This window comes from Apium graveolens, chromosome 9 (assembly GCF_009905375.1).
Source record: "Apium graveolens cultivar Ventura chromosome 9, ASM990537v1, whole genome shotgun sequence".
NCBI classification, from domain to species: Eukaryota; Viridiplantae; Streptophyta; class Magnoliopsida; order Apiales; family Apiaceae; genus Apium; species Apium graveolens.
In genome coordinates, this window is record NC_133655.1 from 73,419,571 (window position 1) to 73,491,659 (window position 72,089).

The window sequence follows — 72,089 nt, forward strand, 5'->3', positions numbered from 1 at the left end:
AGTATCACGAATGTGTTAGATTCGGAATACCACCGCAACTTTACTACTCCTTTTCTATTTCCCAAAGTTTGATCAATCATATAGAAGTAAAAGAATTAATTGAGAGATCACTATGATCATGAACACTTGTTATATCGCATAGTTAGTACAGAAGGTGGCAGCCTTTAGTACTTGACAAGCAATTAAATAATAGATGGTATCCTACTAGGCTTCTATCACACAAATAGATAGTCATTCGGCAATACCTCCCCTTCTGGAAGGGTTGTTCTTCTCAGCTTACATGAAATGAAAAGAAGAGAAAAGAACGAATTGAAGAGAATTGTATATATGTAAAAAAATATTGCCATAAAATATCTGGCTTGGAATCTACCTCTGAACTATAGAGGTTTGTCATAGGAGAACAAAACATATATGTATTTATATCAACATCAATTATTATAGCATCGTATTTCACATGCTTAAATATTTTTGCTATTCCGTCCATCATTCTATGGACCCATGCTCTTCCTCGAGCTTATACACAATCACCTTTGAAACTCCCTCGACATTGAAAATCGAATCTGGGATCTCATTCTAGACATCATCATTACTAGAATTCTATGCTTGCACCGTAACCTTCCTCGTATAATAATACGATCTCTATTGATAAGAAAGAATAAATATTCAATAGGTAGATACTCTACTTAATTAGTCTATCAATGATAACTTATACACTACCACGACCCGTTTAGTGGTACTCAATCTCAACATCCATTCCAATACAACTCTCACGGTTGTAATCAGCTCGTTACTCGCAGAATCATTGCTGCCTTACTATGGTCCACCACTGACCTACTGTCATCATTCACTTTCCATGAAATCTTAATATCTAACCATACGAAGTCCATATATGTCGTATAAAATTCTTCTAAGGAGGTAACCTAATCACCATTCAGGATTCATGAAGAACACTCCTGATCCTGACATACATACATGACATGAAGCAGATAAAATTGCAGAAGAGTTTCAATCAAAGCAATGATAGTAGGTTAATACCATTCTCAATCATATTTAGAACATCTTTTATCTTAAGTCCTAATTGCCCTGAACAATTTCGACCATTACTGGTTCGATCCATACTTTCTCGTGGTTTAACACGTGCCTCACTTGGCATCAATATAATTATGTCATATTTCCTTTATCAACATTTCTATTCTTGAGAATTTTGAATATTACCTTTCTCCTTGTAAAACCTCTAGGGTTATCCTTGAATCGTTCCTCCTGTATTCCTTAGATACAGGGCATATCAAAATACCATTTACTAATACCAGAATCATTGTCTATATACTTCTGAAAAATTTCTCCACTGATCCTTAAAGGTTATTATTACCTTAATCCTTTCCAATTCATACTGTCAAAACTCATACTATCCCTATTAAGGGTGAAATGCCAACCTTTATGCATTCCCCTAGGATTCGTTTTAAGTTACCGATTTTCTATCCTTAATTCCACCTTTAAAAAGGTACAAGCATCCTTCCATGGATAAATAAAGTCATATATCCCTGATAAGGGTATCTTATTCAATCATTTCCACCTCGATAGTCTATACCGAATTTCACAATAGCATCCTTATTCAAGTTAAGGTCAATCCACATGGCCTCCAAAAGATAAAAATGGTTATCCACTTTTCTTTCCTGATTTGGTAATGATCACATGGATGATCTGGAAGATATTGGTCGTGTTTAACGTGAACTTCTTCTTAATAAATCCTTATTTACTTTTGTTGTTTATCTCAACAGTCATCTCAATATTGGGATATCTTTCATACCTGGCGTCTCCCTTCCTGGGTATCAAGCCACCGGTCTTACACTTCACATTCTTAAAGGTCACTTCCTTCATCCAATTTTCCTAATTTCTTACTTCCTTGTCTCCTCAGTCTATCCGCGTCTCATTATTTATCCTTCGAACTACCTCAAGGTTTCCTCGAATCCTTCCAACTTACAGGGGATAAAACATATGTATCTCTTATGCCTTCCACCATCAATTTAACTCATGGTGAATCACCCTCATCCTGACGATTGCATACTTTTCTATTTCTATTGCTACGAGTCTTTAGGGTTTCTCATACCCAACTCCCTTATCATTCCTCAAACTCTATTGCCGTTATATTCCTTTCCACTTCAATTTCTTTTTATTTTCCTTTCTCTTATCATTATTTAATGAACCAACACAACATAAGCATTGATTTCAAACATCCCGTCATTCTGGATTCATGCCCTTAGAACGAATCTTGACAACTTTTACAACTTAGATTCACAATTCATCATACTCGTCTGCCTTTGTTCTGGCTCTAAAGCTTTTACACTATCTCCATAACCTTGGGAAGTACTTTCCTGAAAACAATTGACTGAACTTAAATCAGTTTATTATAATCTCTTGCTCCGTGCCTTCCTTGGCTTTTCACCAGCGGGTGGTCTCTCTCTTGGGAGGGTAAGTGACAAAAACAGTCTTTTGTGATTCGTCAATCATTCAGAATCTCAAATGATTCCTCTATTTCCTTTAGCCAGGCTCTTGCCTCGACTAGGTCAACCTGTTCCTTGGAATTCTGAGAGCTTAGCGACTCAAAGGTCATGAAAGAATTTCCTACCGCATTGTTTCCTCAAGGTGGTGGATGGGGATAATAGTCTAAGTTCTGTCTAGACAGGTCCATAAATTGCCATATAGGAGTACCGTCTCGGGTCTCCTTTCCTTACTCGACTTTTGGTTTCCTTAGTATGAAATGTTTCAACCTTCTCCCATAATCGGGGTTATCTTATACATTAAAAACCTTGCTTTCCACTCTATTATGTTATGGGTTCTTTCTTTCTTGATGGCAACCTCCCTGACTATCACATTCAGGGTTTGCCCTAAATCTTATTCCTCAAACTATGGCTCTCATCTAAGTTCTCATCCTTAAGCTCTTGAACTTTTGGAACCCAATTTCTGTAGGAACACCTCACTATCCCCTTATCATCTTTCTCGGTATGGATCTCTTCTTCAGTCATTGACTCTCTGCCTTCATTCATCACTTTTTCTGGCACAATATGTTCTTTTCCAAAAATTCGGTCTGTATTGCAATCTCAAACAGCTTTTCGGTACCGGCTCCGGTTACCTTCACTTCTATTTCCATTTTCTCAAAATCTCTTATCAACTCTCCCAAGACATTATCATCTTGAGTCTCTCCTTTACACTAAGGGCATTAGCCACCATTTTGGCTTTCCCTGGATGATAAAGAATCTCATAATCGTAATCCTTGATTAGCTCTAACCGCCTCCTTTGGCGTATGTTGAGCTCTTTCTACGGAAAAATGTACTAGAGTACTTATGGCTTAGGTAAATCTCGCACTTCTCTCCATACAAGTAGTGCCTCCAATATTTAGGGCAAAACTATTGCCACGAGCCCAAGCTCATGGGTGGGGATATCGAATTTTATATTCCCTTAATTGTCTTGACGCGTACGCGATTACCTTACTGTGCTGTATAAGAAGCACCCTAATTCCTTATGCGAAGCGTCACTACACTTCACAAAATCTCATTTTCCATCCGGCAACGCCAACATAGGAAACGTCACCAACCTTTGCTTCGGTTCTTAAAAGTTGTTCTCGCATTTCTCTGTCCATTCAAACTTCTCAGTCTTACGAGTAAGCCGCGTTAAAGGGGCTACTATCTTTACAAACTTGAATGAACCTCTGGTAGTGACCGACCAATCCTACCTCTGGGAGTTGCCCTAACCATGGTCATCAATTCCTCAGTGGTCCTTTATTCATTCTTGTCAGGATCCTTCACGGGATCCTCCTCAGCAACAATCCCTTCTAGGACAACATCCTCAACCGTTACATCCTCAATATCAACATCATCCGGTCCTGCGTTAGGACACTCTATCGGATCCATAATCTGATCTCCAATAAGTAATAAAACATCATCACGCTGTTGCTCCTCAACCTCAGGGTTCGGAGTCCCGCTACCATATACGATAACGAACTACGCTTCTATCACGATATTTATAAGGGTTCCCATAAGGGTTTTAACTGTCAGTACTACGTTAGGTAGCCCGACTATGAACTTGGCAAGAGTTCTTATTATCTTAGTTATTATCTTAACGTCACATCATCTCTGAGGTTTATAACGCTTCGCTCTGATACCACTTCTGTAACACCCCCAAATCCGGGGTCGGGGATCCGGGTTGTCACGAGTTCCATTTTCCTTAATATCACCCAATCTTAATACACAATCAACTACTCTATACTGTGACCCCACAATAAACACACACACCACAAGTTATAGTCTCAGAGATGAATATCCAAAAATAATCACAAGTCGTTTTATTCCACAATTATATGTCAATACACCTTAAAAAGGTTTCTGAATAAATTTACATTTCTTTGCCATTATTACAATTCATAAATATACATAAATCTGGTACATCAAAAGTTGAAAGCCTAGCCTATTGGTAGCTCCTACCTCAGCTATAGCGACATCAACGCCTATAGGAAACTGCGGAACGTTTCCTATCCGCTCACGAATCGGGAGCTTGGTCCTGTTCATCTTGTCTATCTGATGTTGTGTGATGAAAGAAGAAAGCAAGGGTGAGCAGCAAGCCCACCAAAATAATATATATAATGATTAACAATATATGAGCCTTCTCATAGTACTCATGAAAGTCTTGGTCAAAAGAAATGAACCAAGTTGATATCTTAATGCGATGAAGTCGCAAAATATTCAGTATATATATACATATATACTTTTTAAAATATTGGAAGTCCTCTTCCATGCATAATACACACAGAGTTCCAGTGTATAACTGTATAAAAATATCGTTGCAAGGTGATCTCATATATCTAACCTTGTCTCAACATTTTTCTGAAAATCTTTGTCATGCATAAGATAATCATTTACTAGATATAAGTTTAAAAGATGAAGTTACAAGATACTCCAATATACTTATATCCGAATACTACTTGAACTACCACCGTTCAAGTTATAATCAGTTTCAAAGTTCATCACCCAGATGAGACTACAAGATAAGACTTGAATAGATTCAATCTTTGAAATATTATTGAATGAAATAAAGTTACGAGATACTTTATTTAGTCCCGATATATATCCACATATATATCTCTTAAACATTTCCTGGAACCTCTGTTATGTAAAGTATGAACATAGTTTGTAACATCCAATGAATTTTGGAAAGGAAAAGAATTTTGGCATAAACCCGATATCTTGCTGATCAGGCAAAGATACCAATAAGTAACCTTTTCTACTAGTAGATGGATGAATCCGCCACCGGTCATCACCCTGGCCTCATTAGGACCTTGTGCTGGACCGCCATCCGGCCTCTTACGCATTGATGGACTGCCACCAAGCCACTTACACTTTGATAGACCGTACCCCGGCCTGTCGCTTATGCCGACTCAATTAGATGGGCTTACTTCCCGAACGTTGGGTAAGTAATCAATTCATTTGTTTGCTAAAAACAGCAACCACGTTGCGAATGTAAAATACACCACAGAGCTGGATCCCCCAGGTTTTGAGCGAGTATTTAAATCCCCTTTGAAAGGAAGATCTTAAATATAAAAATGAGTTTTGGGGTCCACTCTAACTTTAAAAATCATTTTGAAGACTCGAAAACATTTTTAAGAATGGTTGGAGTACTGCTGATTTATTAAAATAAATCAGTCCTGATATATTAGAAAATATCTGAATATTATTATTTAAATAATATTCTCATAAAGATAATCCTTATAAAAAATATTTGAAGTAGAAGTTTTAAAACTTATACTTGAAATGGATATTAAATAACCAAAGATATACTTATACGAAAGTATAATCTTTATTTGAATATCAAAAGTAAGTTTGATTATCGAACATTATTCTTTAATAAAATAAAAAATATTAATAAATAATAAGCGGAGTCATAATACCTCAAATGAATATTATAAATAATATTCATTAAATAAAATAAAGGAGTCATACATCCTCAAATGAATATCCAAGTAATATTCAATAAATAATATAAAGGAGTCATAAGTCCTCGAATGAATATTCAAGATAATATTCATTAATAAAATAAAGTTATCGAATAAACCTTATTCGATTAATAGTTTTTGAAAACTATAACCATATATATATAAATATATATATATATATATAAAATCTACTCGAGATCCTCGACTCCCGGTTTTAGAAAATGTTTTCACCTTTGGGTCCCTATACTAAGGGTATATGCAAATTTCCGCTATTCTCTAGCATAGGTATTATCAACTGAACCAACAGATATATATGGCAAGAATACGAAACAGGCATGCATATGTACCATATCACATGCTACAATATATCGCAAGAATTTGCTAATATAACCATCATGCATCTATTACAAGATAATGCATATACAAGTGTATACATCACAACAACAGTATAACGGATAGAAAACTTGCCTGAGCGACTGGGGGTTACGAATGGCTCGGGACGAGTCTGGTAACCTATAAACAACAAGTAAGTTGGAATTAAACCAAAGTCACTTGTAAATCTATACATTAACCAACTTAGACTCTAACGCTCGCTTTGCGCTTACTGATTCTCTTAAGTCACTCGAGTACCCTCGGCTCCACCATTTTTAATAATTTAACCATTACGAGTTTTAAGGCAATTCCTTCGCGAGTGTCTTACCAACTGCCTATTACACCTTACATAAATGTTTCATACTTCAATTAGTCCTTTAAGGTCTTTAACATATGTTTCAAAGTAAGGCGAGGGGTAAGGGTTCGTTCGCGAAACGTCGTTACTTAAAACGGCCGTTTCTCCTAAACCGTACATCGGAATCAAACGAACCACGTATCAAAACGAAGCTCGTAACTTTAACTATCTAATCATGGCAATGGTCAAAACCTAGCAGGGGGTTCTCGGGTCCTAATGTTATGAACAAAAGCAGTCTAAAGTAAATCGGACATTACGACGGGTATGTTTACACGATTTCTCAAATTTATACCATTCCAATTCAACTACCAATCAATCCCAATTCACAAGCCAATCAAAACTCCATCCATACCATACTACAACAGCCCCAACAAATCAATATTACCAATTCATACTTATTTCTCAATTATAATCAATCTACTTAATCCAAAAACTTGAATTTAAACTATACTACATTCTTTAACCAAATCATAAGATTTCAACAAATCAATCACCACCATTCCAAACCAAACTCTTAAACAACCAAGTTTCAAGCTACTCTTTATCCTCACAACCATAATCAACCTAATATACAAATTAAAGCTAGGGTTTGGAGTTTATACCTTTCTTGGAGAGTGGAGAATCAAGAGAATGGCTTGGAATCACCCTTAAAGTCCTTATCCAAGCTTAATCTAAACAAAACTTCAAGAACACAAATTTTAGTTCTTGAAAAACACTATTCACCATCTTCTTCCATGATTTATAGAAAAAGATTGGCTTAGAATTAGAAGCTTAAACTTATAGGAAGTATGTAAGTATCCATGGGGAAGCTTAGATAAATACCTTGCCAAATAGTAAGTGGTGGAGCTTGGATCTTCATTTTTTAAGAAAAGGAGCCGAGAGCTTCATGAAAAAAATGAGGGTTTTGTGTTTTTTGATGAAAATGAAATGTTTTGGCTTGGTTGGTTGCTTTTTGTTTTGTTTTTGGTTAATTACCTTTCTAGCCTTGACTTTGTGTTGTTTTAAATCAACCACATCTCCTTCCCTTATGTCATGCTTATGTCACATTGTTATGTCATCATCCCTTTCTTGCCCTCTTCCCATTGGTTGGATGACATCATCCCCTCTAATCTCTTTGATTAGTTCTAATTGTTTGCCTAATGACCACTGATCTGTTATACGGTTCGCTTAACTTTCGTTCTCGTTTCTCGTTTGAGGGATCATACCCGGGATCTTATTACTTGGGTTTCCTTAACCTTTCTTAATACATTATAATCCTTTTATGATCCTCTCTTATAATCCTTTAATTTAAATCCTTTTTATCCTGTTACCTTATACTCAATTCTTTCCGTATCTAGTGGATTTCCGGGAAAAATCAAAGTGTTCGGAATTTGGATTCTGACGATCTTTACATACACTTATATCCCATATAAAGTACTAATAAAATCTCAGAATATCCATACCAAAACCCCTACATAGTGTGGCATGAAAAGTTTTCTCATTCAGCATAATCTGCAAAATCACTATTCATAAGGGTTTCAAAAATTTCCAAAAATTGGGGTTATGACACTAAACGTGTAAACCTAACTACCCTTTCGATCCTCATATTGTAAATGCATACGTCATATCATACATATAATTTATGCGTACCAATACTGGTAAACACGCATACAATGACCATATAGCACATAGCACATAATCTCGTCAAGTCATTCATCAACACTTTAAAAATTATCATATCTTTATAAAGCCATTTGAGTCATGTAAATAGGGTTTAAATCCCTTTTTGGTAAAATGTTTGATAAAAGTTAATTTGTAGAAGAATTTCGGTTCACGAAATAATATTTGAAAATAACTTAACTTAAATGAAGTCAATTACTATTTAAATAAATTCTTAGTCAATAAAATTAATCGATTAACTCTCTTTAAATGATTAATTAAATCAAATAAAGATGATCTAAATAGAATTTAAAACCAATTAGATCAAGCCGATTTAAGTAAGGATATATATTTTAAAAAACATTTTAGTATTAAACAAACAGGTTAATAAACTATATAAGTGCGAACCTCGTTTAAGAAGTTAAATAAATTTTTAGAAAATTTCGGCAGCACTTCCTTTGTTTTATTAACTTCCAATCGGTCTCATACCGACACCAAAATCAATATTCTTGATATGAGTCAACAATCTCATTTCGTACAACAGTCACAATACTTGCATTTTTATGTACTAGTATTATTTTATAATCGACTTAATATACAAAGTCCACGTATACGTTATTGTACAAACACAAATCATTTAATCATACAATCATCTCATCGACTTTAATCAAAACCCATAAAAGATCCAAATTAAGTAATTTGAAAATTTTCATTAGCTCGTATACAAATCGAAATAACTTTTCATACAAACTGAGCTAAAACATTCCGAAAATCGACCTTAACATCATTCAAATTATAATATATTTGCGAAATATATAATCAACTAACAACCCATCAATTTTCATTATAATCGAACCAAATTCATTCACATAAACCTCGAATACAATCTGAAATTTATCGAATCAAACATGAAACTCTAATTTCATAATAAAACGAGATAAGATACTAAATTTTCGGACTCAAAGTAGCATCACCATCCCCGCTGCCTCACCGGAGCTCACTTCCAGCGGCGGAAAACCCCACAGGTGCCCAAATAGGGTCTCTAATCACGGGTTTCGCCAATAATCAACATTAACAACACGAACACAAGCCAATTTCATCAAGATCGATACAGATTCGCAGAAAATCTAACCCGACCGGAAGTGAGTTCTTCAAAATTGGGACATTACATACACCTATACACACATACCAACAAGAATCTAGAAGAAGGAAACATAAGGAGTCTCGAATCGAGACTCCAATCGAAGAAAACGAAGGAGATGATGGTGATGATGTACAATCGAGAGAAAAAGAGAGAAGAAGCGAGAGAATCCCAGAGGGATCGAGAGAGATTAAGGCTCAAAAGATGTAGAAAAAAGGACGGATGGCTTTGGTTTATAAAGCCCAGGGATATTTCAGTCTATTAGCAATTAAAAACTGAATTTTTACTTATGTCATTTAAATGCTGAAAATCCTGAAAACGAACTTGAAAAATACAAATATGCCCTGAAATATTCCGTAATAGTTCGAATTTTATTTTTAAAATATAGAATATGAGATTAACTTTCTCCCCATATTTTTAAAATAATTATTGAGCGTATAGATTATTTTATACGAATTTTGCAAGTTACTACTCAAAAATTAAAATAACGATTCTAAAATCATTTAAAAATACGAAATCAGCAAGATAAAATTGTCGATCATTTTTATAAAGTCTCCAGGGGTATTCTAGAGATAATACAACAAACCTCATGATTTTATATAATTTTAAATATTTTATAGGAATATTTAAAAGCTCATATACTCCTATTTTCACATAATAAAATATTTAGAATCGTTTAAAAATAGATCGACCACATAATCAAACACGTACAATTCATATATCACATAATGACACATTCCACAACTAAACCTCATACTTTCACTTAATTTCCATATAAAATCTTAATTATACTCACTCTTCCATTTTTCAATATATACATAAAATCCGATAATATTTATCGATCATTTCTTCACTTTCTTCATTTAACCGAATTGATACATGTGATCACATCATCACGTATTAACATACTTTCCCATGAAAATCACAACTCATTCATTATTTTTCTTTTGTTCCTCATTAATAATCATTTTCCAATAACATGATACACGTACTCATTTACGTATATCACACGATAACTAGCATCGATCAAACTTTCGTTTCGTTGATATATCAACATCAATACATATACCACATATAGGAAAATCAAATTGAAATAAAGTAAATCCATATAATCATTTTTAATACCACGCACATTATCACTTATTCATAAAATACAGTATGCGAATTTCCCGGATATTACATTTAAACTGAGCCGCGTAATGCTTTCTTTCGGCTTCGAACCGTGCCGAGTCCGAACCCAAGTTATAGCGAGATGACTTATATCGGATTTTACTGCTTTTATTTATTAATATAATAATTTAAATATAATATACTCCCTCCATTGCACTGATTTGTATACAAATTCTCTGGGCACTGATTTTAAGAAAAAATAAGAAAAGTGGATAGGTGTTAGGTCCAATCATTATTTAATGTATAAAGTAAGTGTAGTGAAAAATGTAAATGATGTAAGTGGACGAAGTTAATTTTTCTGTTATAAAACTTTACTCTTTTTGATAAATTTTGAAATGTATAAAATTGAGTGAGACGTCCAAAAAAACTATATATAAATGAATGGGACAAATGGAGTATATTTTGTACTCCTACGAATTACGGTCTACCAACTTAAATGTCAAAAATGGTTCATTCGTTTATTCAATTATTTATTAATTAATCGAGTATTCGTATACTTCGTGTACATTGTAATCATCTATGATAAACTCAAATATAAAATTTATATTTTAAATGATAATTTATATATATATATATATATATATGTTTTTAAGTATTTTACATATGTACTAAGTATAAATACATATACCTATATGTGAGTATATAATAAAAATAGAATTTTATCAGGCTCAAATCGGGCTTTACTCGGACTTTTAACCGGGGCTGTTGAAGTCCAGATTTTTGAAAAGACCAAGTTTAGCCCGAGTTTTTACCGGATTGGGACTTGGCTAAAAATATAAGGCCCGGTCAAGGACCTAAACACGACTCGAACGATGTCAGATTTTGACCGGCTTTGATGGGACTAGGTCGCGTTAAATTTTCATGCCCAGACTTTTTGTGCGTCTCTGGTTATGGTCAACAAAGAGTTTATGCAATGTTTGATGTCCTGGTAAAGATTTTACTCCTGAAGTGTGTATAATTAATTAAACAAAAAAATTGTTAGATATTTATTCCAAGACAATTATTTTTTATTTTCTTTACTGTCAAAGACATATATTGTTACGTTATAATATCCCTTAATTTTTAGAACTAGATTAATAATTAAATATTATAATAAAAAGGATTAAAATTAAATAAGGACTAGGATTTAAAATAGAATGGGACTAAAATTTGGATCAGATTTTAAACAGATAACTTGTAAGTTAATAAATAAGCTTTTGTAAGATTATAAATACACAATGTTCTCCTTCCTCATTTTTAACATCAAAATTCGTAGTGCTTTTGTACACAAAAATCAGCAGTCTTGTAAAATTTTTAAAAAATTTATTATAAATCTGAATTCGTTGATTTTAGACTTTTCGGAAAGATATTTTCGTTCTCTACAACTTTCGTGCTTCGTATTTTTCAATAAAATATCGTTTAAAGGGTCAAAAAGACTAAATAAAGATCTGATCAGAATTGGAATCATGGAGATGTTCGAGATTTATGATGTTTCTTGTTTGATTGGTTGATATGGATTGAACATGTGTTCTAGTCTGAATTATTTGTTTGCGTGATTGAGGTAAGCAACTTTCCGTTGCTTTGTATTATTTGTTTGCCTAAATGTTTTGTAAGTGACTATCCGTTTCTTCGTATATGTAAATGAATCTTTAATGCTCCATATGTTTGTGTAACGGGCCTTATTATATGTGATTAGATGTTCTCCGATATTAGGTTATTATAAGTATGATATGGATATGTGATTAACATGATAATGAATTTTTGGAAATTCCAAGGCTTAGTCATGTATAAGTATTAAAACCCGATCACTAGGTAGTGTGATACATAGAACTTAGAACTAGTTTGTGCACGTTCCGGAACACGTCGATAGCTTGTCAAGATTCGGTTTCACGTGATGAGGGACGTAAAATAGCCCCCACTAAATAATAATAAGAACCCGGTCACTTAGAAAGTGTGACATAAGTATAAGATACCGGTCACAAGCAAAGTGTGGCATAAGGTGTGATTTAGAAATGTGGAACTAAGGATTATAATTTTGTTATTAAGATTTATTGATTGATTAAGAATTTTGATTATGTGAATTATAGAATATATTGTGTGATTCGTTTGGATCCTTTTCCTGGAAAATATATTGTGTAATTTTTGTTATCGAATATTTGAGTAATCATATGTGATCTATGTTGTTTGTAAAAAAGTTAAAAAATAGTATTTTGAGTCATCAAACAGTAGTCATTTGCTGGGCTTCGCAGCTCATTCTTTTAACTTCTCAGGTTTTGTCTAAGATTCAAGTTGGATAGCATTGGAGTTTCGAAGACCTTAGTTTTGGAGTAGATAGATAGTTTTAGACTTTTGTTACCTGCACTTTTGTAATAACAACCATTATAATTGAATTTTGGATTAGTCAATTGTATTTGATTTTTATTTTGATTTATATGTAATAGTCCGGAAGTGTGGGTTGGTACATACATGTACTACATATTATATATGGTCATTATGTTGTCATATAATACTTTGAATAAAATTTCAGTAAGTTAAACAATATTTAATTTTAAAAATTTCTTTTTTCCCATATTTTTATGATAGTAAAATAATTATAATTTATCTGAATTTTTGTCCAAATTTCATTCATTAGATAGGAATTAAATACTTTTATCCATAACCAAAATTTTGAATTCTCTGACATTATATGAAAACGAACTACCTTATAAATATCTTTAATTCACGGCCCATAAATCATGATCATAAATCATAATGATTGCATCATATCTCCTAGACTAGGATAGTTTTGAGTCTCTTTGCAACAAAACTCAACTATTTTCCCTCGGTGAATTAACATTTTTTACAACTAACCAAAAAGTTTGAACATTGGAGCCATAATCAAATAAAAAAACTAAAACATGATTCACATTATAATTAATCAACAGATGTACACTACATCTTGGTGAATAATGTTAGAGTATGTAGTTGTTAAGGTTGAACCTGAACAATTGGAATAACCATGGGTAATCTTAGCATGGAGGTTTGATCAAAAGGCCTAAATTGGACACGAACGTTAAGTCGAGACTTGTTGTAGTCGGGTGTTGGATACTGGAGATGGTGACATGATGCTAAGTAGCCTTTCTTACCCCAAGTTTGCCTCACAGTACTGACCAAGTCAAATCACTTGATATAATTTATCAATTGTATCAATATAAATTATATTTCCAAATAATTTCCAAGTGGCTGCAATCAATCAAACTATGATTTCTTCTTTCTTGCATCTTCAGTTTTTGTTTCCTTGACAGGTGACTTGGAATCTTGGTTGTCCATGAGCTTCCCTTTAGCTTTAGAGGATTGAGTTATTTATGCATTCTTATTCTCATTATCTTCATCAACAATCTCTTTCTTTATAATCAACCCTTCTTCACTGAAGTTTACTTCACATGCTTTGAACACAGGTGAACCAACCTTTTTCAGAATAACTGGAACATCATTATTTTCATTAGCTTTCCCTTTTTCACCTACAGCTTTCTTCTTGTTGTTCAAGGCATCATAGTCAAGACCAATAGCAATATTAGCACATGGCTTGTTCTTCTCATGGTATTGTCCAACCAACTCAGATGCATTCCTTAAAGATTTTAACTTGACTTCATTCTTTTCCAGCTTCTCCCTTAGCACTGCTTCAATTTCACTTGCACACTTGAACTTGTTCTTTAGATATGCATTTTCTTGTTTCACAGCTTCAAGCTCTACCAACAATAACTCAGTTTCTTGTTTCTCATTTTAAAGTTTCTCATTTATCTTTGTCAGTCTGCTAACTTCTTCATTTACACCAACCATACTTGTATGAATGTGAAACATTTCTGTGCTCATCTTTAATACAATTTCCTTATATTGACTCACATTTAAATCAGTGGTGGTAAGAGTTGATACCTGTGATTTTGATGAGGATAACTCTCCTTTCTCCAAGGCCATTAGTGCATAATTTTCCAACTTCCTCATCTTCATAATTATCAGAGTCATCCCAACTCTTTCCCTCTGCAATATAGGCATTGCTTTGCTGTTTCTTCAGAAGAGCTTCATGTTTTTCTTCCAGTTCAAGATAAGCTTTGTCTTACTTTGCTTTCTTGGGTTTCCTGCATTCGGTAGAAAATGGCCTAACTCATCACAATTAAAGCACCTTATCTTTGATCTGTCAACAAATCCAGTTTTGTAACCATTTTTACTATCAGATGTGTACTTCCCTTTTCCTTTCCAGTTGTTGTCTTTATTGAATGATTGTCCTTTACCCTTAAGAATCTTGGATTCTTTACTCTAATGTTAGAGAACTTTCTTTCCAGATAGGCCATTGATTGATCTAGCTCATCAAGTTCATCCAGGGTGTAGAACTCATCATCTTCCAATTCCAGTATGACTTGTTCCTGTGAATCATGGTTTTTTGCTCACTTGTTGAGGCAACTGGAGTCTGGGATCTTTGTTCATCATTAGAGGTCTGGCTTTCATTGACAATTAGAGCACTTGAACCATCTACAACATGCCCTTGACCATCCCTTAATAACTTCCTTTGAATCATTTCCAATTCATATGTTTTTAAGATTCCATACAGAACTTCCAGAGTTATTCTACTCAGGTCTCTCCTGTAGGATTTTATACATCACAGAAGCATGGTAAAACATTTTTCTTGATTTAAAATCCATATAATCGCATATAAATCGTGAATAAATCGAGGGATCGATTACTAACCTTTAATAGCGATCCAAGAACGATAAACGGAGATCCCTAGCAGCTGCACCTCAATTGTGAAGTACTCCACCGGTATCCACCAATAGATCAAAATAATGGAGGGAGGAAGAGATTGAGAGAATTAGTTGCCTCCCTTTTTTTCTACTTTAGAATTAGGGTTTTATTTTGGGTTCTTTTTGCAAATAGGGTTTATAATAGTATATTTATAGGCAAAATTTTCAGCTGAAAATTTTCCCATAAAATATTATTATTATTAACCCTTTAATTGATTATTCTTACTAACCAATTAAAGAATAATTAAAACACCTTTTAATCATTAATCCCCTTTTCTAAACACTTTAGAAAAATAATTCTCTCATTTGATTTAATTTCCAAAATTAAATTTTTAATTAATAATATGAAGAACTTTTCTTAATTAATTTATAATTAATTAAATCTCATTTAATCAATTATTAAATTTGCTAATTAATTATTTATTTCATAAATAAATAATTACCAGCCATTATTAATTAATTCCTCCACCATTAAATCATTCTCTTTTATGGTGTGACCCTGTAGGTTCAATATTAAGCCGGTAGTAGAAATAAATAATAATAAAACTATTTTATCATTATTTATATAAATTCTCTAATTCATTAAATATGATTAATTAATAAATTAATCATATTTAGTCTACATCGTGAGGGATACTTCTCAGCATATCGCGACTATCCGGATAATACGAATTCACTGCTTAGAATACCAAGAACCTATTCAGTGAATAGTTACCGTACAATTAATTCCTTCAACCCTGCAATGTCATAATTAAATACAAGGCATGGAACTCGTGTCAAGCCTATCTTATTTAATCATATGATTTCCCATTCACTATGCTTAGTTCTAATTAATGTGAATTAGAAACTCCTTTCTAATTTCATTCACTCTGGCCAGAGATTCCAGTACTAGCATAAGTGGATCAGCATTGAACATTCTCTTCCTTTCACTGGAAGGGGTAGATCCTTTATTGATCATACACTATCTTCGTGAACAAATTCCTACACCCAGTAGAGCCCTTATTATTGTCCCTGGAGACTAAGAACTAAACCAAAGTATAGTTCAGTGTACACAAGATGACTATGATGACCTCAAGTCTAAGGATACTTGTACAACTATCACTATGTGAACATCTGCTGACACGTGAGTGAACTCCATCAGTTGTTCAGCTGTGTGAGTCATGTTCAGTGAACTTATTCTATAATAAGCACCTACATACTAGCTATAGTGTCAGCACACAAATGTCTATGAGAACAGACATCCTTCATAATGAAGCAAGCATAGTATGACCGATCTTTGCGGATTACTAATTACCAGTTAGTAATCCTACGACCAGGAAATATTTAAGTTCGGAGTTATCATTTTTTAGGTCTCATTATTATGATCTCATCATAATCCATAAAAGGCTTTACTCTAAACTATGGTATATCTTATTTAAACACTTAAATAGATAAAGCCCGCAATAAAAGCAAAATAAGTCTTTTATTAATATCAATAAAATCAAAACATATTACATAAAATTTATTCCTAAATCATCATACATGATTGGACTTAGGACACATCTCTTTCAATCTTCCACTTGTACTAAAGCCAATCACTCTGGTATCTAATACCCATCTTGTCTTTATGACGACCAAAGTGACTTTGAGAAAGTGGCTTAGTTAAAGGGTCTGCTATGTTATTATGTGTGTCAACTCTCTTGATGTTGACATCTCCTCTTTCTACAATCTCCCTAATCAGATGAAAGCGTCGCAAAACATTTCCTATAAGAAGTATGTCATCCACATACAATACAAGAAATGTTACTGCGCTCCCACTAACCTTCTTGTAGACACATGGTTCATCTATATTTTTTGATAAAACCAAACTCTTTGATTGTCTCATCAAAATGGATGTTCCATCTACGAGAAGCTTGCTTTAAACCATATATGGTTCATAGCATCGTACACACTAGATGTTCATTTCCCTTGGAAAGAAAACCCTCTGGCTGTGTCATATACACTTCCTCTTCAAGTTTCCCATTGAGGAAGGGCGTTTTCACGTCTATTTGCCAGATCTCATAGTCGTAGTAAGCAGCAATCGCAAGCAAAATCCGAATTGATTTTAACAGGGCTACAGGCGAGAAAGTTTCATCAAAGTCAATCCCTTGCCTTTGTCTTAATCCTTTTGCCACGAGCCTGGCCTTATAGGTCTCCACCTGGCCATCTGCCCCAATCTTTCTTTTGTATACCCATTTGCACTAAATAGGTTTCACACCCTCAGGTGCTTTAACCAAAGTCCATACATGGTTGGTATACATAGATTCCATTTTGGATTTCATGGCACTTTGCCATTTCTCTGAGTCAACACGCTCATAGCCTCATTATAGGTCATGGGGTCGTCATCATCAATGATTGACAACTCATTGTCATTCTCAATGACAAGGTCATAATACCTCTCAGTTTGGCGAGACACTCTCCCTGTCCTACGAATGGGCTGTTGCACAGAAGGTTGTTGAGTCTGAATAGGTGTTTCCACTTGAACTGTAGTAGTTTGTGCTTCCTGAACTTCATCAAGTTCAATCTTGCTCCCACTATTTCCTTCAAGGATAAACTACTTTTCCAAGAAGGTAGCATGTCTGGAGACAAACACCCTATGATCGGTGTAAAAGTAATACCCTAAAGTCTCTTTAGGATATCCCATAAAATTACATTTTACGGATCGAGATTCCAGCTTATCTGGGTCAACTTTCTTGACATAAACTGGACATCCCCAAATCTTAACATGTTTAAGACTCGATTTCCTTTCTTTCCATATCTCATATGGAGTTTGAGGAACAGATTTGGAAGGCACCTTATTCAGTAAATATGCTGAGGTTTCCAATGCATAACCCCACAGGAATAATGGAAGATTCGCATAGCTCATCATGGATCGAACCATGTCTAACAAAGTTCGATTTCTCCTTTCAGATACCCCATTCAACTGTGGAGTGTATGAAGGAGTCCACTGGGAGACTATACCATTTTCTTTGAGATAAGCTAGAAACTCTCCATTCAAGTATTCACCACCTCGATATGATCGAAGAGTTATAATACTATGTTTAGTTTGTTTCTCCACTTCATACTTATATTCTTTGAACTTTTCAAAGGCTTCAGATTTTTGTTTCATCAAATACACATATCCAAATCTAGATCGATCATCTATGAAAGTAAGGAAGTATGAAAATCCACCCATGGCTTGCATAAACATTGGTCCACATACATCTGTGTGTACCAATCCTAGCAAATCTGCAGCCCTCTCTCCATGTCCACTAAATGGAGATTTGGTCATTTTACCCAATAGACAAGACTCGCATGTAGGATATGATTCAAAATCAAAGGGGTCAAGTAACCCTTCCTTATGCAATGTCCGCAGTCTATTTTTACTAATATGACCAAGTCTGCAGTGCCACAAGAAAGTGAGAGCTTCATCATCCCTTTTTCCTTTGATAGTATGTTTAATTTGTAGTAAATTTTGCTCTACATCACATACATACAGACCATTATTTAAAATACCACTTCCATAAAGAACATTATCTCTAAGAATTGAACATTTATTATTCTGAATAACAAATGAAAATCCAGCCAAGTCTAACATGGGAATAGAAATAATATTCCTCACAATCGAGGGAACAAAATAACAATTATTTAAAACAATAGTCTTGCCCGTAGGCATATGTAAATGAAATGATCCTACAGCTTCAGCAGTAACTCTTGCTCCATTTCCCATCCGTAGAATCACCTCCTCTTCTTCAAGAGTCCTACTTCTCCTTAGTCCCTGCAATGAATTACAAATATGAGAACCACAGGTGGTATCTAATACCCAAGTAGAAATTTGATTTAATGACATATTCAATTCAATCATGAACATACCTGAAACAGAAGCGGTAGTTTCACTACCCTTCTTCTTCTTCTTCAATTCTGCAAGGTAAACCTTGTAGTTCCTCTTCTAGTGCCCCATTTTGTTACAGTGAAAGCAAACAACTTTGCTCTTGGGGTCTTCAGCTTTTGGTGGAACCGGCTTTTTCTCACCTACTTTCTTCTTCTTGGAAGGGTTCTTCTTCCTTTTTTTAGGATTGGAACCTTCACCAATTAGAAGAACAGAACTCTTCTTAGGGGGAAAATTCGATTCCGCAGTCTTCAACATATTGTGGAGTTCAAACAGGCTGACATCCAGCTTATTCATGTGAAAGTTCACAACAAACTGCGAGAACGAACCCGGAAGTGATTGCAAGACCAAGTCTTGGCTCAGCTCCCCATCCATGGAAAAACCAAGTTGTCCAGGACGTTCAATCAAATTGATCATCTTAAGTACATGGTCATTCACAGATGATCCCTCAGACATCCTACAACCAAACATCTCCTTCAATATCTCATATCGAGTTGTCCTCCCTGCCACATCATACAACTCTTGTAGATGCATAAGGATAGTGTGAGCATCCATATGCTCATGCTGCTTCTGTAGCTCAATGTTCATGGAAGCTAGCATGATGCATTGAGCAACATTTGCATCATCTATCCACTTACGATACACAACATGTTCATCATTATGTGCATCGCTAGCAGGTTCAGTAGGCTTAGGTGAGTCAAGCACATATTCCAGCTTCTCAACCCTGTGAACAATTCTCAAGTTTCGAAGCCAGTCAACAAAATTAGGACCAGTCAACTTGTGAGCATCTAGTATACTCCAGAGTGATAGTGCAGAAGACATAACGTATATAGTAAATCTGTAAATGATGAACACATAACAACACTTAGCAAATATTCAATTTTATTTCAAAACACTATATGAATCGGGTCTTTATTCATAAGTGGCTCCCACTAGTTTATCTAAATTATATAACCCCCGTAAGTGAAAAATTAAGCATTCATAATGCTAGTGGGAATAGGGATCCTACATTCCATCACACAACCTCGGCTGTAGCACGAAACGTCATGTGATGTTCAATATGCAGACAACTCTTGTCAATTACATCTTATGTTATTCCCTAATAAAACTTTAGCCTCTTGAATAATTGAGTCACGGCTGTAGCACGACAGACTCAATATTCTAAGTCAAGTCTAACCCAACATTTCGTACAATTGAATCAGTCTTCAACGGCCCACAGCTGCAGCACGTAACGACCTTTAGATTCTAATTCAATGTACACATCTCTATGTAATAGACAAGTATTTCTTATTTCAAAATCAAAGCCCTCGGCTGTAGCACGAAACGACAATGATTTAAAATTAAAAACTACTTTCTACCATGTTGGAAGGCTTTGACCGACACAAGCCCGTTGTGTCATTGGCCAATTACTACTTGATATTATTTAATTTTAGAGGGATTATATTATGTTACAATCATAATCATATTATGAAGAGATTCTTCCTTTTAAATTAAATATTTCAAATCAATAATCGATAATCAGATGATTCCCAGATCGGGGGGGAGCATTGTCAAGAGGCGTCACTTAATACCCCTTTCTTACAGATAGAAATCTGCTTTTGACAGAATCATCCTTTCTCTCAATATTGTAAATTCATATTTAATTACGTGTTTCATAAACACAAGAATCTCATGATTGTATTCATAATATTATTGTTAAGGCAAGAAATGATTCCTATTCTAGATTTTCTAGAGCACGCCTTATATTGATTTAAATTCACCTAAATCTATCATCGCATGGTAAACATAGGCATATATCTCATATATAAAAATAAATAAACAAGTAAGCATGCAAGCAATATCATGTCACACATTGATATAATGATGTATGAATTTATTATAGCATTTAAAAGCAATTAAAACAATTAAAATATGCTTTAAAACACTTTCAGGAATATAAACAGTTCAAAACTTTTATATAAAAACATTTGACCACTCCATTAGATCCGTCTCGGAAAAACGAATCCAACGATATATTTCACGCCCAAAACGAAGTTACGAAACTCCCAGAAATCAAATTAAAAAAAAAACAGATGGGCTGTAACGCATTACAGGAACACGTTACAAGCCCTGTAACGCATTCCGATAATGCGTTACAACCCTTTTAAGCCATTAAAAGGTGTAACATATTCCGTGAATGCGTCACAGGGTGTAACGCATTCCAGGAATGCGCGACACCCCTTTCCCCGCGTGCCTGCGCCTGTCAGCAGTCGTCTCCTATTTTTTATTATTAATCAATCAACAGCTGCCGCCTTTTTACGCCGAACGCCGTGCCACCATCAATCAGCAGAACGCACTTTTCTTTATTTCAGCAGCAAACAAGATACATATATATATATATATATATATATACATAACTGATTACATATATATATACATATTTAATTATGAATTTTATTAAAACAACTTCAAAAAGTCATAATAATTAATCCACACATCAGAAAATTATGAAAAAAATACCCAGACGATCTACAACACTTGTAGAACCCAGATCTACAGTCAAAACAATTTTGAGAAATAATTTCTAATCAATCATAATTAATCCATGATATAACTTGCAAAAATCATAATAAATCCATACAAGATCATAAAATTCTGAAATTTTTATCACAGATCTTTATGCATACAACCTATGCTCTGATACCAATGCAGGATTTTATATATCATAGAAGCATGGTAAAACATTTTTCTTGATATAAAATCCATATAATCGTATATAAATCGTGAATAAATCGAGGGATCAATTACTAACCTTTAATAGCGATCCAAGAATGATGAACGGAGATCCCTAGCAGCTGCTCCTCAATTGTGAAGCACTCCACCGGTATCCACCAAGAGATCAAAATAATGGAGGGAGGAAGAGATTGAGAGAATTAGCTGCCTCCCTCTTTTTCTACTTTAGAATTAGGGTTTTATTTTGGGTTTTTTACAAATAGGGTTTATAATAGTATATTTATAGGGAAAATTTTCAGCTGAAAATTTTCCCATAAAATATTATTATTATTATTAACCCTTTAATTGATTATTCTTATTAACCAATTAACTAATAATTAAAATACCTTTTAATCATTAATCCTTTTTTCTAAACACTTTAGAAAAATAATTCTCTCACTTGATTTAATTTTCAAAATTAAATTCTTAATTAATAATGTTAAGAACTTTTCTTAATTAATTTATAATTAATTAAATCTCATTTAATCCATTATTAAATTTGCTAATTAATTATTTATTTTACAAATAAATAATTACCAGCCATTATTAATTAATTCCTCCACCATTAAATCATTCTCTTTTATGGTGTGACCCTGTAGGTTCAATATTAAGCCGGTAGTAGAAATAAATAATAATAAAACTATTTTATCATTATTTATATAAATTCTCTAATTCATTAAATATAATTAATTAATAAATTAATCATATTTATTCTACATCGTGAGGGATACTTCTCAGCATATCGCGACTATCCAGATAATATGAATTCACTGCTTAGAATACCAAGAACCTATTCAGTGATTAGTTACCGTACAATTAATTCCTTTGACCCTGCAATGTCATGATTAAATACAAGGCATGGAACTCGTGTCAAGACTATATTATTTAATCATATGCTTTCCCATTCACTATGCTTAGTTCTAATTAATGTGAAATGGAAACTCCTTTCTAATTTCATTCACTCTGGCCAGAGATTCCTGAACTAGCATAAGTGGATTAGCATTGAACATTCTCTTCCTTTCACCGGAAGGGGTAGATCCTTTATTGGTCATACACTATCTTTGTGAACAAATTCCTACACCTAGTAGAGCCCTTATTATTGTCCCTGGAGACTAAGAACTAAACCAAAGTATAGTTCAGTGTACACAAGATGACTATGATGACCTCAAGTCTAAGGATACTTGTACAACTATCACTATGTGAACATCTGCTGACACGTGAGTGAACTCCATCAGTTGTTCAGCTGTGTGAGTCATGTTCAGTGAACTTATTCTATAATAAGCACCTATATACTAGCTATAGTGTCACCACACAAATGTCTATGAGAACAAACATCCTTCATAATGAAGCAAACATAGTATGTACCGATCTTTGCGGATTACTAATTACCAGTTAGTAATCTTACGACTAGGAAATATATAAGTTCAGAGTTATCATCTTTTAGGTCTCATTATTATGATCTCATCATAATCCATAAAAGGCTTTACTCTAAACTATGGTATATCTTATTTAAACACTTAAAAAGATAAAGGCCGCAATAAAACCAAAACAAGTCTTTTATTAATATCAATGAAATCAAAACAGATTACATAAAATTTATTCCTAAATCATCATACATGATTGGACTTATGACACATCTCTTTCATCTCCCTTCTCTGATTGCTGAAATTTTATGTTCCAAATAATCAGGGAATGTGAGCAAAAACTTCAAGTTCACTTCTTCAGCTACATAGTATTTGTCATGCAGTTGCAAGTCATTTATCAGCTTGTTAAACATTTCAAACACATCTGTGATACTTTCTTTTGGCTTAGCCATAAAACCCATATATTATGAAATCAGTATCCTTCTTTGATTTGACCTAACTTCCTCAGTTCCTTCACATAATATCTCTATCTTTTTTCAGATCTGCTTAGCAGTGTCACAGTTGATAATGTTCTTGTACATACATTGTCAAGTGACTCTATTAGGATCAACTGCAAGCCACTATCCAAGGAAACTTTTTCTTTCTCAGGCTCAGTGTACTCTGAAGGATCTTTAGGAGCATAATGAGCTGGGATGACCATGTCTCCATCTATAGATTCCTCAACTCTAACCATAGGAGTGAAGGGCCCATTCTTGAGAATCTGAATGTGTAGTGGATTGGCCATCCTGACAAACAACAACATTTTCTTCTTCCATAGAGTGTAGTTAGTTTTGTCAAAGGTAGGGATTTTGATGCTACTAATTTTCTGTGTATTCATTCTTCCAAGATCTTGAATCTGTTTACTTTTAGATTTTGCTCTGATACCACTTGTTAGATAATGAATCACACACAGAGGGGGGTGAATGTGTTTTTGTGTTTTTCTACTTTTCTTGAATATTTGAGGTGGTGAACAAAGTAAATTAAATCTTGTAGTGAATTATGTTAATACTGAAATTAAACAAGTAAGAATAATGGACACGGATCTTTCAAAACTCACTTAATTTTATATTAAAATTAAGAATATTTTGCTACAAAATTTCTAGGCTCTTTGTTGATAAAGAGCTTAGCTTCTTCCTTGAGAGAATACAAGATTTTTCTTATCTAAATTGTTACTTCTTACAAAGTATACAGTGTTTACTTTATAGAATAGTAAACACTGGTTATTACATAGCATGCAACATCATTTACTAACCCCTATTTCTGGAAATCAAATGTTTCAATTTCTGGCTTAGTGTATCTTTGCTAATCTTGCACGCCTGTGACTTTACTCTGTTAGTCAATCTTGGCCTTTGATCTTATAATCTTCAAGCTGCTTTTTATAGACTTGTCAATCCAACTGATTGGATTGTTTGTTGATTGTTAATCTTGGATATTGAACTGGTCTGCACTTTGTACTTTGAGTTTTTACCTTGAGATCTCCAATTTGGTATATAGAGAACTTGACATCTCGATAAGTATAATGGCTTATCGAGATCTCTTATTACTCTATAGTTGTTTTGATTTATAGAGGTCTCTGAGTTCTCTATAAGAGAATTTAGCTTGTCAAAATCTCTCATCTTCATGTCTTCACTTTGTCTTATCGATATCTCTGAGTTCTCTAGTGACTAATTGACTTGTCGATAACTCAGAGTTCTCTAGTGATATTTTGAATTGTCGATATCTCTGAGTTCTCTAGTGGTCAATTGACTTATCGATAACTTAGAGTTCTCTAGTAATATTTTGACTTGTTTATATCTCAGAGTTCTCTAGTGATATCTTGACTTGTCGATATCTCAGAGTTCTCTAGTGATATTTTGACTTGTCGATATCTCAAATCTTTATGTCTTCAATTTGGCTTGTTGATATCTCTGAGTTCTTTAGTAGCTTTCATGACTTCTCTATAAGTCATTCTGGAGTTCTCGAATGACTGCTCTATAACACTAAATCTGTGACTTGTAGAGATCTTGACTTAGAATATTTTTCACAATACAGATTTATTCAACTCCAAGCTTCTTCATAATTCTTCTGAGGCGTGATCTTCTTGATCTTCTTCTAGATAGAATTCTTAGGCTTTATACTGTTTACAGAAAAAGACTCCAGTCTGCTCTTTGAAATTTTTACAGACTTTAAATGTTACAATACAAAATGCAAACTAAGATTACAATACAACTTGCTTAAGGTTGTCAATTTGACTTAGTCTTGTTATAGTACAGGCATATCTTGCACAACAGCTTTTCATTGGTGGAACCAAAGATGATATCATCCGCATAGATTTGAACTAGAATGATGTCATCACAATGCTACTTGTAGAATAGAGTTTTGTCAATTGTGCCTCTAGTGAATCCATGTCTAAGTAGAAATTCTGATAGAGTGTCATACCATGCTCTTGGTGCTTGCTTTAGTCCATAAAGAGCCTTCAAAAGTTTGTAAACAAAGTCTGGAAATTATGGATCTTCAAAGTTAGGAGGTTGTTGCACATAGACTTTTTCTTCTAGTTCACTATTAAGGAATGCACTTTTCACATCCATTTGACACCTTGAAATTAGAATGTGCAGCAAATGTAAGAAAAATTCTTATTGCTTCAAGACTTCCAACTGAAGCAAAAGTTTCATCATATTCAATTCCTTCTTCTTGTGAGTAGCCTTTGGCAACAAATCTTGCTTTGTTTCTTGTCACTATACCATTTTCATCCATTTTTTTCCTTTACATCCATTTTGTTCCAATAATGCTTCTATTTCTTAGTGCAGTAACCAATTCCCAAATTTTATATCTTTCAAATTGATTTAGTTCTTCTTGCATAGCAGTTATCCAATCAGGGTCAATTAGAGCTTCCTCGGGTTTTTAGGCTCAATTTAAGACAGAAAGCATGCACGCAAGCATTCATTTGCAATCACAGTTCTAGTTCTCACTCCAACATTACGATCCCCAGTTATTATATCTCTTGTGTGACTTTTATCCCATTTTCTGGTGTGATGATTTTGATGACTAGAATTGTCCTCATTTTATTCATTATTGGCATGACTTGCAGAACTATCATCTCTTGTGCCATCAAATTCAGGTGAGCTCCTTTTTTGAGATGAATTCTCATTATCAGAATTCACTGATTCACTTGTCTATTCCTCCATTCTATTGTCTGCATTATCTTTTGCTTTATCTTCAAAATCGTTGTCCAGGTTATTATTATCAAATCTTAAAGGTTCAGCTTTACTTTCATCAAGGCATTCCAAGCCTGGATACTTGTCATCATCAAATGTCACATCTATGCTTTTCATTATTTTCTTCTGCTCTAACACATAAACTCTGTAGGCAGTCCCTTCCAAAGAATATCGAAGAAAGATAGCTTCAAATATTTTGGAATCGAATTTCCCAACATACTCAGAGTTGTCTTTTAACACAAAGTACTTACTTCCAAACACATGATGATGCTTAACAGTAGGCTTTATTTTTGAGATGATTGATTAGGGTGACTTTCCAATGTTTTTTTTTAAAATATATATATATATGTTATGTGTGTAACACTATGTTAATAGCTTCTTCCCAAAAACTGGTTGGCAACTTGGCATCCTGCAGTACTGTCCTTGCAACATCAACTAGAGTTATATTTTTCCTTTCCACCACACCAATTTGTGGAGGTGTTCTTACAGCATAGAACTCTTGAATAATTCTTTATATTTGTAGAATTCACCCAGTATTGCATTTTTGAATTCTGTACCATTGTCACTCCTCGGTCTTTTGACAAAATTTTAAACTTCAGCATGCTTCTCAACTTTATCTATGTGTTCAATGAAAATGTGTGGAGTTTCATCTTTTGAATGCATAAATTCCATTCAAGTGTACCTTGAGTAGTCATCCATCATGACCAATGCATACTTCCTTCTAGATATGGACATGACATTTACAGGGACATAACTTTTTTTGAGGTTCCTTGTTCTTCAGCTCAACAACTTGAATAACTTGAGTCTAGGGTTCAACTTTATCTTTAATTATTTTCTTTTCATTTGTTATCAAGGCACTTGATACATACACAACATGCCCTTGACTCACTTTAAATGACTTACTTTGCATCATTACCAGCTCATAGGTTTTGAGAATATCATACAAAACCTCTAAAGTTATTCTCCCTAGATCTCTTCCTTATCTTATTGCAGAGATTTTTTTTCTAAATGGTTAGGAAGAGTGAACAAGAGTTTAAGGTTAACTTCTTCATCTTCATAGTGTTTGTCATGAAGCTACAAGTCATTTATCAACTTGTTGAATCTTTCAAAGACCTCAGTAATGTCTTCCCTAGGTTTAGCCATTAAGCCCTCATATTGTGATACTAGAATCCTTCTCTAGTTTGATTTCACCTCTTCAATACTTTCACACAAGGTCTCTATCTTCTCCCAAATATGCTTAGCTGACTCATAGTTGATAATGTTGTTGTACATCAAATTATCAAGAGATTCAATGAGAATGAGTTGCAAGTTGTTGTCAAGTGAAACTTTCTCTTTCGCTGGTTTAGTGTATGTAGATGGATCTTTAAGAGCAAAGTGTCCAAGAATTACCATATCACCATCTATTATTTCAGGCACCCTTATCATAGGAATGAAGGGTCTATGCTTAAGAATTTCAATATACAGTGGATTGGCCATCCTGATAAACAACATCATCTTCTTCTTCCATAAGGTATAGTTCACTTTGAATAGATAGGGATCTTGATACTTGATAAGTGGATTTTATATCTACTTGGAATGCTTCATTACAAGCTTAAGTTGGTGTTTTGGACTCAAGCTATTGGTATTTTTTATGTGTTTTTGTGTTTTTGCATTACAGGCATTAGTTGAATGAATAAATGAGCTTTTCAAGGAAATGTGCTGAAAGGAGGTCAGAATCTAAAGTCAAGACCATTCTCATGTTGAAGAGCATCTCGATAGCTTCACGTGGACTATTGGATCGTCAAATTCTGACGAACGGAGCTCAAGCTGCATCAAGAAGAAGAAATTAAAGTCAAGGAACAGAAGCACGGCGTGCCCGCACGGAAGGCGGGGCGGCCACGCCAGAGTAGAAGGAAGCGCACGTAGGCGCACGGAGGTCAGGGCGGCCGCGCCAGAAGCCTGAGCCAGAATCCTGATTTGACTTGAATGTGATGATTTTGAGGGCCCAGGTCATGCAAAAGCATATATAAGTCAATAAAAATTCGTTTTTAATAACAAGGAGTCAATGGAGAGCAATACGAAGACCTATAAAGCACAAGATGGCTACGGAGAAGAAGACTTTTTGTAACGCCCCCAAATCCGGGATCAGAGGATTTGGTCGTCACTATGAAACCTCAATCCAAATTAATCTATTTAATCAATAAATAAATGTCAGCGGAAGATATTTATCATCTATGTCCCCAAACTAATCCAAGATCTTTTAAGGTTACAGTTCTATAAAAAGAAATCTAAATTCCACCAATAATTTTTCACTTTTTTTAAAACTCTTTTTAACAAAATCCAATTCAAAACTAAACCCACTAGTATAACTTCGAAATGAAGTATACTAGGCCCAAATAAAATACACAACTATAATATAGTATAAACAACTTTACACAATAAAACATACACTAGTTCGCAAACCCTGGACCAACCACCTTCCAAAAGCTTCTTCTTTGCTTCCTTGAATTACGCAATTAACCAGCGCAAGCTAATCCTCACTGGAGGTTAAATTTGAAAACAGGCAAGTATGAGCAAAAGAAATGCTCAGCAAGATAATTATAGCGAAGATAAGGTCGTTTTGATATAAAACCAACATCTACATTAGAGCAGAACATTTAAAATTATAATTGCTGAATCATAAAATTTTAGTTGAGGAACCCCATAATTGATTCCTTAATTGTATTCAAAACCATTTTGCTATTTTTGAGCGAAATGTTTCAGCAATACTTTGAATCTTGACGAGAATAAAACTCGTAAAATAGTGTTTACGAAAATATCGTAAAGAAAAATAACAAGAAGTAATGATTATGGAATGAATCATAAACTTTATTCAAAACTCAACTCTTGATATTAATATTCATTTTGATGTCATATCAAATTAGATATCAATACGAACTTTGATGCTCACAACCTACCCGCGCTAAAATATGGAAGTCAATATCAATCATCTGCATTAATACCACATTTGATATTTAACAACAACTTAAATATAAACATCAATCAGCAACCGAATCAAAACTGTATTCCACCTTTATTCAAAACCAAAACAGTTGATAAATCATTCCTTATAAGGTTATCAAAAGAAATATAATAATTTAGATTGGAATCCTCAAACGACGGTGTGTTGCCGCCGGTGATCAGCCACGGAGCAACACCGGTATACCGAAGCATATCCAACTAAACAAATGGGGCACCCAAGGCACATCGGCCTTGTCACACCCCCAACTTAAATAGCGAAATAAATATAGTTATTACATCATTTTAATGAAGGATACACAACCAATCCAAGATCTTACAGTTTAGGGTTTGGAACAGCCCATCACTACCAGCTATTACATCTGATTACAAATACCGAATCCTCACAGCTATTATTACTTATTCTACCTGAGCTCGAACATAAGCATCAGCATCACAGGTCTTACGGGCAGTCTGCTTGAATCTAACCATAGCTGCTAGCTGTAATATCAGGGTAAAGCAAGAAGTGAGCCAAAAGCTCAACAAGTGCTAACAGTACAACACAAAACATAAATCGAGATATACCTTTAGGAATGACAATGGAAAGACATAATCAATGATAACGAGAGATAAAACTTATGTGAGTTGGCATCATTTTGCTTGCATCAAAACAAATTTTAAAATCATTCTTAATCAAAATCATTTTATGACGCTACGAATTACAGTCGGTGATCAGCCGCGAAGTAATCCCGAACCTCGCTGGGTTCTAAAACATTATTGGGAATCCCTAGGCAACTTTTAAGCCTAATATAAGTGTGGAAAGGACTCGCGTCTCAGTCCAGATCCACCATTCAAGAAAACATTTATCCCCCTTTGGGACTGAAAATCCACATTTTATTTATTTCAAAAGCTGATGCCGAATTGTAACAAAATCTCTTTTAACAGTAAATATTTTTATTAAGGAATTATAGATCAACTCGAAACACGGGAAACAAGGTACTGAATATCAGAGCCATGATTCACAAAACTATTCTATATTCAAGTAATTGAATGGTTTTCATATATCAAAGATTGGACAAGAGGATTTAGTGAGGCTAATGGATAATATGAAGGGTAATGCCAATTTGGGCTCAAAGTAATGGTTTCTCATCAAGGTTCAAGTGCTGGATCATTAAGAATGTAAGCTTCATGAATATTAAGGGTGTTAAGGTATGAAGAATGATTTTTAGCTCAGGGTATATCAGAATTTTCAAGCTTTAGGATAAGAAAGAGGGTATCAATTAATGAGGAATCAAGCTGGGAAGTATCTGACTATCAGAATTCAAAGTAAGGTTCTATAGGGGTTCAAGTATCAGGATGAGATATCAATGCATAGGAAACATCAGCATGTTAATCAAGAGGATCAATCAAGAAATATATTAACTCTTCATTTTTATCATGACATTAAACTATCATGAAAGACTTTTGAACTACTTGCAATACGTACTCGAGGGTTCATGGCATCTCTATGTAACTCAAAGATAAACAAAAGATACGCTTGATTTAAATATATCAAAATGACTCAGGATAATTGCATCGATATATATATGAACTGTTTACAGTAAATACGAAGGTCAAGTTGAATCACTTGCCTTGAGATAGACTGGTCTGGTCTGACTGGTAGGAGCAACAACTGGAGCTTCACTCGACTTTTATGGCAAGTTTTCCCTCGTCTCGAGATCCTACATAAATAATAATAATCCTCATTATAATATATTCTTACCATCTTAACCTATTTACAACCCGAAATTAAACATGGATGGCACTTAGGCCTATACGCACTTAATTCATATCCACCATTATATTTTCAAATATACACACGTAGCCACATAATCACATATCGTATATTAATACCAAATAACATCATATACACCATAATGCCACACTAGGCTTGGATGATCTCGACTCACCACTTAAGTCACTTGGTCGCTAACTAAACAAAGTCTTTAAATTTGGGCTTCCTAACTCAATGTGCCTTTCCTAAATTATCCAAAACCTATTGACCCTCACTTGTGCCTTTTGCTCTACTGACCTTATACTATCTTACAACTATGGTGGTCGACCTAATACTCACTTCTAAGTATTCTAAAGCTATGTGATAAGTGAAAGTGCTCACTGGTGCAAATTTCAGAATGGTAACTAAGGTTTCTTGAGTGCATTAGACACTCTTAAACTACAAGGTTTTCTTCAAAATTTTTACACAAGACTCTCCTGACCTAAGGGCATCTCACAAGCTTGATGTGGCTCAAAGGCCTGGCTTGGGCCTTCTTGGGCCTAAGCTAAAAGTCCAAGGTTCCCCTGTTTTTCTGGGCAGAAAATGCCCTGACTTGAATTAACTTGTGACACATGGTTCTAGTTCATATCCTATGAACTATGGTTGGAAAAACTTCTCTGACATACCCTCTAACTAAGGCCCAATTGGGCCTAATGAGGGCCTACCCATGACATGGCCAAATCTCCCTATTTCTAAGTTGCAACAAAACTGTCCCCTGCTGGACAGATTTTGTTATTCTACTTGTGCACCTAACCAAATGACATGCAAACCTCCAACCAACTCCTAAAACCTATTATATACTCCCCATACTAACTTCTGGTAGCTTGGGCCTCAAAGTGCACATCAATGACATGGTCAAAACTCACTCTAAACCTCAGGGTACTAAACTGATTTTTCTGCAGAAACTTTAACTCTCATTTTCCAAGGCTTTGACTTGACAAACCTATCTAACAACAACTCAAAACTTAAACAAAGACTTATACATGGTATTCTACTGAACTAACTCCCTTTTTCTCAAAATAACCTTGGTGAGATCATCCTTACCTAAGGTGCAACTATGGCAAAACAAAAGAGACTACTCTTTACAAGTCACAAACCTTTATGCTCTTGAAGCAACAAGATATATATATTTTTTTATAATAGATAACCACGAATTATTACCATGCAATAAGAAGTATAAATCAATATTAATACATTATTCCTACTGAAATTAAGGCTCACTAACAACATGAATCTAAATGATCAAAACTTCCAAAAAAATCAAAAGTGATTTACATGCATGCATGCTTTCGGATCTTTCAAGCCAAAGCAACATGATTTCCAAATAAATTTTTATCATAATTCAACATGCAAGCCTAACATGGATTACAACTAAATGATCAACTAGCATGCAAAAGGGATTTATCAAGCTTTTACTATAAAATTCACGTTATCATCACAAAATACACAAAAATGTAACAAGGCAACAAAACACCATCCATTCGGCTCCTATCAAGTCATGGCCGAATGGATTAGGGTAAGAACAACATTTCATAAGTGTAACACTCTTATGTCTAGCCATTCTTGACCCTATGATATTATATCTCATGGTGAAAGCCTTAGATTCACAAGAATCAAGGAGGTTCACTTTGAGTTTAACAAAAACATCACCATGCAAGGTCAAAACATAGGTTTTTCACTCTAAACTTTTGAAATATATATAAGAATAACATATAGGGAGTAAAATTACTTGGATATAAGATGATTGTTTGAGTGAGAGTTGAAGAAAGAAGGGGATGGGGCTCGGTTTTGGTGGTTGCCGAGAGGGGAGGGGAAAAACCGAGAGGTGAGAGAGGAGGGAGGGAGAAGAGAGTGAAGTGGTGGGGTGAAGTGAGGTGATGATCACTTCTTGGACTTGTTTTTATGCATTGATTTGACTATAATGTGAGTGGGTTTGAGATTTTACAAGAGTAACCCTCCAATATAGTTAGGTAGATTTACATGCAAGGGTAAAGGGGTAAATTGGTTAGCAAAATGTGAGTTAGTGGGGTTGAGAATGTCTTCTTTGCCCTTTGATTAAATAGAAGAGAGTTTGCATGCAAGGTTATTCATGTAATTTGATAAATATGACAACTAAAATTTATAATGATTTATTTTTATAAAATAAAATACAAGTTCAAAAATTATAAAATTTATACCATAAATTAACTTGTATTTTTAGAGACTTTATAAAATCATTTTCAAAATTTGTGAACACAATGCCTTTTAAAAGAAGATTTTTCCAAAGCTTAGAATATTCCTGATAAATCAAAAATAAAGAAATTAAATAAACTCTTGCTTTGAAAAATCATATACTACCCAAAGCAAATTTATAATGCAGAAATTTTCACTCACACAATCGTACAATCATTGAATATATTTTCATTTGACTTAATATTATACCAAATTCACAAATAATATTACATAAAATGCCGGTCGTAACATCCTCTCCCCCTTAAGGGATTCTGTCCCCAGAATCTAAGAGAACAGATGAGGATACCGGGAACGCATATCAGACTCTAACTCCCAAGTCGACTCTTCGACCTTAGGGTTCCTCCAAAGTACTTTTACTAACTTTACTGACTTATTTCTAAGACTCTTTACTTGCCAGTCGAGTATTTTAACCGGTTGCTCCACAAATGACAGGTCTGCCTGAATTTCTACGGGTTCATATTCTATCACATGGCTAGTGTCAGGATTATATTTCTTAAGTAACGACACATGGAACACATTATGCACATGCCGATACTGAGGTGGTAAGGCCAACTCGTAGGCCACCTTTCCTACTTGACTCAAAATCTCAAAAGGACCTATGTATCTAGGTGCTAACTTTCCTTTCTTGCCATATCTCATCAACCCTTTCCTAGGTGACACTTTTAGCAACACAGCTTCGCCAATTTGGAATTGAACATCCTTACGCGCTGGATCCGCATACTTCCTCTGTCTATCTTGAGCAGCAAGCAACCTTTTCTGAATTAACTTGACTGAGTCATGCAACTGTTGTACCAATTCTGAGCCGAGAATTCTTCCTTCTCCTACTTCATCCCAACTTGTTGGTGATCTACATTTTCGCCCGTATAAAGCTTCATATGGTGGTATGCCGATACTGGAATGATAGCTGTTGTTATATGAGAATTCAATCAATGGCAGGTGGTCGTCCCAACTTCCTGCAAAATTGATTGCACAACTGCGCAACATGTCTTCGATTGTTTGAATCGTCCTTTCGCTCTGACCATCAGTCTGCGGGTGATACGCCGTGCTCATATTCAACTTCGTGCCAAGACATTCCTGGAATTGCTTCCAGAATCTCGAGTTAAATCAGGGATCTCTGTCTGAAACTATTAATATGGGTACTCCATGCCTTAATACGATTTCGTGCACATACAGATGAACCAACTTGTCCAGTGACGACTTCTCATTTATTGGAAGGAAATGCGCCGACTTCGTAAGACGATCAATTATAACCCATATTGCGTCATGTCCGGATTTTGTTCGCGGTAGTCCTACTATAAAGTCCATAGCGATATTTTCCCATTTCCATTCTGGAATCTTCAGGGGCTGAATTAATCCGCTTGGTCGTTGATGTTCTGCCTTTACTTTCTGAAAAGTATAGCACTTCGCAACCCATTCTGCCACGTCTCGCTTCATATTTGGCCACCAAAAGTTCTTCTTTAAGTCTTGATACATCTTGGTGCTTCCCGGGTGGATTGAAAATTTCGAATGGTGGGCTTCACGGAGGATCTTATTCTTTAATTCAGGTACATGAGGAATCCATATTCTGGATGAAAACCTTAGTATTCCTTGCTCATCCCTTTTAGTATTAATCTCTTCTCCAGATAACTGATTTTTCTCTTTTTCCATTACTTCCTCTTAACACTTCTTTATCTTTTCCATTAGTGTTGGCTGAAAGGTCATTGCACGACAAACTTCTTTGACTTTCCCATAAGCACAAAGTTCCAATTCCAATTTTCCGATTTCTTCAGATAACTCTTTTGATGTTATCATCATATTCAATCTCTCCTTCCGACTCAGCGCATCGGCCACTACGTTCGCCTTTCCAGGATGGTAATTTATCGAACAGTCATAGTCCTTGATCAATTCCAGCCATCTCCTCTGCCTCATATTGAGCTCTTTCTGAGTAAAAATGTACTTTAAACTCTTGTGATCCGTGTAGATTTCACACTTCTCTCCATAGAGATAGTGTCTCCAAATCTTGAGTGCGAACACTATGGCGGCTAGTTCCAAGTCATGCGTCGGATACTTTAACTCGTGCGGCTTCAACTATCTTGACGCATATGCTATTACCTTACTGTGTTGCATCAACACACAACCCAAACCCTTATGTGAAGCGTCGCTGAATATTACAAAATTCCCTTGATCATCTGGAAGTACCAACACCGGAGCTGTTACCAACTTTTGTTTTAACTCTTGAAAGCTATTTTCACATTCTGCACTCCATTCAAACTTTTGATTCTTTCTGGTTAACTTGGTCAATGGCGTGGCGATCTTCGAGAAATCCTTGACGAATCTTCTATAGTATCCGGCCAATCCTAGAAAACTTCGCACTTCCGTAGGAGTCTTTGGCCTCTCCCAACTCATAACTGCCTCAATCTTCGCCGGATCCACTTTAACTCCCTCATTTCCAATAACATGCCCCAAAAATTGAACTTCCTTTAACCAAAACTCACATTTGGTAAACTTGGCATACAACTTCTCTTGTCGGAGTATCTCCAATGCTATCCAGAGGTGCTGCTTATGTTCTTCTTCCGACTTAGAATAAATAAGGATGTCATCAATAAATACCACGACAAATTTATCCAAATACTTCTTAAATACTCGATTCATCAGATCCATAAATGCGGCCGGAGCGTTGGTCAATCCAAACGGCATTACTAGGAATTCATAATGCCCATATCTGGTCCTAAATGCGGTCTTGGGAATATCTTCTTCCTTGATCTTTAATTGATGGTATCCCGATCTCAAATCAATCTTCGAAAAGCATTTTGCTCCCTTTAACTGATCAAAAAGGTCATCTATCCTTGGTAGCGGGTAGCGGTTCTTGATCGTTACTTTATTCAACTCCCGGTAATCTATGCATAGACGCATACTCCCATCTTTCTTTTTCACAAAGAGAACAGGTGCTCCCCATGGCGACGTACTTGGTCGTATCACTCCCTTATCCAATAATTCTTGTAGCTGGCTCGCCAACTCTTTCATTTCTGCTGGTGCCATCCTATACGGAGCCTTTGAAACTGGTTCCGTGCCTGGAGCAAGGTTGATCTCGAACTCAATTTGTCGATCTGGTGGTAAGCCTGGTAGTTCGTCGGGAAACACATCGGGGAACTCATTAACTACAGGAATATCTTCCATGCTGGGGCTGCCTCTCTCTGAATCCACTACATATGCTAGGAACGACTCACAACCTTTTCTAAGTAACTTCTTAGCCTGAATAATTGTAAGAAATAGTTGCTCTTGCCTCTGCCCCTTAAATACTACCTTCTCTCCACTCTTCGTCTTTAAATACACTCTCTTGGTCTTACAATTTATCTGTGCGCTATTCTCTCCTAACCAATCCATTCCTAAAATTATATCAAACTCTCCCAGCTTGAAGAGTATCAAGTCGGCTGAGAACTTATATCCCGAAATATCAATCTCACATTTTGGACAAAATTGATTCACAGGAATCTTCTCTTGGTTCGCAATTACCACATTTACTACCTCACTCATAACCGTTTTATTACATTGGAGCTTATCAACAAAAGATTCTGATATGAAAGATCTTGTTGCTCCCGAATCAATCAATACTTTAGCTTTGACATTATTGAGTAAAAGTGTACCTGCTATCACCTCAGAATTCTGAATAGCATCTTTCATCTTTAGATCAAATGTCCTTGTTGTTGCTTGCGGGGTTGGTGCGGGTGGTGGAGGTAATGCCAATACCTCAGCTGGCACGCTTGCACTGGTACTTGCCACGTTCATCAGAGCTCTGACTGGTCCTGTTGCCTTACACTCCCTAGCCATGTGTCCAGTCTTCCCACACTTGTAACACGTAACTCCTGGCTTCGGCATCTTGCACTCGTTTGCCAAATGTCCCTTCTGATTGCACCTATAACAGGTCATACTCAGCTTATTTCATACTCCGGGGTGCCTTCTTCCACAGTGCTTGCATTCTGGCCTCTGGAACCTGTTTTCTCCAACTTGCCCTTGACTTGCCTGATTGTTCCCTTTTGATTCTTACCTTTTGCCCAAATTTCCCTTCCTTTGAAAATTTCCGCCCTTTTGGAAACCAATCCTCTTTACATTCCGATCTTGCGAACTTCCAGCTTCAGACTTTTCTCCATAAAATGGAACCTTCCTCTTCTTGTTATCCCTCTCTTTCCTTGACTGCATCCCATTATTCTCAATCAGAGCAGCTTTCTGTACTACTCCCGCATAAGTTTCAAGCTCAAACATAGCCACCCTATCTCTGATCCAAGGCTCCAATCCTTGCTGAAATTTCTTTTCTTTTTCCTCCTCAGTGCTGGTATACTTTGTCACAAACCTTGACAACTCAGTGAACTTCTTCTCATACTCCAATACAGTCATGTTCCCTTGCTTCAACTCAAGAAATTTTAGCTCCATCTGATTCTGCATGTACTTAGGGTAATACTTGTCCAGAAATAACTTTTTAAATCTCTCCCAAGAAACCTGCTGAGTGACTTCCATAGCTTTTACTGATTCCCACCAATAGATGACTTCTCCCTTCAAGAAGTAAGTGGCATACGGCGTCTTCTGATCGTCTCCTAACTGTACCAACTCAAAAGCCCTTTCCATCTCCTTGATCCATGTGTTTGCTATCACTGGATCAGTGGTATCATGAAATACAGGTGGATTCACATTCTGAAAAGCTTTGAAAGTGACAATTTGTCTAGGTGGTACTGGTGGTTCAGGTGGTTGGTGTGGCTCACGGTTATCTTGGTTTTCAATTCGTTGTTGAAGAGTTAGTTGTTGTTGAGCTATAGCATTGGTTTGCTGTTGCAAGGTTTCCAGTAGTCGAAGAATATTTGGGTCTGTGGTGAAGATGGTTGTTGGGTTCTTCTTTTTGGGAGGCATGATCCTTAAATAAGAGTTGTGTCAAAACAGATATGAATGATAAAATGATTCGAGGGTATCGCATGGCATTCTCATTTACATATGGGGTCAAGTTTCCAAATTAAGCAGATATGATGATAAAAACATAAAATAACAGTTGAGAGCAAATGGAACAATAGCACATAATTATTGAAATTTTAAAGGTCACAGTACATAGGATTGGGACATAGTCTGATCCTAGGAATAACAGGCTTATTTAAAGGAAAGACGGAAACAACTGGGGATTCCATAGAGTCTGATAGTACAACAACATGAAAGGTAAATGGAAAGAACTAAGGCTCCACTCCATCTGAACGGGGCTTGGTAGTCTTTTCCTCTCGAAGCGTCTTCACAATGCTCTGGAGCTCATCCGCCACCATCTGAATGACATACTGGCTGGTACGGTCCCGGTGTGCTGGCATCTCCTCAAGCTTAGTGTTGACGTACTGAACCAAGGTCTCAAGTCTCGCAGTCATCTGCTCCTTGGGCTTCCCTTCGTAGTTTCGGCTGTCCGGATACACGTTCTTCAGTCGGTCTATCAGTCGGTCGTACTTGCCCTGAAGCATGTCGAACTCGTGCCTCAACTCAGCATACACGGAGAAAGCAATAGTGTCGTCCGACCCTGAGGATGATGAGGAATGCGCCCTTTGCTGACAACCAATAAGAGGAGTATTAATAATAATTTACTTAACCTACTCTCTCGCATAATATCTATAACCTACACACAAATCCTATAACCTATTTGGGCTGTCCAGGGACTCTAAACCGTAGCTCTGATACCAAAACCTGTCACACCCCCAACTTAAATAGCGAAATAAATATAGTTATTACATCATTTTAATGAAGGATACACAACCAATCCAAGATCTTACAGTTTAGGGTTTGGAACAGCCCATCACTACCAGCTATTACATCTGATTACAAATACCGAATCCTCACAGCTATTATTACTTATTCTACCTGAGCTCGAACATAAGCATCAGCATCACAGGTCTTACGGGTAGTCTGCTTGAATCTAACCATAGCTGCTAGCTGTAATATCAGGGTAAAGCAAGAAGTGAGCCAAAAGCTCAACAAGTGCTAACAGTACAACGCAAAACATAAATCGAGATATACCTTTAGGAATGACAATGGAAAGACATAATCAATGATAACGAGAGATAAAACTTATGTGAGTTGGCATCATTTTGCTTGCATCAAAACAAATTTTAAAATCATTCTTAATCAAAATCATTTTATGACGCTACGGATTACAGCCGGTGATCAGTCGCGAAGTAATCCCGAACCTCGCTGGGTTCTAAAACATTATTGGGAATCCCTAGGCAACTTTTAAGCCTAATATAAGTGTGGAAAGGACTCGCGTCTCAGTCCAGATCCACCATTCAAGAAAACATTTATCCCCCTTTGGGACTGAAAATCCACATTTTATTTATTTCAAAAGCTGATGCCGAATTGTAACAAAATCTCTTTTAACAGTAAATATTTTTATTAAGGAATTATAGATCAACTCGAAACACGGGAAACAAGGTACTGAATATCAGAGCCATGATTCACAAAACTATTCTATATTCAAGTAATTGAATGGTTTTCATATATCAAAGATTGGACAAGAGGATTTAGTGAGGCTAATGGATAATATGAAGGGTAATGCCAATTTGGGCTCAAAGTAATGGTTTCTCATCAAGGTTCAAGTGCTGGATCATTAAGAATGTAAGCTTCATGAATATTAAAGGTGTTAAAGTATGAAGAATGATTTTTAGCTCAGGGTATATCAGAATTTTCAAGCTTTTGGATAAGAAAGAGGGTATCAATTAATGAGGAATCAAGCTGGGAAGTATCTGACTATCAGAATTCAAAGTAAGGTTCTATAGGGGTTCAAGTATCAGGATGAGATATCAATGCATAGGAAACATCAACATGTTAATCAAGAGGATCAATCAAGAAATATATCAACTCTTCATTTTTATCATGACATTAAACTATCATGAAAGACTTTTGAACTACTTGCAATACGTACTCGAGGGTTCATGGCATCTCTATGTAACTCAAAGATAAACAAAAGATACGCTTGATTTAAATATATCAAAATGACTCAGGATAATTGCATCGATATATATATGAACTGTTTACAGTAAATACGAAGGTCAAGTTGAATCACTTGCCTTGAGATAGACTAGTCTGGTCTGACTGGTAAGAGCAACAACTGGAGCTTCACTCGACTTTTATGGCAAGTTTTCCCTCGTCTCGAGATCCTACATAAATAATAATAATCCTCATTATAATATATTCTTACCATCTTAACCTATTTACAACCCGAAATTAAACATGGATGGCACTTAGGCCTATACACACTTAATTCATATCCACCATTATATTTTCAAATGTACACACATAGCCACATAATCACATATCGTATATTAATACCAAATAACATCATATACACCATAATGCCACACTAGGCTTGGATGATCTCGACTCACCACTTAAGTCACTTGGTCGCTAACTAAACAAAGTCTTTAAATTTGGGCTTCCTAACTCAATGTGCCTTTCCTAAATTATCCAAAACCTATTGACCCTCACTTGTGCCTTTTGCTCTACTGACCTTATACTATCTTACAACTATGGTGGTCGACCTAATACTCACTTCTAAGTGTTCTAAAGCTATGTGATAAGTGAAAGTGCTCACTGGTGCAAATTTCAGAATGGTAACTAAGGTTTCTTGAGTGCATTAGACACTCTTAAACTACAAGTTTTTCTTCAAAATTTTTACACAAGACTCTCCTGACCTAAGGGCATCTCACAAGCTTGATGTGGCTCAAAGGCCTGGCTTGGGCCTTCTTGGGCCTAAGCTAAAAGTCCAAGGTTCCCCTGTTTTTCTGGGCAGAAAATGCCCTGACTTGAATTAACTTGTGACACATGGTTCTAGTTCATATCCTATGAACTATGGTTGGAAAAACTTCTCTGACATACCCTCTAACTAAGGCCCAATTGGGCCTAATGAGGGCCTACCCATGACATGGCCAAATATCCCTATTTCTAAGTTGCAACAAAACTGTCCCCTGCTGGACAGATTTTGTTATTCTACTTGTGCACCTAACCAAATGACATGCAAACCTCCAACCAACTCCTAAAACCTATTATATACTCCCCATACTAACTTCTGGTAGCTTGGGCCTCAAAGTGCACATCAATGACATGGTCAAAATTCACTCTAAACCTCAGGGTACTAAACTGATTTTTCTGCAGAAACTTTAACTCTCATTTTCCAAGGCTTTGACTTGACAAACCTATCTAACAACAACTCAAAACTTAAACAAAGACTTATACATGGTATTCTACTGAACTAACTCCCTTTTTCTCAAAATAACCTTGGTGAGATCATCCTTACCTAAGGTGCAAGTATGGCAAAACAAAAGAGACTACTCTTTACAAGTCAAAAACCTTTATGCTCTTGAAGCAACAAGATATATATATTTTTTTATAATAGATAACCACGAATTATTACCATGCAATAAGAAGTATAAATCAATATTAATACATTATTCCTACTGAAATTAAGGCTCACTAACAACATGAATCTAAATGATCAAAACTTCCAAAAAAATCAAAAGTGATTTACATGCATGCATGCTTTCGGATCTTTCAAGCCAAAGCAACATGATTTCCAAATAAATTTTTATCATAATTCAACATGCAAGCCTAACATGGATTACAACTAAATGATCAACTAGCATGCAAAAGGGTTTTATCAAGCTTTTACTATAAAATTCACGTTATCATCACAAAATACACAAAAATGTAACAAGGCAACAAAACACCATCCATTCGGCTCCTATCAAGTCATGGCCGAATGGATTAGGGTAAGAACAACATTTCATAAGTATAACACTCTTATGTCTAGCCATTCTTGACCCTATGATATTATATCTCATGGTGAAAGCCTTAGATTCACAAGAATCAAGGAGGTTCACTTTAAGTTTAACAAAAACATCACCATGCAAGGTCAAAACATAGGTTTTTCACTCTAAACTTTTGAAATATATATAAGAATAACATATAGGGAGTAAAATTACTTGGATATAAGATGATTTTTTGAGTGAGAGTTGAAGAAAGAAGGGGATGGGGCTCGGTTTTGGTGGTTGCCGAGAGGGGAGGGGAAAAACCGAGAGGTGAGGGAGGAGGGAGGGAGAAGAGAGTGAAGTGGTGGGGTGAAGTGAGGTGATGATCACTTCTTGGACTTGTTTTTATGCATTGATTTGACTATAATGTGAGTGGGTTTGAGATTTTACAAGAGTAACCCTCCAATATAGTTAGGTAGATTTGCATGCAAGGGTAAAGGGGTAAATTGGTTAGCAAAATGTGAGTTAGTGGGGTTGAGAATGTCTTCTTTGCCCTTTGATTAAATAGAAGAGAGTTTGTATGCAAGGTTATTCATGTAATTTGATAAATATGACAACTAAAATTTATAATGATTTATTTTTATAAAATAAAATACAAGTTCAAAAATTATAAAATTTATACCATAAATTAACTTGTATTTTTAGAGACTTTATAAAATCATTTTCAAAATTTGTGAACACAATGCCTTTTAAAAGAAGATTTTTCCAAAGCTTAGAATATTCCTTATAAATCAAAAATAAAGAAATTAAATAAACTCTTGCTTTGAAAAATCATATACTACCCAAAGCAAATTTATAATGCAGAAATTTTCACTCACACAATCGTACAATCATTGAATATATTTTCATTTGACTTAATATTATACCAAATTCACAAATAATATTACATAAAATGCCGGTCGTAACAGGCCTAATGGTATTATATCCTGTATAATACCTAAATCTCCGCTGGACCGCCGCCACGGCCTCTTACGCAACCATCCAATCTTAAAACATTTTATTGAAAGGGGTCATAATACTCGACACTCTTATAAACTTTTATTCGCCCATTTACTTGGGCAGAAAAACCAAAATAACGTCATCTTTCTCAAATCCAAAATATTTATAAATCTGATAGTTGGATAAGTAAAAAACTTGACTATTCTGAACATAGAATAACAGATAAGTACTTGCATAAACAGAATCATTTAATTCAGCGATATATAAAACATTTATCTATTTTGAGCTGAGAATAAGGAAATCAATACTTGCATAGTAAGATTTAAAATAAATATCACTTGAACAATAAGTGATGATAGGGATACTTGCCTTTGGTTTTTAGCAGTTAGTCACACTCGTATAAACGCATCTATTCTGACATTCCGTCTCGAAAATCACCGTCCTTATTCTACTAATTCTTTGGTCTACTGCTCATGCAGTTCTGCAACCCAATATTCCACACTGTTCAACTCTAATCTTCATCCATGACCTCTGGTTCTGATCGTCTTGAAAGACTCACATCTATAATTAAAAGATATAAATTTAATCGTCTAAACGATAATCACTCGAGGAAATATGCGTCAAAACCCTAATGTCTACCCATACGATAGCCCGCACATAAAGAAGACAATCAAATACAAGACCATTGACCCACGTACACACGTAATTCACATAGCATATACGCACGTACTTTACATAACATATACACACATAATCCACGTTTCACATATTTCATATAACATATAACTCGGTTCGTCAAAAGGTTCGACTCGGTATGTTTAAAACTGAAATCAGATAAAAAAAATGATTTATCGATCAAAATCGACTCAGAATGATTCGTAAAACAAGGGATCTTCCGAAACAAAAGAATTTGGGTCTCGAAAGTAATTTTAAATGAAAGCAGAATATTTTTCTGAGTCTAGAGGCGTTCATTTCGTATTAAACGGACGAACGGTTGATTTAATATGAATTTTTGAACATTTTTCGGAATTAAAACGGGTCTCTAAATCATTTTATAATTAAATAATAGGGCTCGAACACCCGAAAATAATTTTATAAGAATTATCGAGCCTGGAAAATAATTTAAAATAATATTTTAAAACTTGAAACTATTTTTCGGAATTTTTAAATCAAGAATAAATAATAAAATCTAATTAAATAATCAATTAAAATTAATTAATAACTAATTAAATTAATTAATCAATTAATATTTAAATTAATTGACTAATTAAATAATTAATTATCAACTAAATTTAATTAACTAAATAATTTGGATTTATTTTTGAATTAAAATAAATTTTCAGAATAAAATAATGATTTTTAGAATTAAAATGCATTTTCAGAAATTAAAACAGAATTTTTGATTTATTTGTAAAAAAAGAAATCCAGAAACAACTTTTTCGAAAACAGGCAGGCGCAAATGTGATCAAAGGGCGGGGGTTTTGGGGGTGGTGACCGGAGTTCATGAAGAACTCGGCCGGAAACTGGGAATTTTCCCTGAAACCGGCGAGCTATCACCGGCTCCGGCGACCCAAAACAGCGGCCAAAATCGTGCCATTTTAACTCGTTTTCGATCCTACACAACTTCAAATCGTCCCAGCAACGTCCGTAAAACCAGAAACGCAGCAAACAATAACAACTCGACAATTTTCGTCGAGTTCTTGACAAAGTACGGTGGATAAATCCGGCGAAACCCGATTCCACTCAAATCGAAACCAAAACTTAAATTTCCAGTGCCAAAATATAGCCCAGAGCAATTAAAAACTATCCCAGTCATCAAAATTTATCAAGAACGTCAATTAAATCAAAGAAATCGATTCAAAAATTCCAAAAAAAATCAAACCTCGTTTTCATCAAATACTGAACTAAATTTAACAATCTATATATGAAAATAATCCTCAGAATACGTACAATTATATTCAGTCATCACAATCATCAAACAAGTATTCAAAATCAAAAACCGAATTTAACTAATAATATTGAAAAATCAAAATTATTAAATAATCAACCTTTGCTGATGATATAGGTACGAACATATAATTCTCATCAAGGGCTTCACAACGGTTACAAATACTTGTAATTTGGTGTTCAATATCACCTTAAATTTTGGGTTTGATTCTCAGAACTTTTCAAGAACACCAAGAACACATTTTCAAATGATTTTCAAAAAATCAAACTTCAATTACTAAATGGTATTGAACTCTATTTTTGGAGTATAATATATGAAATTGACCAGAAAAACATGCTCTACAACATGGAATCATTAAAACATTCAAATAATCACGTCTGGAAAAATTAATATTTTATTCACTAAATAATTCAAATTAAAATAATTAAATAAGAAAAATACCTTGATTTCTGGGTGAAAACTGATGTTTGATTCAGAAAGAAGATTTCGAGAGCTTCGTTTTGATATGTTGCACACCTGAATCGGAGTTCGATAACGCCTTCGTTCATACGATTGATTTTCAGGAACGTATCATTTTCTAGGGTTTTTCTCTGTATTTACTGTATTTTTACTGGTTGCAAATGAATAAACGAAATAAATGAAATAAGTAATAGGCTATTTATATTTACGGAATATTGGTTCGTTCTGGATCAATTTGGATCGTTAAATTAGTTGCATAGCCGCTAAGTAACTACAAAATGATCCAAAAATAGATTATTTAGCCGCTAAGTAACTATAAAAACGATACAATTTAATACCAGAATTGGATAATTATCAAAACCGAGCTTCTTATAAAACACCATATACGAAAATAATTTAAAAATATCCCGTCTCTCGAGAATACGGGTTTTGTTGATTTTTTGAAATGGTTATTGTACCGAAAATCTTGCGTCGGGCCACGCACGGGTCAAACTGTAATCCGGATCGAAAAAGTCAAAACACGGAAAATGTCCGAAATTACCAGATTAGGTTAGAAAGGAGTTTTCAGAAGAGTTTCGGGTTGTAAAAACGCAAAAACGGTTGAGGTTGAACGATTCCCGGCTTTATAAAATAATATTTGTAATTATTCAGAAAATAATTAATAATTCATAAATCATTATAAAATCATGTAACTATCCAAAAATTACCAGGAAAATATCACAATTATCTATGTTTTATTCTGGACATATAATAATTAAAATACTCAAAGAATATGATATATAAACATCCAAACATCAATTCCAATTATCATATAATTCACTAGAATTCACATAAAATCACATAAATAATTCCAAATAATAATAATAATGATATCTGAAAATATGGAATATTACAATCTACCCCCATTATAAGGATTCCGTCCTCGGAATCAGCAGAAGAGAGCACTAAGGGTTTTCTAACCAACTTCCCAATCTTGCTTACGCAACTTTTTCTCAGAATTTCCAATAATACTGCAATTCCTTATACCACACAGGTATCAAGGGAACTTCACTCCGCACCATTGTCCCTTCCACATATTATTTGACCAATTTTTGAATAGAATCACTTTTACTGATTGTGAAAAAGAAGAATAGAGAGAAAGATAGAGAGAAAGAAAAAGAAAGAGAGAAACAAACAGAGAGAGAAATAAAGAAAGAAACAGATCGACTTCGGTAGTAAATCCATCACATAACTCTGCTTTGACTTGACCAGGATAACTCAGCTTAACTTGATTGGCATACCTTCGAATATTTGGAATGATAAACATGAAATACCAAAAAGAAAAGAATTTGATAGCATAACGGGACCAAAATCTATATTTGAGAAAAAGTATTGTTAAATTAAAAGAATAACTAAGAGATCAATATGATCAAGTGAACTTGGTATTGCGTGTCCAAATTTAGACACTACTAAAGGTTGTTAACCTTCATGTATTCACAACACACACAAGTGATGGCGTCCCATCCAACTCCTATCACACAGACAGGTATACCTTGTGTCCCCTATAGATAGGGTTTTTCATCTCAGTCAGAATAAAAGAATATCTGACAGGGATAAATAAATCTTGATTGTGTAATTAAATATTATATTGATTATACAAGGTGTGGGCTGCTAGGCCCAATAAGAAGATGTATGATATTCAGACCAGATCAGGCCTGATGGAACAAAGAAGGCCCAAAACCCTGATTATTTATTAATTTCGTAATTAATTAATAAGGGAGAAAAACAACTATTAAGATAAGTCCTAGCGGGGATATAAATCCTTGTAGATTGGCCTCCAAGGAACCTCATAGGATAAGGAATCAGCTTCCTACTTCCTAGGACTCCTAAGTCCCTCCTAATTCAGAGATTTAACCACCAAGTCTCCTATAGCAAGTTCAATTCAAGGACTCCCACATCTATATAAGGGGCCTCGCCCCACAGATCAGACTTACATTTTTTGTCTTGATTCTCTAATTCACAGAGATACGTAGGCATCTCGTAAAGGCAGAGTTAAGCTACTAAACACGAGAGCAGCCATTAAAGCCTTGAGCTCACGTTCCTTAGTAATAAATACAACAATTATATATATTAGTTTTTAATCCATAACATTTGGCACCGTCTATGGGAAAATAACAACAACCATGGCGAGAACACGAAGAACAATTAGAGCTCTGGAGGAAGGAACACCATCGGGGACAACCCAGGTGATTTCGTCAACCATGGAGATACCTCCTCACTCAACTTATGCACCTACCCAAGGGGAAGCCCAGATAGGGGCAACTCAACCTCAGCCACAAGGGATGATTCCCCCGGCTATTCAAGGGACGAATCCCCAAGCTCAACAACTACATGCACCTGTAAACTCTCGACCCATTGGGTACGAGTATTCAACTGTTGTGACCACTAACCCACTTTATGGGATGCCCCTTCACCCTGAGGTGGGAGGAAGTGGACATGCTGGACGGAGTGAAGCACGAGGGCAATCACCCCCTACATACGAGGTTTGGCTCCTATCCCTGAGGATCGGAAATTTTCTGGTCCTTACACTGAGAGAGACTCCGAATCTTCGGATGATGAAGTAGCCCCAAGAAGGAGGCGTGCTGGAAAAGAGCCAATGGCTGATGGAAGCCAACATCCTCAAAGCACCCAAGGGACGAATCCCCAAGAAGTGCAGGAAAGGATCAGGGTCATGAGGCTGAGATTCAAAGGCTGAAGCGCGATTTGGAGGCGCACCAGACCACCAGACCCCAAGCACCTCCTAGGGGGAGAAATCATCCTCCTGTCATAGACCTGGATGGTCCAGTGCAGAGAACGGCTGTTGTCCCAAGGGCTGATCCAAACAATCTTCTTCCCCTTGGAGATCCTGATGATCCTACTTCACCCTTCAGATGCCAACTATCAAAGCTTATGATGGCATGGGAGATCCCGCTAATCATGTTAGAACATTCTCTAATGCACTGCTGTTGCAGCCCGTGAATGATGCTATTAAGTGTCGGGCCTTTCCTCAAACCCTGTCGGGTATGGCTCAAAGGTGGTATAGTCGCTTTCCCCCAAATTCTATTGGGTCGTTCAGAGAATTAAGTCAGGCTTTTATTAAGCAATTCATCAGCGGGAGAGTTCATGAGAAAAGTTCAGCATCTCTTATGAGCATTGTGCAGGGAACAAAGGAATCCTTGAGAGACTATCTGAATCGTTTCACAAAGGAAGCTTTAAAAGTCCCAGACCTTGATGATAAGGTAGCCATGATAGCACTGCAATAAGGAACTAGGGATGAGTTTTTAAGATGTCCTTGGCCAAACGCCCCCCTGAAAGCATGTTGCAGCTCCAGGATAGGGCAGGGAAGTATATCAAAGTCGAAGAAAGCATGAGGAAGACCGTAGTGAGTAATGAGCCCGCTGGAGGCAAGAAGCAGAAAACTGACCTGGAGTATATCGCTAGGGACAAGTATCCTAGAATCGAGCAAAACCCTGATTCAACCCCCAAGAAGGGAGGACCTGGGCAAAAGTTCACCGAGTACGCTAAGCTGAATCCTCCTAGAAGTCAGATCTTGATGGAAATCGAGAAAGATCGAGATATTCGTTGGCCTAAGCCCCTGAAGGCTGATCCTGCCAAGCTAGACAAGAGTAAGTATTGGAGATTTCACAAAGATGTTGGTCATGACACCGATGAGTGTAGGCAGCTGAAAGATGAAATTGAGTTCCTCATTCAAAAAGTAAGATTAAACAAATACACTGGAGAAGGAAGAGATAGGAATAACAATGGAAGGAAGAAATTTGAAGATCGTAGGAGGGACCAAGACGATCAGGGGCGAAATCCCCAGCCTAGAGGACCGGTTATAAACACAATTTATGGAGGGCCACGACCTCGAGGGCCTGTGATAAACACAATCTTTGGAGGACCAACTGCTGCTGGATTGTCCAGAAACTCCAGAAAAGCATATACTAGAGAGGTTATGCATATTGTTGGAGAAGCCTCGAAGAGGGTCAGGACAGAAGTAACATTGGCTTTTGATGATTCTGACCTAGAGGGTGTGAAATTTCCTCATGACGACCCGCTGGTCATAACACCGATAATAGGAAATAGCCCGGTCAAGAGGGTTCTTGTGGATAATGGTGTTTCAGTGGATATCTTACTCCATGACACCTTTCTAAGGATGGGGTATAACGACTCCCAATTGACCCCAACCGACATGCCAATATATGGATTTACGGGAGTGGAATGTCCTGTGGAAGTGATAATCAAGTTGCCAACCACCATAGGTCAGGAACCAAGGCAAGCAACGCAAATGTTGGACTTGTTGGTGGTAAAGGCTAGTTCAACTTATAATGCTATCATGGGAAGAACAGGGATACATGCCTTCAAGGCAGTCCCTTCTTCCTACCATTCAGTTATGAAATTTCCCACCCGGAACGGGATTGGAAAAGAGAGAGGAGATCAAAAAATGGCTAGAAGCTGTTATGTAGCCTCTTTGAGGGCAGATGGAGTTGGGGGGCAGGTTCTTCCTATTGAAGATATGGATGTCCGAGAAAATGATGAGAAGAGAGGAAAGCCAGCAGAAGACTTGGTGTTAATTCCTTTAGACCCCGAGAATCCTGAGAGGATGACTTTCATTGGAGCCACATTAGAGGAGTCCCTTAGAGGGAAGTTGGTGAGATTTTTGCAAGAAAATAGTGATGTGTTTGCATGGTCAGCAGCTGATATGCCAGGCATAGACCCGGAGCTGATTACTCACAAGCTAAACGTGGACCCAAACCGGAAGATAGTAAAACAAAAGAAAAGAAACTTTGCCCCGGAAAGACAAGAGGCTATAAAACAGGAAGTAGAGAAGCTCTTAGAGGCTGGTTTCATTGAGGAGATTCAATTTCTGGAATAGTTAGCAAACCCTGTAATGGTGAAGAAGGCCAATGGAAAGTGGAGGATGTGCATAGACTTCACTGATCTGAATGATGCATGCCCTAAAGACTATTTTCCGTTGCCAAGAATTGATACTTTGATTGATGCCACTGTTGGGTATGAGATGCTGAGCTTCATGGATGGATTTAGCGGATACAATCAGATTAAGATGCGCAATGATGACATTCCAAAGGTATCATTCATCACTGACTTTGGTGTTTATTGTTATCTTGTTATGGCATTTGGTCTTAAGAATGCAGGAGCCACCTATCAAAGGTTGGTAAATAAAATTTTTAAGGATCTTATTGGTAAGACTATGGAAGTCTATGTTGATGACATGTTAGTCAAGAGTCTAGTAAATACTGATCATATAACCCATTTGAGGGAAGCTTTTGAGGTCCTGAGGTACCACAAGATGATGTTGAATCCTACAAAGTGTGCTTTCGGAGTAGGATCTGGAAAATTTTTGGGATTGATGGTCTCCAAGAGAGGGATAGAGGCTAACCCCGATAAAATAAAGGCAATCCTGGACATGGAACCACCAAAAACTGTCAAGGATGTTCAGAAGCTCACAGGAAGGGTTGTTGTGCTGGGACGATTCATCTCCAAGTCAGGAGACAAGTGCTTATCATTCTTCAAGTCACTAAAGAATATTAAGGACTTTGTATGGAATGAGGAAAGCCAGAGGCATTCGAAGAATTAAAGAAGTATATGGCCCAGGCCCCGTTGTGGCCAAGCCAGCTTTGAATGAAGTTTTATTCTTGTACTTAGCCGTTTCAGAAACTGCCTTGAGCGCTGTATTGGTTAAGGAGGAACTGAAAATCCAGAAACCCGTATACTATGTCAGCAAAATTCTGCATGGTGCTGAGTTGAATTATTCAACTATTGAGAAATTTGCTCTAGCCTTGGTGATGGCTTCAAGAAAGTTACGTCCCTATTTTCAGGCTCATCAGATTGAGGTGCTAACAAATCAGCCCCTGAGAAATATCATTCACAGTCCCAAGGCCAGTGGGAGGTTGATCAAGTGGGCGATAGAGTTGGGAGAGTTCGACATTAAGTACAAGCCACGGATGGAAATAAAAGCCCAGGCATTAGCTGACTTCGTGGTGGAATGTACCATAGCCAACCAAGAAGTCGAGGGGCAGGAAGATACCATACCCCGAGACAAGGAAGTTGATAACGGGGACAAAGAGAAGGGTGATAAGGAGAAAGAATATTGGGTTCTCTATTTTGATGGAGCATCAAAAACAAACTCAAGTGGAGCAGGATTGGTTTTACAAAGCCCTGATGGATTTTTGATTGAGTATGCCATGAAAGTAGACTTCCCAACCACAAACAATGAGGCAGAATATGAAGCCCTGATAGCTGGCCTCGGCCTAGCAGGAACATTTAGAGTCAAAAACTTAAAAGTCCGTGGAGACTCGAAGCTGGTCATATTCTAGGTAAAGGGAGAATTTGAGGCAAGGGATGATACGATGGCTAAGTATGTCCGCCTAGTAAGGGCTGTGATGATCCAATTCAATGAATGCCATGTTGAGCACATTCCAAGGGAGGAAAATGCTAAGGCAGATGCATTATCAAAGTTTGCTTCATCTGATATAGAAGAAAGTTCAGGAAGTGTGTACTTACGCGTTTTGAAGACACGGAGCATAGATGTTAAGCTTGTAGCTCCTGTAGGCCTGGGGACGTCATGGATAGACCCCATTAAGGCCCACATTCAAACCGGATGGTTGCCAAATGATGCTACTGAGGCACGGAAGTTAACTGTTCGGGCACTAAGGTACTCTTTGATAAATGGGATTCTGTACAAAAGATCTTTCGTGGTTCCTTACTTAAGGTGTCTCAGGCCCGATGAGGCACACTTAGCTCTTGAAGAAGTGCATGAAGGTATTTGTGGGCAACACTTGGGGGCAGGGCCTTGGCTCATAAGATAACCCGTTTAGGTTTCTATTGGCCAGAGATGATGGCTGATGCCAAAGAATATGTGAAGAAATGCGACCGTTGTCAGAAACATGCACCGGTTGTTAGACAACCCCCCGAGATGTTGACCTCTATCAACTCGCCCATCCCCTTTTCTATGTGGGGAATGGATATTCTGGGACCTTTCCCCATGGCCACGGGACAAAGGAAGTTCCTGATTGTAGCCATTGATTATTTCACTAAGTGGATTGAAGCCAAACCCTTGGCCAAAATCACAACTAAGCAGGTTGCACAATTCCTGTGGGAAAATATTATGTGCCGGTATAGAATTACCCGTATCCTAGTCACCGACAATGGAACACAATTCAACAACGAGGAATTCAAGAAGTACTGTGAAGAAAATGAAATTGAGTTACGGTTCACCTCTGTGGCTCACCCGCAAGCCAATGGGCAAGCGGAGGTAACAAATCGAATAATCCTGGATGGACTAAAGAAGAGGATTGAGAAATCAAGAAATAATTGGGTGGATGAGATACTTCCAATATTATGGGCCTATAGGACTACTTGTAGAGTCACGACTGGAGCAACTCCCTTCATGTTGGCATATGGGCCAGAAGCAGTTGTTTCCGTGGAGATATCACATTCCTCTCCCAAGATTCAAACTTTTAATGCTGAGGAAAATGAGGAAGGACAAATGTTAGCCCTGGATCTAATTGATGAAGTACGAGATGAGGCACATGCAAAGATAGTGGAATATCATAAAAGGCTTCCTTCTACTACAACCTAAGGGTTAAAGAAAGGTTTTTCAAACAAGGTGACCTAGTCCTGTGGAAGATAGAAGCTTCTGGTGTAGGACGGAAAGGGAAGCTTGCCCCAAATTAGGAAGGGCCATACAAAGTCAAGAGTGTTCAAGGTAGAGGAACCTACAAGCTGGAGACAATGGATGGTATTGAAGTCCCGAGAACCTGGCATGCACAAAACCTGAAGGTTTACTATGTGTAGGGCAAGTGAATACGATTCTCACTTGTCAAGATGACAAGTAGGTTGAAAAGCACCTTGAAGCTTTGCTTGCTTAGGAGTTATATGTTCTATTTTTATTTTTGAAGTTTATTAAAGACTCATGTAAGGGAGGAATCCCAAACAATTTATGGGAATTCATGAAGTTTTCAAAATATGTTTGAATGCAAGACAAGGAAGACCAATTGCATGAAATGCAACTGATAAGTAAAGTAGATTAAATAAATATTACAAGAGTTTGATACATAGAGTCTCGGAAATAAGATAAAGTAAACAAGCCACGCAGGGCTGAAAAAGCTCTAAGGAGCTGAGGTGCCCTCGGCATATATACCATCATCCCCTCCGCTCTCGCTAGATGTCTTTGTCATCTCGGAGAAGGAGAAAGAGCTGTCATCCTCCGCAGGTTTGGAAGAAGACTCGGGAGGAGGAAGAAGCGGGTCCTGAGGGACATGATCTGAGACAACTACTCGAGTACAAAACCTCTGTAGCAAAGCCTCGTCATCAGGGCAGACATAGTCCGCCGGGTTGATATCAGGACAAGCCTCGTTCACGGTCCCAAGGGCCGTGTTCCAACCAGTCCTAAGAAACCCGGGGAAGACTGAGTCATCCCTAATCCTCATGGACTGGGCAAACTCCTCCGAGTCCAGATAGTTGTCTATAGCTTTATCCTTCTCTGCCCGAAGTACCACCAGCTCGGCGTTAGATTCTCCGAGTTCTTCATCCTTGCGCTTGAACTTCTTCTCTAGAGCAGCATACTTCTTCTGTTGCTTCCTGAGGGCATTGTCAGCGTTGTCAGAAGCCCGCTTCCATGACTCGGCTTGCCTCACAGCGCCTTGAAAATAGGCGTTGGACTGAAAATAAACAATAAATAAAATGTAAGGCAAGTGAATGCTACAAGTATGAAAGATAAGTCCAAAAAAAAAGGGGAGAGGGACGCATACCGAAGCCAGAGATTGAGCTCCCATGAGCTTTATCCTCTCTAGGTCAGGGGTGGCAACCATGTCAGTGAAATATTTGTGATTCACACCATGATAGGACCAATCCCAGGCATGTTTGGTAGATCCCACCACGGAGTCCCCTCGGCGGAATCCCCAGAGAGGTTGGAAGGCGCCGGTAGCAGCAGCAGCAGGAGCAGCAGTAGTAATAGGAGCACTGTGGCCCTCAGCTCCCTCAGTTGAAGCCTCCCCCATGGGCTCTTTGTGTTTCCTCAAAAAGATAGGCTCTGTGGCCTTTCCTCGAGTGTCCAGGCCTGCAAGGCGAGCCTTTTTCATTCTAGTAGTCTCTTCAACGAGAGGTACATTGTCCTCGTTGATCTCCTTAGCAGCTGCAAAACAAGACAAAAAACAAAATAAGTGGAGTTAATAATGCATGAAATGAAATAAAATTGAGAAGGGAAGAAAAATACCCTGCTGAGAAACAGAGGATAGTCCCACATGAATGAGGGAGAACTCCTCTAAGAGAGTCCAGCTGGTAGTAGTGCCGTCATCCCGAGTAAGCTCATTATACATAGTAGTTTCCTCAGAAGTTAAGTGAATGGATTTGAGGCTACCATCACTAACCTTCCCGAAGGATGATCTGAAGAGTGTGCCCCAGTCGCCATTCTCCCAACGTAACCCAACGAAACTATTCCTCCAATTTTGGTTGTTATCGGGAACGGAGGCGCTGTTAAAGATGTGCTTACATTTGGGCCTTTGCTTAACACAGACCCAACCACAAATACTGGAAGAGCTATTATAGCACTGAAAGACCTTCCTAAAAACAGCTACAGAAAGGGGAAAACCTTTCCTAAGGCAGCAGACCATAAAACATAAAATGTTCCTCCAAGCGTTTGGAGGAAGCTGACATGGGTTGATTTGTAAATCAGCTAGAAAATGAGGAATGAAGGGATGGAAAGGAAACCTAAGCCCAACATTAAGGGCGTCTGTATAAATAAAGAGAGTGTCCGGTTTCCAGTGGCAAGTGCGGTCACCACCAGAAACTGGAACTAATCTAAGAGGAAGAAGAACGATATAACGTGCATTTCATTTATCGAAATCAATGTTGTGCCAAGTGTTACAATGATTAAAAGAATTGAGATGAGTAGTAGAGGGATATTCATCCCCCTAGTATTAATCATATCGATTAAAGACATGTATGAAGAACGGATCTCGATATCCTTACCTCGTTTTGAAGCCGAGGCTATCTTGGCCGACCTCTCGGAATTCTTGTCAGCCATTAATAAAGCTGGAAAAAGCCTGAAACCTCGAAAGGAGAGGCTGGAAAACTAAGGGAGGGAAGTTGAGAGAGGAGAAGGTTAGAAAGCTTGAGAAAGGATGGGGAGAAGTTTGTAAAATGAGTGGAGAAGAGAAATGAGAGGTGTGAGGGAATCACACTCTCATCCCACCTTTATATAGCCAAGGAGGGGGGATAATGGGCCTTAAAAAGCCCATTTGGGCCCAAAATTAAGAAGGTTCTGGAATTGTCCAGAGAATTCCAGGAAAAGTCAAAAGAAAAACTTAAGTTTTTAAAGATTCTGGAAGAATCTGGAAAAATCCTAGAGGACCCTGGGATTTGGGCTCAGAAAAAGGGCCCAATTCTAGAAAAACTCAAGCCCAGTTAAGGTCCCAAGTGTTTAAAAAGCCCAGCCTGATTCAATGAAAAAGAAGAAAGCCCATTGAGAGAAGCCCAGAACTAAGGCATAAGCCCAGAAAAGGGCCCAACTGATTAAAGTTAAGGACCCAAATACAAAAGCCAGGTAAAGAGGCCCATGGCTAAGGCCCAATATGTTGGAATAAAGTTAAAATATGCCCGTGAGCCAAAGCCCAGTTGAAAAGTTGGCCCAAAAGAATCCAATTCATGGGCCCAAATCCAAGTATATGCAAAATATATATATATATATATATATATTCCTGACCCAATTCGATCAGGACTTGCAATAGAATCCTAGTCGAATGGATTGAGGTCGAATTTCCTTCGACCAGGGCTGAAAAAAGGAGCTATTTCGGTCAAGAAAAGAATCCTGACCAAAAATTCCTGGTCGAAAATGACTGTTTTATTCGACCAGAATGCCAGAGTAGTTTCAGACCTTATTTCTTGACCCTGTCGACCAGGAAGCAAGGTAAAATCCTGGTCGAATGAACCTTGCCCGAATTTTTGTCGACCTGGACAACCGAAAGAAGGCTAATTCGGTCAAAAAACATGGAATCCTGACCGAAATGGAATCCTGGTCGAAAAATCTTGCTCGAAGTATACAAAAATATATATATATATATATAGCAAAAACCCTGGCCAAAATTTGACCAGGATTCTTGCTTGAACCCATCCTCCTCGAAATGCCTTCGACTAGGGCTGAATGAAGGATAATTCGACCAGGATCCTGGTCGAATGGGATTCCTGGTCGAAATCTGTATAAAAAAAGAAAGGAAAAGAAAAGAGGAAAAGGTGGATGAAAAAAGAGGAAAATTTCTGGAAAATTACAGAAAATAAAGGAAATTCCTTAAAATATTTTCTGAAAATGTTAATATTTTCAGAAATAAGGAATAAATCCGGAAAATTAAGGATAAATCCCAGAAATTAAGGGAAAAATCCAGAAAATAAAGGAAATTCCTTAAAATATTTTCTGAAAAATGTTAATATTTTCAGAAATAAGGAATAAATCCTGAAAATTAAGGATAAATCCCAGAAATTAAGGGAAAAATCCAGAAAATTAAGGAAAAATCCCAGAATTAAGGGAAAAGTTCATGGAAATTAATGAAAAATCCCAGAATTAAGGGAAAAATTCCTGAAAATTAAGATAATTCCTGAATAAAAGGAATAAAAGTAAATCATTGTAAATGTGTAGGTCGCTCCACATTTTACGCAAAAATCGATACCCTGTAAGGGAACAAATGATCTTAACTTCTGTAAAACCTAGTCTCTGTTTCCCAAAAGTTGGGGGGCAAATGATAGGGATAAATAAATCCTGATTATGTAATTAAATATTACATTGATTATACAAGGTGTGGGCTGCTAGGCCCAATAAGAAGATGTTGGATTTTTAACGCAGCGGGGTCATGGCAAAACACTTTTACACATACAAAATCCAAACAAAAGCATATAAATCGTGAATAAAAATTCGAGGGATCGAATTTAACCTTTAAAAATAATTCGGAGACAACGATCAGAGAACCTTAGTAGTTGCTCTTCAAGTGTGAAGCACTCCACCGGTATCCACCAAGAAAACGATGTTAAGGAGGAGGAAGGAGGTGTAGAGAATTGGGTTTTCCAAACTTTTTGGGTTTTCGGGTTATATGTGGGTTAGAATAAAAATAGGGTCTATAATAGTGTATTTATAGGCAAAATTTTCAGCTGAAATTTTCCCATAAATATTATTATTATTATCCCATTTATTATTCTCATTAATAATTAAAACACCTTTTAATCATTAATCCTTTTTCTAAACACTTTAGAAATAATTCTCTCTCTTGATTTAATTTTCAAAAATTAAATCCTTTAATTAATAATATTAAGAAGTTTTCTTAAATAATTTATAATCAATTAAATCTCATTTAATCAATTATTAAATTTGCCAATTAATTATTTATTTCATAAATAAATAATTATTAGGCATTATTAATTAATTCCTCCACCATTAAATCATTCTCTTTTTATGGTGTGACCCTGTAGGTTCAATATTAAGCCGGTAGTAGAAATAAACAATAATAAAACTATTTTATCATTATTTATATAAATTCTCTAATTTATTAAATATGATTAATTAATTAATCACATTTATTCTACATCGTGAGTGATGCTTCTCAACATATCGCGACTATCCGGATAATATGAATTCACTGCTTAGAATATTTAAGAACCTGTCAGTGAATAGTTACCGTACAATAAACTCCTTCTACCCTACAATGTCCCAATTAAATACAAGGCATGGATCTCGTGTCAAGCCTATCTAATTCAATCACTTGCTTACCATTTACTATGCGTAGTTCTATGCAAATTAGAAACTCCTTTCTAATTTTATTTACTCTGGCCAGAGATTCCTGAACTAGCATAAGTGGATCAGCCTTGAACATTCGCTTCCTTCACTGGAAGGGGTAGATCCTTTATTGATCATACACTATCTTCGTGTACAAATTCCTATACCCAGAAGAGCCCTAATAATTGTCCCTGGAGACTAAGAACTAAACCAAAGCATAGTTCAGTGTACACAAGATGACTATGATGACCTCAAGTCTAAGGATACTTGTACAACTATCACTAAGCGAACAACTGCTGACACGTGAGTGAACTCCATCAGTTGTTCAGCTAGGCGAGTCATGCTCAGTGAACTTATTCTATAATAAGCACCTACATACTAGCTATAGTGTCACCACACAAATGTCTATGAGAACAGACATCCTTCATAATGAAGCAAGCATAGTATGTACCGATCTTTGCGGATTATTAATTACCAGTTAGTAATACTATGACCAGGAACTATTTAAGTTTAGAGTTATCATCTTTTTAGGTCTCACTATTATGATCTCATCATAATCCATAAAAAGCTTTACTCTTAACTATGGTATATCTTATTTAAACACTTAAATAGATAAAGCCCGTAATAAAAACAAAACAAGTCTTTATTAATATCAATAAAATCAAAACAGATTACATAAAAGTTATTCCTAAATCCTTATACATGATTGGACTTAGGACATATTCCTTTCAATCTCCCACTTGTACTAAAGCCAATCACTCTGGTATCTAATACCCATCTCATCTTTATGACGATCAAAGTGACTTTCAAAAAGTAGCTTTGTGAGTGGGTCTGCTATGTTGTTATGTGTGTCAACTCTATTTCAATACAATACAAGAAATGTTACCGCGCTCCCACTAACCCTTTTGTAGACGCATGGTTCATCTTTGTTTTTGATAAAATCAAACTCTTTGATTGTCTCATCAAAACGAATGTTCCATCTTTTGAGAAGCTTGCTTTAAACCACATATGGTTCACAGTAGCTTACACATTAGGCTTTCTTTTCCCTTGGAAAGAAAACCATCTGGCTATATGCCAGATCTCATAGTCATAGTAAGCAGCAATCGCAAGCAAAATCCGAACTGATTTTAACAGGGCTAAAGGTAAAAGGTTTCATCAAAGTCAATCCATTGTCTTTGTTTGAATCCTTTTACCAAAAGCCTGGCCTTAAAGGTCTCCACCTGGCCATCTGCTCTAATCATTCTTACGTATACCGTATACATAGATTCCATTCCGGATTTCATGGCACTATGCCATTTCTCTGAGTCAACACTACTCATAGCCTCATTATAGGTCATAGGGTCATCATCATCAATGATCGACAACTCATTGTCATTCTCAATGACAAGGTCATAATACCTCTCAGGTTGGCGAGACACTCTCCCTGATCTATGAATGGGCTGCTCCACAAAAGGTTGTTCAGTCAGAACAGGTGTTTCCACTTGATCTGTAGTAGTTTGTGCTTCTTGAACTTCATCAAGTTCAAATTTGCTCCCACTGTTTCCTTCAATGATAAACTCCTTTTCCAAGAAGGTAGCATGTCTGGAGACAAACACCCGATGATCGGTGTAAAAGTAATACCCTAAAGTCTCTTTAGGATATCCCACAAAACTACATTTTACGGATCGATATTCCAGCTTATCTGGGTCAACTTTCTTGACATAAGATGGACATCCCCAAATCTTAACGTGTTTAAGACTCGGTTTCCTTTATTTCCATATCTCATACGGAGTTTGAGGAATAGATTTGGAAAGCACCTTATTCAGTAAATATGCTGAGGTTTCCAATGCATAACCCCATAGGAATACTGGAAGATTCTCATAGCTCATCATGGACCGAACTATGTCTAACAAAGTTCGATTTCTCCTTTCAGATACCAATCTGGAGGAGTCCACTGTGAGACTATACCATTTACTTTGAGATAATCTAGAAACACTCCATTAAAGTATTCACCACCTTGATCTGATCAAAGAGTTATAATACTATGTTTGGTTGTTTCTCCACTTCATACTTATATTCTTTGAACTTTTCAAAGGCCTCAGACTTGTGTTTCATCAAACACATATCCGAATCCAGATCTATCATCTATGAAAGTAATAAAGTATGAAAATCCACCCATGGCTTGCGTAGACATTGGTCCACATACATCTGTGTGTACCATTCCTAGCAAATTTGCAGCCCTCTCTCCATGTTTACTAAATGGAGATTGCAGTGCCACTATAAAGTGAGATTTTCATCATCTCTTTTCTTTTATTAGTTTGTTCAATCTGAAGTAAATTATGTCACATATAAACAGACCATTATTTAAAGTACCACGTCCATAAATAATATTATCTCTAAGAATAGAACATTCATTATTCTCAATAATAAATGAAAATCCAACCAAGTCTAACATGGGAATAATATTCCTCACAGTCGAGGGAACAAAATAACAATTATTTCAAATAATAGTCTTGCCCGTAGGCATATGTAAATGAAATGATTCTACATCTTCAGCAGCAACTCTTGCTCCATTTCCCATCAGTAGAATCACCTCCTCTTCCTCAAGAGTCCTACTTCTCCTTGGTCCCTGCAACAAATTGCAGATTTGAGAACCAGAGGCGGTATCTAATACCCAAGTAGAAATTTGATTTAATGACATATTCACTTCTATCATGAACATACCTGAATCAGAAGCGGTAGTCTCACTACCCTTCTTCTTCTTCAATTCTGCAAGGTAAACCTTGCAGTTACTCTTCCAGTGCCCAACCTTGTTATAGTGAAAGCAAACAACTTTGCTCTTGGGGTCTTCAGCTTTTGGTGGAATCGGCATTTTCTCACCTACTTTCTTCTTCTTGGAAGGGTTCCTCTTCCTTTTCTTAGGATTGGAACCTTCACCAATTAGAAGAACAGAACTCTTCTTAGGGGGAAAATTCGATTCCGCAGTCTTCAACATGTTGTGGAGTTCAGGCAGGCTGACATCCAACTTATTCATGTGAAAGTTCACAACAAACTGCGAGAACGAACTCGGAAGCGATTGCAAGACCAAGTCTTGGCTCAGCTCCCCATCCATGGCAAAACCAAGTTGTCCAAGACGTTCAATCAAATTGATCATCTTAAGTACATGGTCATTCACAGATGATCCCTCAGACATCCTACACCCGAACAGCTCCTTCGATATCTCATATCGAGCTGTCCTCCCCGCAACATCATACAACTCTTGTAGATGCATGAGGATAGTGTGAACATCCATATGCTCATGTTGCTTCTGTAGCTCAATGTTCATGGAAGCTAGCATGATGCATTGAGCAACATTTGCATCATCTAACCACTTACGATACACAACATGTTCATCATTATGTGCATCACTAGCAGGTTCAGTAGGCTTAGGTGAGTCAATCACGTATTCCAGCTTCTCAATCCTGAGAACAATTCTCAAGTTTCGAAGCCAGTCAGCATAATGAGGACCAGTCAATTTGTGAGCATCCAGTATGCTCCTAAATGATAGTGCAGAAGACATAACATACAAAGTAAATCTGTAAATGATAAACACATAACAACACTTAGCAAATATTTGATTTCATTTCAAAACACTATATGAATCGGGTCTTTATTCATAAGTGGCTCCCACTAGTTTTCCTAATTTATTCAACCCCCTACATGAAAAATTAAGCATTCATAATGCTGGTGGAAATAGGGATCCTACATTCCATTACACAACCCCGGCTGTAGCACGAACCGCCATGCAATTTTCAATAGGCAGACAACTCTTGTCAATTACATCTCATGTTATTCCCTAATCAAACTTTAGCCTCTTGAATAATTGACTCTCGGCTGTAGCACGACAAACTCAATATTCTAAGTCAAGTCTAACCCAACATTCCATACAGTTGAATCAGTCCCCAAAGGCCCACGGCTGTAGCACGTACCGACCTTTAGATTCTTATTCAATGTACACATCTCTATGTAATAGACAAGTATTTCTTATTTCGAAATCAAAGCCCTCGGCTGTAGCACGAACCGACAATGATTCAAAAATAAGAACTACTTTTCTATCATGTTGGAAGGCTATGACCGACACAAGCCCGTTGTGTCATTGGCCAATTACTACTTGATATTATTTAATTTTAGAGGGATTATATTACGTTACAATCATAATCATATTATAAAGAGATTCTTCCTTTTAAATTAAATATTTCAAATCAACAATCAATAATCAGATGATTCCCAGATCGGATGGAGCATTGTCAAGAGGCGTCACTTAATAACCCTTTCTTACAGATAGAAATCTGTTGTTGACAGAATCATCCTTTCTCTCATATCGAAAATTCATATTCAATTACATGTTTCACAAACACAAGAATCTCATGATTGTATTCATAATATTATTCTTACGGTTATGAAACAATTTCACTATACTAGGTTGTCTAACAAACGCCTTATGTTCATTTAAGTTCACCTAAATCTATCATCGCATGATAAACTAAGCATATATCACATATATAAACATGAATAAACATCAAGGTAGGCATGTTACATCATCTAGCACATTAGTCTAAGCATTATACATCTCTATGTATCACATGAAGCATTTAAAAGCAATTAAAAACAGTCAAAAACAGCTTTAAAACACTTCATGGAAATATAAATAGTTCAAAAATTTTATATAAACTAAAATTGATCACTCCATTAGATCCGTCTCGGAAAAACGAATCCAACGGTATATTGCACGCCTAAAATGGAGTTACGAAACTCCCAGAAAATCAATTTTAAAATTAACAGACGGGTTGTAACGCATTACAGGAACGCGTTACAAGCCCTGTAACGCATTCCGGTGCTGCGTTACAAGGGTGTAACGCATTCCGTGAATGCGCCACAGGTGTGTAACGCATTCCCGGAATGCGTTACACCCCTATATATATTTTTTTTGTTTTCAGCAGCCGCCGCCTGCTTTTCTGTCTCGAACTCCGCACCTGACATACCTGACAGCCGTACCCTTTCTTTCCGTGCATCACAGTACAGCAACAGCACAGATATATACATACAAACTAACAATTTATATATATATATGATTTATTTAATTACGAATTTTAATTACAAGAACTTCAAAAATTCATAATAAAAAATCTATACATCATAAAATTATGAAAAAAATACCCAGACGATCTACATCACTTGTAGAACCCAGATCGACATTCAAAATTATTCTAAGAGACGATTTCTCATCAGACAAAATTAAACCATGATATAACTTGTAAAAATCATAATTAATTCATACAAGCATATAAAATTCTGAAATTTTTACCACAGATCTATATGCATACAACCTATGCTCTGATACCATTATTGGATTTTTAACGCAGCGGGGTCATGGCAAAACACTTTTACACATACAAAATACAAATAAAAGCATATAAATCGTGAATAAAAATTCGAGGGATCGAATCTAACCTTTAAAAATAATTCGGAGACAACGATCAGAGATCCTTAGCAGTTGCTCCTCAAGTGTGAGCACTCCACCGGTATCCACCAAGAAAACGATGTTAAGGAGGAGGAAGGAGGTGGAGAGAATTGGGTTTTCCAAACTTTTTGGGTTTTCGGGTTAGATGTGGGTTAAAATAAAATTAGGGTCTATAATAGTGTATTTATAGGCAAAATTTTCAGCTGAAATTTTCCCATAAATATTATTATTATTATCCCATTTATTATTCTCAATAATAATTAAAACACCTTTTAATCATTAATCCTTTTTCTAAACACTTTAGAAATAATTCTCTCTCTTGATTTAATTTTCAAAAATTAAATCCTTTAATTAATAATATTAAGAACTTTTCTTAATTAATTTATAATCAATTAAATCTCATTTAATCAATTATTAAATTTTCCAATTAATTATTTATTTCATAAATAAATAATTATTAGCTATTATTAATTAATTCCTCCACCATTAAATCATTCTCTTTTTATGGTATGACCCTATAGGTTCAATATTAAGCCGGTAGTAGAAATAAATAATAATAAAACTATTTTATCATTATTTATATAAATTCTCTAATTTATTAAATATGATTAATTAATTAATCACATTTATTATACATCGTGAGTGATGCTTCTCAACATATCGCGACTATCCGGATAATATGAATTCACTGCTTAGAATACCAAGAACTTGTCAGTGAATAGTTACCGTACAATAAACTCCTTCTACCCTACAATGTCCCGATTAAATACAAGGCATGGATCTCGTGTCAAGCCTATCTAATTCAATCACTTGCTTACCATTTACTATGCGTAGTTCTATACAAATTAGAAACTCCTTTCTAATTTCATTTACTCTGGCCAGAGATTCCTGAACTAGCATAAGTGGATCAGCCTTGAACATTCGCTTCCTTCATTGGAAGGGGTAGATCCTTTATTGATCATACACTATCTTCGTGTACAAATTCCTATACCCAGAAGAGCCCTAATAATTGTCCCTGGAGACTAAGAACTAAACCAAAGCATAGTTCAGTGTACACAAGATGACTATGATGACCTCAAGTCTAAGGATACTTGTACAACTATCACTAAGCGAACAACTGCTGACACGTGAGTGAACTCCATCAGTTGTTCAGCTAGGTGAGTCATGTTCAGTGAACTTATTCTATAATAAGCACCTACATACTAGCTATAGTGTCACCACACAAATGTCTATGAGAACAGACATCCTTCATAATGAAGCAAGCATAGTATGTACCGATCTTTGCGGATTATTAATTACCAGTTAGTAATCCTATGACCAGGAACTATTTAAGTTTAGAGTTATCATCTTTTTAGGTCTCACTATTATGATCTCATCATAATCCATAAAAAGCTTTACTCTAAACTATGGTATATCTTATTTAAACACTTAACTAGATAAAGCCCGTAATAAAAACAAAACAAGTCTTTATTAATATCAATGAAATCAAAACAGATTACATAAAAGTTATTCCTAAATCCTTATACATGATTGGACTTAGGACATATTCCTTTCAGAAGATGTATGATATTCAGACCAGATCAGGCCTGATGGAACAAAGAAGGCCCAAAACCCTGATTATTTATTAATTTCGTAATTAATTAATAAGGGAGAAAAATAGCTATTAAGATAAGTTCTAGTGGGGATATAAATCCTTGTAGATTGGCCTCCTAGGAACCTCATAGGATAAGGAATCAGCTTCCTACTTCCTAGGACTCCTAAGTCCATCCTAATTCAGAGACTTGACCACCAAGTCTCCTATACCAAGTCCAATTCAAGGACTCCAACATCTATATAAGGGGTCTCACCCCACATATCAGAATTACATTTTTTGGCTTGATTCTCTAATTCACAGAGATACGTAGGCATCTCGTAAAGGCAGAGTTAAGCTACTAAACACGAGAGCAGCCATTAAAGGCCTTGAGCTCACGTTCCTTAGTAATAAATACAGCAATTATATATATTAGTTTTTAATCCATAACAATATCAAAAGAATCCAAAATCAAATGAATAAAACTAAAAATATTTTAAAGCTAATATTTCTGAAGGAAATGAAGTCCAGCGAATAAAAATTCTGGCACAAAATGAATAAACTGGTGTTAGGGATTATGTCTTCTAACTGATATTTCTTTTTGAGAGAAGTCAAAAGAATTTATAGAAAAAGAAGGTATTGCCAAAGTCTTAATATTTATCTTCTATTTGATCTCTTCTGTTGACTCGTCGTCCAATTTTAAACACTTCTTCATGTTCCAAGGATATCGATAATCTTCATCGTCGTCGAATCGTAGTGGCCTCGAAAGGTTCCACAATAGAAGTTTTGCAACTGCTAGGAGTTCCATCCAGCTCAGCACAACCATCTCGAACGAATGCGCCTATCTTAACTTACTAGTTGGTACTATATCCAATAGTCCAACAGGAAGTCGATATGAGCTCAACCGTTCTCACATAGCTATACACACTCCTACTCACTCTCGTTTCTAGTTTACTATAACATTAGCTCTGATACCAACCTGTAACACCCCCAAATCCGGGGTCATAGGATTTGGTCGTCACTATGAAACCTCAATCCAAATTAACATGGTTAATCAATAAATAAATGCCAGTGGAAGATATTTATCATCCATGACCCCAAACTAATCCAAGATCTTTTAAGGTTACAGTTCTAGAAACAAGAAATCCAAATTCCACCAATAATTTTTCACTTTCTTTTAAAACTCTTTTAAAAAAAATCCAATTTAAAACTAAACCCACTAGTATAACTTCGAAATGGAGTATACTAGGCCCAAATAAAATACACAACTATAATATAATATAAATAACTTTACACAATAAAACCTACACTAGTTCGCAAACCCTGGACCAACCACCTTCCAAAAGCTTCTTCTTTGATTCCTCGAATTACACAATTAACCAACGCAAACTAATCCTCATTGGAGGTTAAATTTGAAAACAGGAAAGTATGAGCGAAAGAAATGCTCAGTAAGATCATTATAGCGAATATAGGGTTATTTTGATATAAACCCGACATCTGCATTAGAGCAGAACATTTAAAATTATAATTGTTGAATCATAAAATTTTAGTTGAGGAACCCTAGAATTGATTCCTTAATTGTATTCAAAACCATTTTGCTATTTTTGAGCGAAATGCTTCAGCAATACTTTGAATCTTCACGAGAATAAAACTTGTAAAACAGTGTTTACGGAAATATCGTAAACAACAATAACAAGAAGCAATGATTATGGAATGAATCATAAACTTTATTCAAAACTCAACTCTTGATATTAATATTCATTTTGATGTCATATCAAATTAGATATCAATACGAACTTTAATGCTCACAACCTACCTGCGGTAAAATATGGAAGTCAACATCAATCATCTGCATTAATACCACATTTGATATTTAACAACAACTTAAATATCAACATCAATCAGAAATCGAATCAAAACTGTATTCCACCTTTATTCAAAACCAAAATAGTTGATAAATCATTCCTTATAAGATTATCAAAAGCAATATAATAATTTAGATTGGAATCCTCGAACGACGGTGTGTTGCCGACAGTGATCAGCCGCAGAGCAACACCGGTATGCCGAAGCATATCCAACTAAACAAATGGGGCACCCAAGGCACATATCGGCCTAATGGTATTATATCCTGTATAATACCTAAATCTCCATTGGACCGCCGTCACGGCCTCTTACGCAACCATCCAATCTTAAAACATTTTATTGAAAGGGGTCATAATAGTCGACACCCTTATAAACTTTTATTCGCCCATTTACTTGGGCAGAAAAACCAAAATAACGTCATCTTTCTCAAATCCAAAACATTTATAAATCCGATAGTTGGACAAGTAAAACACTTGACTATTCTGAACATAGAATAGTAGATAAGTACTTGCACAAACAGAATCATTTAATTCAGCGATATATAAAATATTTATCTATTTTGAGCTGAGAATAGGGATATCAATACTTGCATAATAAGATTTAAAATAAATAACACTTGAACAATAAGTGATGATAGGGATACTTGCCTTTGGTTTTTAGCCGTTAGCCACAATCGTATAAACGCATCTATTCTGACATTCCGTCTCGAAACATCACCGTCCTTATTCTACTAATTCTTTAGTCTGCTGCTCATGCAGTGCTGCAACCCAATATTCCACACTGTTTAACTTTAGTCTTCATCCATGCCCTCTGATTCTGATCGTCTTGAAAGACTCGCATCTATAATTAAAAGATACAAATTTAATCGTCTAAATGATAATCACTCGACGAACTGCGCGTCAAAACCCTAATATCTACTCATACGATAGCCCGCACATAAAGAAGACAATCAAATACAAGACCATTGACCCACGTACACACGTAATTCACATAGCACATACGCACGTACTTTAAATAACATATACACACATAATCCATGTATCATATAATTTATATAACACATAACTCGGTTCGTCAAAAGGTTCGACTCGGTATGTTTAAAACTGAAATTGGATCAAAAAAATATGATTTATCGATCAAAATTGACTCCGAATGATTCGTAAAACAAGCGACCTTTTGAAACAAAAGAATTTGGGTCTCGAAAGTATTTTTAAATGAAAGCGAAATATTTTTCTAAGTCTAGAGGCGTTCGTTTTGTATTAAACGGACGAACGGTTGATTTAATATGAATTTTTGAATATTTTTCGGAATTAGAACGGGTCTCTAAATCATTTTATAATTAAATAATAGGGCTCGAACACCCTAAAATAATTTTATAAGAATTATCGAGCCTGGAAAATAATTTAAAATAATATTTTAAAACTCGAAACTATTTTTCGGAATTTATAAATCAAGAATAAATAATTAAATCTAATTAAATAATCAATTAAAATTAATTAATAACTAATTAAATTAATTAATCAATTAATATTTAAATTAATTGACTAATTAAATAATTAATTATCAACTAAATTTAATTAACTAAATAATTTGGATTTATTTTTGAATTAAAATAAATTTTCAGAATAAAATAATGATTTTTAGAATTAAAATGCATTTTCAGAAATTAAAACAGAATTTTTGATTTATTTGTAAAAAAAGAAATCCAGAAATAACTTTTTCGAAAACAGGAAGGGGCAAATGGGATCAAAGGGCGGGGGTTTTGGGGGTGGTGACCGGAGTTCGTGAAGAACTCGGCCGGAAACTGGGAATTTGCCCAGAAACCGGCGAGCTCTCACCGGCTCCGGTGACCAAAAATAGTGGCCAAAATCGTGCCATTTTAACTCGTTTTCGATCCTACACAACTTCAAATCGTCCCAGCAACGTCCATAAAACCAGAAACGCAGCAAACAATGACAACTCGACGATTTTTGTCGAGTTCTTGACAAAGTACGGCGTGTAAATCCGGCGAAACCCGATTCCACTCAAATCGAAACCAAAACTCAAATTTCCAGTGCCAAAACACAGACCAAAGCAATTAAAAACTATCCCAGTCATCAAAATTTATCAAAAACATTAATTAAATCAAAGAAATCGATTCAAAAATTTCAAAAAAAATCGAAACTCGTTTCTAACAAATACTGAACCAAATTTAACAATCTATATATGAAAATAATCCTCAGAATACGTACAATTATATTCAGTCATCACAATCATCAAACAAGTATTCAAAATCAAAAGCCGGATTTAACTAATAATATTGAAAAATCGAAATTATTAAATATCAACCTTTGTTGATGATATAGGTACGAACATATAGCTATCATCAAGGGCTTCACAACGGTTACAAATACTTGTAATTTGGTGTTCAATATCACCTTAAATTTTGGGTTTGATTCTCAGAACTTTTCAAGAACACCAAGAACACATTTTTAAATGATTTTCAGAAAATCAAACTTCAATTACTACATGATATTGAACTCTATTTTTGGAGTATAATATATGAAATTGACCAGAAAAACATGCTCTACAACATGGAATCATCAAAACATTCAGATAATCACGTCTGCAAAAATTCATATTTTATTCACTAAATAATTCGAATTAAAATAATTAAATAAGAAAAATACCTTTATTTCTGGGTAAAAACTGATGATTGATTCAGAAAGAAGATTTCGAGAGCTTCGTTTTGATATGATGCACGCCCGAATCGGAGTTTGATAAAGCCTTCGTTCGTACGATTGATTTTCAGGAACGTATCGTTTTCTAGGGTTTTTCTCTGTATTTACTGTATTTTACTGGTTGCAAATGAATAAACGAAATAAATGAAATAAATGAAATAAGAAATAGGCTATTTATATTTACGGAATATTGGTTCATTCTGGATCATTTTGGATCGTTAAATTAGTTGCTTAGCCGCTAAGTAACTACAAAATGATCCAAAAATAGATTACTTAGCTGCTAAGTAACTATAAAAATGATACAATTTAATACCAGAATTGGATAATTATCAAAACTGAGCTTCTTATAAAACACCATATACGAAAATAATGTAAAAATATCCCGTCTCTCGAGAATACGGGTTTTGTTGATTTATCGAAATGGTTATCGTACCGAAAATCTTGCGTCGGGCCGCGCACGGGTCAAACCGTAATCCGGATCGAAAAAGTCAAAACACGGAAAATGTCCGGAAATACCAGATTAGGTTAGAATGGAGTTTTTGGAAGAGTTTCGGGTTGTAAAAACGCAAAAACGGTTGAGGTTGAACGATTCCCGGCTTTATAAAATAATTTTGGTAATTATTCATAAAATAATTAATAATTCATAAATCATTATGAAATCATGTAATAATCCAAAAATTACCAGGAAAATATCACAATTATCTATATTTTATTCTGGACATATAATAATTAAAATACTCAAAGAATATCATATATAAACATCCAAACATCAATTCCAATTATCATATAATTCACTAGAATTAACATAAAATCACATAAATAATTCCAAATAATAATAATAATAATGATATCTGAAAATATGGAATATTACACTTTTGTATTATTTGATATAGTTGATACTTTGATGCTTATTTTTGATTTGTCTTTGAACCCTAGTACTCTTATATTGTTTATTATCATGTTTTCATTGGAACCCAGGGTGACGATGAATTCAATTATGAACTAATCGTTGTCATGGGGTCCTAACGGATTTATCTATGGATTTCAATAGTTAATTGTTTTATAATCCTTTGTGTGTGGTGATTTATGATTTCCTAGTTTGGTTATGCTTATTTGTCTTTGATGCGTAGCTAACATCTAAGATTGTTTGTTAATATCTATTGTAGCGAAAATGAATATAGAGGTTTAGAACTTACCATGCTAGCACAGGTTTATGTATGAATTGACATGTATAATTCGTGGGTAATTTCAACCATCTTATTCACCCTATATAATCACGATAGATAACTTGCTCTCAAAACGTTATGTTTTCAATCTTTATAGACATATAGGGACTAAGCATAATTGGTGTCTATTCAACTTCTATCTTAAATGTGGATGTTTGATAGTAGAGTGTACAATTAACAAAAGTTAGCGTATACTAATTTCGTGTTATCTGATTAGTTGTCATCTCCATCACATGTTAAGGTTAAAGACATAACTTTGAATGAAGTATTTAATGAAGTTAGAATCCCATGTTTATTCTCATATAAGTAATTCAATATTTATTCTCTTAGTTAATGCTATTTAGTATAATCATTTAGTTAAATCAAAACTCAATTTGTTACTTGTCTTAGCATTGAGCGATAATCATACATTGTTACATAAGTGCATAATCTGAACTTAACCTAAACCAGTCCTGTGGGAACGAACTTGACTTATATCTTATACTACTTGTGATCACGTGTGCTTGCATGTATTTTCGCGTGTATTTTAGTGCAAACAAGTTTTTGGCGCCGCTGCCGGGGACTCGGTGTTAATTTTTAGTTTATGTGCTTGACATCAGTGGTCGTTAAAGTTCACTGACTCG